Source organism: Miscanthus floridulus, chromosome 8 (genome assembly GCF_019320115.1).
Source record: "Miscanthus floridulus cultivar M001 chromosome 8, ASM1932011v1, whole genome shotgun sequence".
Lineage (NCBI taxonomy): Eukaryota > Viridiplantae > Streptophyta > Magnoliopsida > Poales > Poaceae > Miscanthus > Miscanthus floridulus.
The window spans coordinates 41508807-41569754 of NC_089587.1; the positions used below are offsets into that span (position 1 = coordinate 41508807).

The 60948-nt window shown below is 41.2% G+C and overlaps 1 protein-coding gene, 1 long non-coding RNA gene and 1 pseudogene across 2 annotated transcripts; 1 reads left to right on the plus strand and 2 right to left on the minus strand.

Annotated features, from left to right (window-relative positions):
* The first annotated feature begins 2665 nt into the window (after positions 1-2665).
* LOC136471748 (trans-resveratrol di-O-methyltransferase-like) lies at positions 2666-3859 on the plus strand. Its single transcript, XM_066469504.1, has 2 exons — positions 2666-3457; positions 3560-3859. Exons 1-2 carry the CDS (start codon positions 2666-2668, stop codon positions 3857-3859), a joined length of 1092 nt encoding a protein of 363 aa, XP_066325601.1.
* A 19959-nt stretch (positions 3860-23818) lies between these two features.
* Positions 23819-51661, minus strand: LOC136471749 (senescence-specific cysteine protease SAG39-like; annotated as a pseudogene).
* A 2346-nt stretch (positions 51662-54007) lies between these two features.
* LOC136471750 (uncharacterized) lies at positions 54008-55241 on the minus strand. The gene is made up of 3 exons (XR_010762102.1): positions 55106-55241; positions 54827-54957; positions 54008-54063 (listed from the first exon to the last, which is right to left on the minus strand). It is a non-coding gene; the product is annotated as an uncharacterized lncRNA (long non-coding RNA).
* Between the last annotated feature and the right edge of the window lie 5707 nt (positions 55242-60948).

Sequence of the window (60948 nt, forward strand, 5' to 3'; positions counted from 1 at the left end):
GGTGGAAAGGGTTGGGCCCACTAGGGGCCAGTACCCGGGTATACGACATCTTTCAGGGCACAAACACGTTTCGTTAGGGCAAAAGTGGCTTCCCTATGATTACAAGTCATCATGTAAACAAGGGGAATCATACCTCATCATTGGCTTTGATCACCAACAATGATGAGGTAATTGAACAAGAAAATAACTTGAATTCACATCCTTCAATCAATTCAGTTAGGAGGATCTAATTATGTGGACTCTTCACAATGACCCACACAGGGGAATCATACCTAGCTAGTCCTTGGCTGTGACCAACATTCCCAAGGTAATTGAACAAAATAAAATCACTTTTATTCACATGCTTCAATTCAGTTTGGAATTAATTATATTCACTCAGTGTTGCAACTAGTAGAGGCACATACCAGAGAGATGTCTGATTAAGCACAACTAATTTGTTTCATTATTTAAGTCAGTGTAGAGAGAGCACTGCCTGATTATGTAATAAAGTGGCAGCTTGGGTAGTGTACTTCTGCTCATAGCGTTCATGTCTTTCTTCACATTCTTTGTTAGCGTGGATTGCTATTGTAAAACTTAAGCTTGTTCCCCGATAGGATCTGTGGATTTGATGATTGTATCTATATGGTTTCTTTAATATGCTATTTAAGCTTCGTTTAAAAAACATTATGAAAATGCAATAACATCATAGGATGCAAGAACATTCTAACGGTGAATAAATGGTCATCAATGCTGGACCAAACTATTTATCAGTGGTGAACTATTAGTCATTAGCACCGAGTTAATGCTTGAGCCGGTATTTATGAATTCCTCATCACTGTCGGATTACACCACTGACCGGTGGTGATCAATGCTCATCACCACTAAAGTGTAATTCTGACCGGCGGTGACCAAATGCTCATCACCGCCGGATCATGTTGTAAACCGAAAGCGATTACAAGATTATCAACGCCGGATAAAACTTTGAACCGGGAGTGGTTATGCCATTATCATAGCTGGATCAAACACGAAACTGGCGGCGATAGTGTATTATCACCACTTGTTCTGAACCAGCGGTGATGACCATGGCCATCATCATCGATATTTCACCGTCGAGGCCCAAAACCGATGGTGATGGGGGGTTTTGGCCCAACGGTGATGACCTTTCTATAGTACTGCTCTATTTATAGAGTGGAGGGGAGTGGGAGTGTGGGACCATAAATCCTTGTGAAGGCTTTCACCTCCCCACCATTAGATCAAACTGCCATTCCACAAACATGTAGGATTAAAGGAAAATGTGTTAGTTTGCATGGGGTTGAAGGACCCTGTGAAGACCACCATGGCTTTGGCCAACCTCCATTGAGGGGTGGGCCTAACCCCTTTGGTGTGGCTGTTCCTCAGGTAGTACACATCACAGATATGAAGTTTCATCGAAGTTGGAGCACCGATGTTCTGGATGTGGGTCCAAGGATCCTTGTATGCATCCATTTGGACCATAGATTGTGAGCCGACCTTCAATCAACGATGGATAGCATCAAGGGTTGTTCTTCTTTGGAGTGGACCAGGTAGGAGGCCCAGGTGCCCATGGCCTAGGTTGGATGACCCTAGAGAGACCAGAACGACCCCCTTGTGTGCCCACTTTGGCCCATATTTTGCTCATTGCCTCTTGCAAAGGTTAGTTCTCTAAATATTGAAATTTGAACTTTATTTGAATATGAAATGTCATGAGCTTGTTATATCATTCACATATTTCTGACATAGTGACGGTCGGAATTAGGGTTTAGTGACTATCAACACCAAGTCATATGGGTACCAATCAGTGTATTCTTGGATGCCTTCCCAAGTCATGCTTCATTTGATACCAGTCAGTGAATTCGTGGATGCCTTGCCAACTGGAGTTCTAATGGAAAATAGTTGGTGAACTCTTACATGTCTCACCAACTCATTTTTAAACAAACATCGGTAGGTGAATTCCTACATGCCTCGCAAACTCATGTTTTCATTGGTTGGTGAACTTTTGCATGCATTTCCAACTCATGCTCTAATGGACATAAGCTAGAATCATGTTTTAGTGGATACCGGTCAAAGGATTCATGTATGCCTTCCAACTCATGCTCAAGTGTATCTTAGTTGGTGAATTCATTTATGCCTTGCCAACTCATCCTTTATGGACAATGGTTAATAAATTCTTTAATCCCTTGCCAACTCACATTTTAGTGGATACCGGTCAAAGGATTCATGTACGCCTTCCAACTCATGCTCTAGTGGATCTTAGTTGGTGAATTCATGTATGCCTTGCCAACTCATCCTTTATGGACAATGGTTAACAAATTCTTTAATCCCCTGCCAACTCATGTTGCAATGGTCATAGTTAGTCTCACCAACCCATGCTAATGGACACTAGCTGTGAAATAATTATTCCATATCCTCACCAACTCTCCTCCAACTACTACAACTGTTATGCATTAAGGCACAACTTGGCATTAGGTCATTGCATGCATGAGCCTGATAGGTGACAAGTGGCACACGGTGTGTTGCATGAGCATGGCCCCTTTACCCTATGGAACGAATACACCATGGTATGAGGGTATGCGAAGCTCCAAGCCTATAAATGAGACCCTTGACCACAACTTCAATTCACAAGAAAGAATCCATATCCTAGGTAAGAGGGACAAAGAAATTTGTGCTCATGGAGGCCTCCTCAAGATTGGAGCTTGAACAAGCGCATGCTGAGCTTTGGAACCTCACCTTTAGCTACCTTAAGTCCATGGTGCTTGAGTGTGCGGTACAACTCAACATCCCCAATGTTATTCACAACTTTGGTGGCAGTGCCTCTCTACCCAATATTCTCTCTGCCATCCCAGTTCCTGAACATAGGAGGCCCTATCTTCCACGCCTCATGAGGTTTCTTGTTGTATCAGGCATTCTTTCCTTTGATTCTCCCACCTTAGGGGAGGGTATGTACCAACTCACCCCATTGTCACGCCTTCTCGTGGATGACACCCACATCAATGGGTGTGGGAGCCTTGGGCCATTTGTGCTCTCCCAAACCACAAAGTACCATGTCTCATCAACCACATACTTATCTGAGTGGTTCAAGGGTGAGGACGGGGTGGGGCCTATGGCTGCAGAGATGCCATTCAAGATGGCTCATGGCACAGGCCCATGGGGTGCCCTGGGGCGTGACCCACAATTCAACAAAGTCTTTAATGCTGGGTTGGGATCTAATAGTCGGCTTGTGCTAGACTTTGTTGTGGCCCAATATGGTGATGTGTTTGATGGCATAAGCTCACTGCTCGATGTTGGAGGGGGGGACGGTAGCACAGCGAGGGCCATTGCAAAGGCTTTCTCACATGTCAAGTGCTCAGTGTTGGACCTCCCAATTGTTATTGCTGACATACAACCGGGTGATGGCTTGGTTGACTATATTGCAGGTGATATGTTTAGCTCAATCCCACCGACTGATGCTATTGTGCTTAAGGTATGTATTTATAACGATGCATCACAATTGGAATCTGGTCTGGATCTATTTTCTTAATGTTAACCTGAGTACCTAATTGGTTGATTCTTCCTCTTACCACAGTATGTGCTGCATGACTGGAATGATGATGACTGTGTCAAGATCCTAGATCAATGCAAAAAGGCTATACGTTCTTGCAAACCAGCTGGAGGAAAAGTGATAATCATAGATACAGTAGTTGGATCTCCTTTGAAAGAGATGTTCGAAGCGCAAGTCACATCCGATTTGTTGATGATGGTGATAGCCGGGGGTAAGGAGCGTGATAAGCAAGAGTGGCACAAGATATTCATGGAGTCAGGATTCAAGGACTACAAGATAAGGCCAGTTCTGGGATATCTGTCAATCATCGAGCTGTACCTGTAGAAAAAGAATAAGCGTTATTAGCTAGCTAGGGACAAACATGTCCGAACAAGGGCCCTGTGATCCATTTGCTTGCAAATGCCCACCTATTCAGTCTGTTTCACAAAATAAGTTATATGTATGCCTCAATGGTTTATTGCCAAATAATAAGGGCCTAGTTGCATGGCCACAGATTTGAGAAACTAAATATGGTGTTGAAATAACTCCACTTTCTTAAGTTTTTGTTCTTTGAGCTAGTTGTAATTGCTTTTACAGTTTATTATTACCCACATATTGATCGATCACGCATAACCATATCTCGAGGTCATCGACGTTGGGCCCGCCGGCCTGGCACTGCCCAAGCCCATATTGAGCCTGACCCATTGCCGATCCATGTATGCAGGCTTTGTTCGGTTAGTGAGGATTCCAGCTAGGAATATTCCGGCTCATCTATGGTTATACAAATTAGACATGCAAATCCATCTAGGAATAGTTCCAGGCCACCAATCCCTACAACCGAACAAACCCTTTATTCATTTTGGAGCACCTCATTTCGTGGCTATGCCGAACCGAGCAGAGGAATGATGCCGGCTCCACGTGCGTGCCTCACCAAGCAGGGTGGAGCCATCGATGAACTAGGTCACATAGTGCAGCAGCATGCCATGATCCCTCCCGCACCACTACAGGAACTGCTGGCTTCCCCGAGTGCCAGTTGCACTCGGGGAAGGCCCAGTTGCACTCGGGGAAGCCTTTCCCGAATGCAACACTCGGGGAAGAACCTCCGGCTAATCCTCCAGCGGGAAAGGCGCCTTCCCCGAGTGTCGAAAATCGTGCACTTAGGGAAGGCTTTGCCGAGTGCCGTGCTGGCACTCGGGGAAGACTTGACGCTGTTGGGCGACGGCCGACGCCGTTTTTTTTATTTTCTTCCCTGAGTGCAACACTCGGAAAAGATTTTTGAATTTTTTTTAAAATATACTTTGCCGAGTGCCGCAGTTCAGGCACTCGGCAAAGAAATTTGTTTTTTTAAAAAAATCCCTCTTTCCCGAGTGCCACAGCACAGGCACTCGGGGAAGCCACCTCTAAAATTCTTTTTTTTTGTTTTTTGCTTTTCCATGTAAACAACAAAGCATATATATATATATATATATCACAAACGACAAATCAACACCAATATGTCACAAACCACATTTATATATCACAAACGACCAAATTTGTCCAAAATCCACAATATATTACAAACCACACGTTCAAAAGTACACACTATTCCAAGTTCACAAGTTCAATACATAAAAACGACTCCGAAGGCGGCTCACGGCGACTGTGAGGGGTGGGACGCCCCAGCGTGCGATCCCGGCGACGGTCCAGGTGGGGATGGCCCGACGTGCGATGCCGGCGACCCTTCGACATGGTTCGACGCTACCCCCGATTGATGCTGCAAAAAAGAGAGGAGATTGCACATGAGTGACAAGATAAAAATGTAAGGAGTGTAAAGAAAAGTTGAAAATTTCGGCAGCACCTCCCCTGCACGGGGAGGTTTCCAAAACCTGCAAGAAAAACGTCGGCACGAAGGCCGACAACCACATTTCCGGCACGAAGGCCAACACATCAATAAATCCGACACGAATGCCGACATATCAACAAATTTGGCACGAATGCCATCACTAGGTTTGACACTAAGCATGAGCAAATAAAGTAAAACATCCGTACTCATACTCGCCGGGACGGTTCGTATACCTTGGGCGTTGGCGGGACGTGCACGCGGAGAAGATGACGCCGACAACGGGACGGGACGTGGCGACGGAGGCACCTCCTCCCCTTCTCCTCCTCGGCCTCCTACTCCTCTCCTCGCCGGCCTCCTCCTCCTTCTTCTTCCTCCTTCTCCTCCCCTTCCCCTTCTTCTTCTCCTTCTTCTTCTCCTTCTTCTTCCTCCTCTTCCCCTTCCTCCTCCTTCTTCTTCCTCCTTCCTCCTCCTTCCTCCACTTACCTCCTCCTTCTCTGCTCCCTGACCAGCGGCAGAAGGAACGGCTGGACGGTGCAGAAGGAAAGCACGGACAGGACGGACACGGGACAGAAGGAACGGAAAGGATGGCCGGGGGCCGGGGGGGGCCGGGGCGGGTGATAGCGCCAGGCCGGCTTGGCCCTCTCGGGGATGCCCAGGGCAGGGGAGGGGGACGCGCGGCCCGGATGGCCCCCGACGGCAAAGGGACAGGGTGCTCGCAGGTGGGGTTGCCGCCGCCGTCTCGGGTCGGGGGAGAAGGAGGGGAGCACGGGGCGGGGCTGCTGGGGGGCTAGCTGCGACGAGGCGGGCGAAGGGCGTGGGGGGGAGCACGGCTGCGGGGGCGGCTGGCCGGGTGGCGTGGGGGGCGACGGGGGGCGCGCGGGGCGGGGGCGAGCGTGAGGCGTGCGGGGGGGGATGGGGGCGACGGTGCGCTGGTGGCGCGGGCGGCGAGCGGCCGTGGCGGTGGCGCGGGGCGGCGAGCGGGCAGCGGCGGGGTGGGTGGTAGCGCGTACGGGGCGGGCGGGCTGGCGGGCGGCGTGCGGGTGTGGGGTGGCCGGGTGGGTGGCCGGTTAGGTTTAGATAAGGCCTGCTGGGCCTTTTTTTTAAGTCTTCCCCGAGTGCCCTGTCCTAGCACTCGGGAAAGGGCCTCTTCCCTCGGGGAAGAAATTTTGTTTTTTCTGTCTAATTTTTTTTGTGAGGCCTTCCCACATTATTTAAAACTCTCTGTTCAAATTTGGGACAATTTTGACTTTTTTTTGTTATATTTCGTTAGTTTTTTTCGTTTCGTTGAATTTTTTTGAATACTTCGAATTCGAACTGCAGGTGCATGAAATAATGGAATTTGGTGATTCAAAAAATTATATTAATGATATTTGGTGTATGTTGAGGCCTTATCCAGGAACTCGCATGAAATGTCGAGCATCTTGTTGATGTAACATGACGAACAACTTGCGGGAAAAGTGTATTTAAATTATATAAAATCCGAACGAAGTCCGAAAATCACGAAACTTGTCTAGGCATTGTGTTATCGCATGTAGAGGCTATGATAAAAAATTGAGAAGGTTTCGAGCAAGTTGCAACATCGGATGCCTAAAACCCAGACATCTCCGCATGTGATCACTTGTATAGGCATGCGGAGATGTCTGGGTTTTAGGCATCCGACGTCGCAACTTGCTCGAAACCTTCTCGATTTTTTATCATAGCCTCTACATGCGATAACACGACGCCTAGACAAGTTTCGTGATTTTCGGACTTCGTTCGAATTTTATATAATTTAAAAACACTTTTCCCGCAAGTTATTCGTCATGTTACGTCAACAAGATGCTCGACATTTCATGCGAGTTCCTGGATAAGGCCTCAACATACACCAAATATCATTAATATAATTTTTTGAATCACCAAATTCCATTATTTCATGCACCTGCAGTTCAAATTCGAAGTATGCAAAAAAATTTAACGAAACGAAAAAAACTAACGAAATATAACAAAAAAAGTCAAAATTGTCCCAAATTTGAACAGGGAGTTTTAAATAATGTGGGAAGGCCTCACCAAAAAATAAGGCAAAAAAAAAAACAAAAATTCTTCCCCGAGTATCTTCCCTGGCACTCGGGGAAGGCAGCCTCTTCCTCGAGTGCCAGAGAAGGCACTCGGGGAAGATTTTTTTTTTAAAGTTTTAACGGCGTGGGCGGGGTGGACCGTCAAGTAACATGTTTCTTTGCCGAGTGCCGATCTTCCCCAAGTGTTGCACTCGGGGAAAAGGGCCTTTGCCGAGTGCTGCTCTTTACCGAGTGCCAGGATCTCTGCGGCACTTGGGAAAGCCTCTCTTCCCCAAGTGCAACACTCGGGAAAGATTCTCTTTCCCGAGTGCCCGATTTTTAGCACTCGGGGAAGCCAGCAACACTAGGGGAATTTTGCCTCTCCCGTAGTGCACCTATCTCACTTCTTTAGTCCATTCTTCAAACCCGTGTCAGATTTGTTGTGTTGTGGGCCGAACACGGCATTGTTGTAGTCATACACCAGCAGCGTGGAGAGTTGGAGACTGGGAACTCGTGGCTGGTGCTGCCACCTGGCGTCATCCATGTTCCGAGGAGGTGCAATTTCTAGGAGAGGATTATTTGTGCAGTCAGATTAAAGGACAATAGGATGCTACTAGAGAACAGACTTTAGAACGATGTCCCAATTTAGTATTAGCCTCGGCATTTTTTGCCCCCGGGACTAAAGGACCCTTTAGTCCCGGTTGGTAATACTAACCGGGACTAAAGGTCCCTGTCCAACGGTCGTCCGCGGGGCAGGGATCTTTAGTCCCGGCTGGTATTACCAACCGGGACTAAAGCTTTTAGTCCCGGTTTAGGTTATGCCCCGGGAATAAAGATTAATCTTTAGTCTTGGTTTGGACCCCTAACCGGGACTAATTATCCCGGCCTATAATTCTGCTCAATTCTTCCTCCCCGAGCCCGAGCCATTCCATTATTCAAACTCACTGCCTCTGTTCTTCAGCTTGCTGTTGTTCTTGCACTCTCCCCCTCCATTGGTGTTGCTCTTCGATTTTGGAGGTAACAAACTTAATCCTCTTATGTTTTATCAGTAGCTTATCTCATTTTGCGATGTAGATGCATGTGTAACTTTATATGTTGGACTTTATTATGATTTTATATGTCATTTTTAGCTCAAAATCACATGATGATTTGCATATATGTTTGGATAAACAAAAGTTAAATTAGTTCATCAAAATCACACCTCGCTCGTCCTCGCTGGAGCACGCGCCATCCTCATCCCCGGTGGCTTATGTGATCTTAGAATTAATTTTTCCATGAAATGAAAAACTTAGAAAATTGTTAGAAAATTGTAGAAAATCCGTACTAGTTGAACTTGCGGACCGTGTTCATCTCGGCGACCATATTCTCTGCCGAGCGGTAACGGACGTCAAGGAGGAGCTTTGATTCTACAAGGGAGAGCGGCAACGGTCGTGTAAGACCGTGTTCCCTTTCTCGTAGAATCGGAGCTCTTCCTTGGCCAAGTACGGTGCCGTCCGGTGGAGAAATGCTCGCCGAGATGATCACGTAAGCAAGGTCAACTAGTACGGATGGTTATTTATTGAAACATGTTTTTGAGCTATAATTTGATGGATATTTGAAAATATGAAATTTACACTAGTTTGCAAAAATAAGTATAGAAAGTAGATGACAACTGTTACCGGATCCTCGGCCTCTCGTTCGGTTGCGAAACGACTGAGGCCAGAACTCCCTCTCATTATCTGCGGCAAGTGTAAGCAGAAGATTGTGATGGAGTACCGAGTCAAGAGACAGGGACCCAACAAGGGTCGTGTTTTCTACAAGTGCCCGAATCGCGATGTGAGTTTCTTACGCATTTTATAATTATGGCTAATTGACCTGCTTTTCTTGAATATTTTTGACTAAATATTTTTTGGCTTTAATTTCAGTGGGAGGGCAATGGATGCGATGGTTGGTACTGGGAGGAAGATTATGCTACATACGTGCAGAATTTGGGTGCGCTTGAGGTAGCGGCTGCTGCTGATGAGGCAGTGAGCCAGCAGGAGAAGCTTATTGATATTCAACAGAAGAATGATTTGTCTGTTTTAGTTGCGTACGATCACAAAATAATTATGTTACTGAAGTGCATTGTAGTTTTAGTTTGTTTAGTGATAGTTGGGATTGCTTACGTTGTAGCCAGGCTTAGTTAATTAATCAACCGTGTGTGTGTCATTTATGTTGTGTAATAAAATACTTAATTATGTTCAAGGTTTTCATAATTTGTCATGTAATACAGATTATGTCACGCCATTGGATGTACAATGCCGATCGCCGCTCCCAAGACTTTATAGAGGGCTTGCACTATTTCTTCGGTGTGGCCGAGGCAAATAAGCGGGATGGTTTCATATGCTGTCCATGTGCCCTATGTAAGAATTTAAAGGAATATTCAAGCTCAATGAGTCTTCATTCACATTTGCTTAAGTCAGGTTTCATGTCAAACTATATATGTTGGACTAAGCATGGAGAAAGCGGGGTCACGATGGAAGAAGGTGAAGGAGAAGATTTAGACATTGATGACATTATTGCTCAGTATGGTGCCTTTGATGATACTACAATGGGGGGAGATGAAGAAGAGGTAGCGGTAGAAGATGATCTCGGTGATGCTCTTGGCGATGCCATTCGTGATGCACAACAAGAATGGAAAAGTGAAAAAGAGAAAGTTAAGTTGGAGCGCATGCTTGAGGATCATAGGAAGTTGCTATACCCGACGGCCGAAGAGGGGCAAAAAAAGCTGGGTACAACACTGGAATTGCTACAGTGGAAGGCAAAGAATGGTGTATCCGATAAGGCATTTGGGAATTTATTAAACCTTATAAAGAAGATGCTTCCGAAGCCAAATGAATTGCCCACCACTACGTACGAAGCAAAAAAGGTTGTCTGCCCTTTGGGATTAAAAATCCAGAAGATACATGCATGTCCTAATGACTGTATCCTCTACCATGGCAATGAATACGAGAATTTGGATGAATGCCCGGTATGTAAAGCATCGCGGTATAAGATCAGGCGCGATGATCCCGGTGACGTCGAGGGTGAACAACGTCCTAGAAAGAAAATCCCTGCCAAGGTTATGTGGTATGCTCCTATAATACCACGCTTAAAATGTTTGTTCAGAAATAAAGACCACGCAAAGTTGTTGCGGTGGTATAAAGAAGACCGTAAGGTAGACAATATGCTGAGACACCCAGCTGATGGGTCCCAGTGGAGAGCGATAGACAGAGAATTTTCAGAGTTTGCAAATGAGGCTAGAAACTTAAGGTTCGCCTTAAGTACAGATGGTATGAATCCTTTTGGACAGCAGAGCACTAGTCATAGCACTTGGCCAGTTACTCTATGTATCTACAACCTTCCTCCATGGTTATGCATGAAGCGGAAGTTCATTATGATGCCGATCCTCATCCAAGGTCCGAGGCAACCTGGCAACGATATTGATGTATATCTGAAGCCATTAGTTGAAGAACTTCTAGTTTTATGGAACAAACCAGGTGTACGTGTCTGGGATGAGTACAAACAAGAACACTTTGACCTACGAGCAATGTTGTTCGTAACCATCAATGATTGGCCTGCTTTAAGTAATCTTTCAGGTCAGACAAACAAAGGATATAATGCATGCACACATTGTTTTGATGACCTTGACAGTATATATTTGAAAAGATGTCGAAAGGTCGTGTACCTTGGCCATCGTCGATTCCTTCCTTTGAATCACCAAGTAAGAAAGAAAGGGAAGCATTTTAAAGGTAAGCCAGACCACCGGAAGAAGCCTCATAACCGAACCGGGGAAGATGTACTCGCAATGGTCAAGGATGTGAAAGTAGTATTTGGAAAGGGACAAGGCAGTGAATCTGTTCCCAAAGATGCTAATGGACATGCACCCATGTGGAAGAAGAAGTCCATCTTTTGGGAGCTACCCTATTGGCAAGTCCTAGAGGTCCGCAACGCAATCGACGTGATGCACCTGACAAAGAATCTTTGTGTGAACCTGTTAGGATTCATGGGTGTGTACGGGAAGCCAAAGGATTCACTTGAAGCACGCCAGGACTTGCAGTGTATGAAAGAACGAGACAACCTTCATCCAGAGAAGACAGGTGATGGACGTCATTACTTAAGTCCTGCTAGCTACACGCTTAGCAAAGAAGAGAGGGACAGCATGTTCGAATGTCTAAGCAGCATCAAGGTCCCATCGGGATTCTCCTCCAATATAAAGGGTATAATAAATGTGCCAGATAAAAAATTCCTAAACTTAAAGTCCCATGACTGCCACGTGCTTATGACGCAATTGCTTCCAGTTGCTTTAAGAGGAATTCTACCTCCACATGTACGTCTAGCCACCGTGAAGCTATGTGCATTTCTCAATGCAATTTCTCAGAAGGCAATCAATCCAGTGGAACTAGCTACTCTACAGAATGATGTGGTTCAATGTCTTATCAGCTTTAAGTTGGTGTTCCCTCCATCCTTCTTTAATATCATGACACACATCCTAGTTCATTTGGTGAAGGAGATTAGTATTCTTAGACCTGTGTTCTTACATAACATGTTCCCCTTCGAGAGGTTTATGGGAGTCTTGAAGAAATATGTGAAAGTCCGTTCTAAGCCTGAAGGAAGCATCGCCCAGGGCTATGGAACAGAGGAGGTCATTGAGTTCTGTGTTGACTTTATTCCTGACATTGCCCCGATTGGCGTTCTCGAATCACGACATGAGGGGAGACTCAGTGGTAAAGGAACTTTAGGGAAGAAAACATATATCGGCATGGAAGACGATTATTTCAATAAAGCACACTACACAGTTCTTCAGAACTCGTCATTGGTGCATCCGTACATCGAGATACATAAGGAGTTCTTACGATCCAAGTTTCCAGGGAAGACTGAAGCTTGGATTAGGCGTCAGCACATGGAAAGTTTCAGTGGTTGGTTGCGAAAAGAATGTCAAGGCGATGACAATATTGATGAGCAACTGTATTTGTTGGCTAGGCAGCCATCGTGGCATATCCTCACGTACCAAGGGTACGAGATAAATGGGAATACATTTTACACAGTTGCCCAAGATAAAAGGAGCACCAATCAAAATAGTGGTGTTCGCATAGATGGCACAGATCCAAATGGGAATATACAAACATATTATGGCCGCATAGAAGAGATATGGGAACTAGACTACGCACCTAATTTTAAAGTCCCTTTGTTCTGGTGCCAATGGGTGAAGCTGACCGGAGGAGGGGTAACAGTCGACAAAGAGTATGGAATGACAACAGTAGACCTCAACAATATTGGATACAAAGAGGAACCATTCGTCCTTGCTGCCGATGTGAGTCAGGTGTTCTATGTGAAAGACATGTCTACAAAATCAAAGAGAGGAAAAAACGAAGACATCAACTCAATGATCAATGAGCCAAAGCGCCACATAATTCTTTCTGGGAAAATAAATATAGTAGGAATTGAAGACAAGTCAGACATGTCAGAAGATTACGAAAGAAATGTCCGAATTCCACCCTTCATAGTGAAGAAAGATCCAAGCATCATGTTAAATGATGAAGACACTCCATGGTTACGACAAGATCATAACCAAGGGTCATACGTCAAGAAGAAATTCACTGTTGTGCCCGCATGATACAACGATGCATGTTTAATATATTATGTTTTAGAAAGTTTGGTCAACTTTCCATTTGAGAAAGTTTGGACGGTTCAAATTTGTGATTTTTAAATTTCGACGCCTACAAACTAGTTTTCGGAACCCTAGATTGTCTAAAATTGAAAAGTTTTGAATACCAAGTTTGTTCATATCATCAATATCTACAATCCTTATATAGACCATTTTTTCATTTGAGAAAGCTTGAACAAAATGTAGTTCAATTTTCACAAGTGTGTGACATAGTTTTAGAAAGTCTATATGAGATTCAAGAAGTTGTGACTAGTGTTTGATAAAAATTTCTCAAATGGGAAAATGAGCTATGTAACAATTGTAGATCTTGCTGAGATGATCAAACTTGGTATTCAGAGTTTTTTCATCTGAGGTCATTTAGTGTCTCATTTGAGCAAGTTTGACCAAGTCAAATTTGGTCAAATGAAAAAACAACACTTTGACTCTAGTATTATGGACTCTAAATGACTTCGAATTGAAAAGTTTTGAATACCAAGTTTGTTAAACTCAAAAAGATCTACAATTGTTGTTTTGGTCAACTTTCCATTTGAGAAAGTTTGGACGGTTCAAATTTGTGATTTTTAAATTTCGACGCCTACAAACTAGTTTTCGGAACCCTAGATTGTCTAAAATTGAAAAGTTTTGAATACCAAGTTTGTTCATATCATCAATATCTACAATCCTTATATAGACCATTTTTTCATTTGAGAAAGCTTGAACAAAATGTAGTTCAATTTTCACAAGTGTGTGACATAGTTTTAGAAAGTCTATGAGATTCAAGAAGTTGTGACTAGTGTTTGATAAAAATTTCTCAAATGGGAAAATGAGCTATGTAACAATTGTAGATCTTGCTGAGATGATCAAACTTGGTATTCAGAGTTTTTTCATCTGAGGTCATTTAGTGTCTCATTTGAGCAAGTTTGACCAAGTCAAATTTGGTCAAATGAAAAAACAACACTTTGACTCTAGTATTATGGACTCTAAATGACTTCGAATTGAAAAGTTTTGAATACCAAGTTTGTTAAACTCAAAAAGATCTACAATTGTTGTTTTGGTCAACTTTCCATTTGAGAAAGTTTGGACGGTTCAAATTTGTGATTTTTAAATTTCGACGCCTACAAACTAGTTTTCGGAACCCTAGATTGTCTAAAATTGAAAAGTTTTGAATACCAAGTTTGTTCATATCATCAATATCTACAATCCTTATATAGGCCATTTTTTCATTTGAGAAAGCTTGAACAAAATGTAGTTCAATTTTCACAAGTGTGTGACATAGTTTTAGAAAGTCTATGAGATTCAAGAAGTTGTGACTAGTGTTTGATAAAAATTTCTCAAATGGGAAAATGAGCTATGTAACAATTGTAGATCTTGCTGAGATGATCAAACTTGGTATTCAGAGTTTTTTCATCTGAGGTCATTTAGTGTCTCATTTGAGCAAGTTTGACCAAGTCAAATTTGGTCAAATGAAAAAACAACACTTTGACTCTAGTATTATGGACTCTAAATGACTTCGAATTGAAAAGTTTTGAATACCAAGTTTGTTAAACTCAAAAAGATCTACAATTGTTGTTTTGGTCAACTTTCCATTTGAGAAAGTTTGGACGGTTCAAATTTGTGATTTTTAAATTTCGACGCCTACAAACTAGTTTTCGGAACCCTAGATTGTCTAAAATTGAAAAGTTTTGAATACCAAGTTTGTTCATATCATCAATATCTACAATCCTTATATAGGCCATTTTTTCATTTGAGAAAGCTTGAACAAAATGTAGTTCAATTTTCACAAGTGTGTGACATAGTTTTAGAAAGTCTACATGAGATTCAAGAAGTTGTGACTAGTGTTTGATAAAAATTTCTCAAATGGGAAAATGAGCTATGTAACAATTGTAGATCTTGCTGAGATGATCAAACTTGGTATTCAGAGTTTTTTCATCTGAGGTCATTTAGTGTCTCATTTGAGCAAGTTTGACCAAGTCAAATTTGGTCAAATGAAAAAACAACACTTTGACTCTAGTATTATGGACTCTAAATGACTTCGAATTGAAAAGTTTTGAATACCAAGTTTGTTAAACTCAAAAAGATCTACAATTGTTGTTTTGGTCAACTTTCCATTTGAGAAAGTTTGGACGGTTCAAATTTGTGATTTTTAAATTTCGACGCCTACAAACTAGTTTTCGGAACCCTAGATTGTCTAAAATTGAAAAGTTTTGAATACCAAGTTTGTTCATATCATCAATATCTACAATCCTTATATAGACCATTTTTTCATTTGAAAAAGTTGTAGAACAAAAAATACTACATTTTCTTTATTTTTATAGGTTCAACAAAAATTTCCTGTCAATTTTGGTCAAAAACCGAGAAAAAATTGAAACATTGACGTTACAATAATGTGATAATAAATTTCCTATCGAATAATATTAGTTTTATTAATTTTAAGTTACAAATATATTTTTGCATTAACAAAATACTTAGTATTAGTAACATTTATATTCTATATTCATAAAAGAAATTAAAAACTTTAGGTTACAAAATTTTCCTATTTACAATAAATAATTAGTTAATCAATAGAATTTTTTAAAATAAATATTGCAAAGTATTGAAGTTGCTATGGAATTAATTGATTAACCTAGTATTAAACAAAATCAAAATCCCAGGTCTTTCCAAGTACGCTGGCGGGTTGCCAAAATTTTCAGGCCTTCAGTCCCGGCCCAGACCAAGAACCGGGACTAAAGGGTGGGCAGCAATTTCGTTGCCCGCCCAAAATACTTTTAGTCCCGGCTAGTAACAACAACCGGGACTAAAAACCCTTTAGTCCCGGCTTGTAAGGCGCGCCGGGACTAAAGGATTGGGCCTTTAGTCCCGGTTGAGATTACCAGCCGGGACTAAATGACCTTTAGTCCCGGCTGGTGTTACCAGCCGGGACTAAAGGGTACCGGCCTATATATATCGACTTGTTCTGTTCATCTTCGATCTCGCGCGTCGTCTCTCCAATCCCATCTCCGCCGCCGGCCGCACCCGAGCTCGTCCTCGTCGTCGCCGAGCCCCGCCTCGTCGTCGATCCTGGCCTCGTCTGCCGTCGTCGAGCCCCGCCCGGCGGCCGTCGAGCTCGCCCGCACGCCCGGCCTCGTCTGCCGTGTCGTCGAGCCCCGCCCGCCCCGCCTCCATCGAGCTCTCGCCCGCCCGCCCGCCGGCCTCGTGATCTCAGCTGCCGTCGTCGAGCCCCGCCCGCCCGGCCTCGTCTGCCGTCGTCGAGCCCCGCCCGCCCGGCCTCGTCGTCGAACTCGCCCGCCCGCCCGGCCTCGCTGCCGTCGTCGATTATAATGTTGGATTTTTAATTGTTTTTTAGATAATACTAATAAATAATATTTAGTAGTTTAGTTAGTTTTTTAGATAGTTTTTGATATATGTTAGTTAGATTTTTTAGTTAGTTAGATTTATTAGATAATTGATATATGTTATACTTAGATTTTTTAGTTAGTTAGATTTATTAGATAATTGATATATATGTTAGTTAGATTGTTAGTTGATATATGTTAGTTTTTTAGATAATTTTTTAGTTAGTTAGAATTTTTAAAATGTATTATCTATTACTAGTTTATCTAATTTCATGTTAGATTTATTTAATTGGATTTAGTAATTATATATTCTATCTCTCTCTCTATATATATATCTAGAGAGAGATTCTATATGTGTATACATATGTACTTAATTATTTCTATATGTATATATACATGTACTTATTTCCATAAGTTGAGAGAGAGAGAAAATTGCATCTAGAGAGACATTCTATATGTTATCACATGCATATCTAGAGATATAGACATATGCACTTATTTCTATGTGTTGAGAGAGAGAGAAAATATATTGTATCATTCTATGTGTATATATATACATGTACTTATTTCCATGTTTTTGGATCGAAAGTGTTTTTGATTCGATTCCAAAGCCTATACCTTATGTAATTCTTATGTTTATCCTTATGAAATATTATGTGTTATTATATTTAATTGGATTTAGTAATTCTATATGTGTTATCACATGTACTTATGTTATGTACCATAATAATTCTATCTATGTGTTATCTTGAAGATACAAATGGCTGCTCCGGATGATAACTTGAGTGATGACATAATGGCGGATATTATCAACGCCGGCACCAATGTGGATGTAGATGACACGAGTCAGTACTTTGCTGATTATGAGGATATCCTGAATATGCCGGTGGTTGAAGATCAACAAATTGTCGCGCAAGAAAATACTGGCGAGGTATATTCGATTATCTATCATCTCTTATAGATGCATGCGTACGTATATTTGTTGTTAATCGTTGTGTTTCTACTCATGTAGCCGGTCTCTGGATCTACATCAACCACCGACAAAAGTAGGAAAGTCCGAGGGCCAAAAAAGCCATTAGAGGGCCGTTTCATAATATCAGAATTCGACACCGACACCGGCAAACCATTGGGACCACATGCTCAGACATATGTCAATCAATGTGGGTTCATTGTAAGGGATAGGATCCCAGTTAGTGCTCGTGAATGGAAGCAGAAGATATCCGCTCCTAATGTTAGTTTTGTATCTGATCGTGATAAGAACCTAGCTTGGAGAGATATCACTCAGCATTTCACATTACAAGCAGATGATGCTTTGAAGGAGCTAGTGAGGGATTGGACAATGAAGAAGATGGCAACATTGTTCCAGAGTTGGAAGAAGACATTGTATAAAAAGTTTATCTTGAAGAATGCTACGCCGAATTTCAATGCTAAGGCGTTTGTCAAGTTGGAGTCCCATTGGGATGCCTTCGTAGAATACAAGACATCTCAAGACAGTGAGGAACGTGTGATGAGGAATCGGCAGAATGCCCGACAGAAGCAATACCATCATCGCATGGGATCAGGTGGTTATAGGAGTGCTATTCCCAAGTGGCAGAACCTAGAAGCAGAGATTACTGCCAAGGGAATCATACCTGAAACAATAGAAAAGAACTGGCCTCAACGCACGAAGAATTGGTTCTACGCTCATGGGGGAAGCCTAGACCCAGACACTGGCAAGCTAATTTTCGGCCAAAAAATTGAGAGAGCAACACAGAGACTAGCTCGTGCTAGGGAAGAAGCTGATAGTGGTGTTTTCAAGCCCAACAGAGAGAAGGATGAATTGACATATGCCCTAGAGAATCCCGAACACGGTGGTCGAACAAGAGGCTATGGGGCGGTTCCGTGGCTACACGCATTCCCAGCAGACAAGGATACCTACAGAAGCCGCCAGAGAAAGAAGGATGAGGAGGCAGAACGAATTCGTGCATTGGAGCAATTTGTTGATGAGTCACGACAAGCATTGCTTGAATCACGTGAACGAGAAAAATCTCTTGAGGCAAGAATGCAGGAGGAGATCAAGAGGCAAGTGCAGCTAGCAATGAGTCAAATGCAATCGCAATCAACGCTGGGAGTCACCATTAGCCCCGTTGGTCAGATGAAAAGCAGTTGTGCTTCTATGGAGCTGCCAGTTATTCAAGACGACGCTGGGTTGCGCTTCCCTGTTGATGACATTACCGAGCCTCTAACAAAATGTGAGCTGCACATTTCAGATGGTAATGCATCAATCATGGTGGCTGTCGGGGTTGTATCTCCAATAGACCGAACGAAGACACCAAGAATCCATGGGTCAGTTATTCAACCTGGATATGCTAGCGTCTCGGTCGATAGAGTGCTCAAAGGTTACAGCAATGTTCCTCTTGACATTGAAGGCGGTGATGGGGAGAAGACACTAGGAGAAACAGAGAAGACATTTATTCAATGGCGCAAACGCTTCATCATCATTCCTGGGGCGCCACCGCTTCCCCTACCTCACCCTAGGTACGAATGAAAGTGAATGAAATATTATTTTCCATTAATTTTCTATTAGCTTCAAAAATAATTGACACACAAATTGTTTTTATAGCAGGGTCTCTCCCCAGCCTAGCCTAATCATTCATTCCCCATCTCATCACAGCGTCGCGGGGGGCGAGACGACTTCATCCCCACGGCGATCGCCAACTCCTACACCGGCCCCATCGCCTCCACAACGATCTCCAACTCCTACACCGGCCCCACCACCTCCACAACGATCTCCAACATCTCCACGCCGGTCTCCACCAACACCGGCCTCATCGCCTCCACGCCGATCTCCAACACCGCCCCCACCCCCTCCACAGCGACGCACTACAAAGACGTCTAAGGTCCCGGCGGCAAAGAAGACCCCGAGAAAAAGAGTTATTTCTCAAGAAATACTTCCTGAAAAGACTGATGAGCAAATAGCAGCTGAAGAAGACAAAAAAGTAAAAGATTTTTTTATAGATATCAAAAACAAGAGTCAAGCAAAGCTTAAGGAGAAGCCGTACTTTTACATACCACGAGATGTGCTGAGGCAGAAGGTCGATGCTCACAAGAAAAAGATGATTGAACTTCGTAAGCCTTCGCCACTATCAGACTATGATCGCTCCCTCGTGAAGTCACATGATGCAGATAAGAAAAGGAAAAGAGCATCAGGGAAGGATGTCCCACAGCTCGAACAACAGAAGCAACCAATGCAAAATCTTGTTGTTGCTAATGAATATGGTTCCAACATAGAAGTCTATCGACCAGACAACTCTGGAGAAGTGTCGGTTCAAGCCCTTAATGCTTTTTTTTAAAGATACTGGTTTAACCTTGGATCAATTGACGGGCAAAGCTCCAATCCAGAACCTGGAAGTTGATACCTAGAAGACTTATAAATATGGCAAAAGTCTGTACAACCCTGCGGCTCTGAATGAATTGGGTACGCAAATGTACTTGCTCAACAAGTGGTACATGCAGGCGTGTGGCAGGGGTGAGCAGTGGATCTTTGTCAGATTTAGAGACCATCATTACTTCCGTGGCGATGACATCTTACATATTAGTTTTGAAGAATTGCATCAACTATTCCACTTGGACGCTCTAGACAAATCAATCATTAGCTCCTTTTGTTTGTAAGTGATTCTTACTTTTATTTAATAAACTCACTTCCATGCGTACGTGTATATAATTATCCTCACATGTAACTTATATTTATATATAGATTCCAGATGTCAGAGCTCCAAAGAATACAAGACACCAGTGTTGGCTTCATTAATCCTTATATCGTATTCAAAACCGGTATTATTATCAAGGAGCGATGGGTATCTGAAGCACAGGAGAATATCATGATGTTCTTCATGAAGCAGCACGACAAGACAACAATACTTTTCCCGTACAACTTTGAGTAAGTGTTAATAATAATGTAGTCTACACATTTTATGTAATATCAATACAACTTATATGCATGTACGTGTGTGTATAAACCAATACAGTTTTCACTGGATACTCATTGTCATTGAGTTAAACTCAAGTCGGTTACTAATCTTTGACTCGTTGAGAAAAGAACGGGCACTATACCAAGATATGATAGACATTATCCAGGGGTAATTTCGATCTCTCGCGCACAACTATTATTGAATAGACTTTGCCATAATTTATTAACGATCGTACATTATTGGTCGCACAGGGTTTGGAAAGAGTTTATTCGGCAACATCGCAAGGATTGCAAGGCACCACTTAATGTAGTTGAAATACCAGTAAGTTGTACTATATACACTTCCCCACGTGTTTAATTACTATATCGTACTTCAATTTACGTGTGAGATGATGAGAATAATCTTCTTCTCGTACAGTGGTGTTTGCGGCAGCAACCAGGTAATAACTTGTGTGGATACTACGTTTATGAATTTATCACTGCGCACATAAGAAGAACTCCTGAAGATGTCCTCAGAGTACGTATATATCAATTTTTATTTATTTTTAAATGAATATATATACATATATGTGTATTAATACTTTTCCTTTTATTTCAAATGCAAGATGAATGGTTGAAACGAAGGGTCATGCAAAAAGACCATCTGAAAGCAGTTCAAGAGTCAATAGCAGGATATCTTCTAGAAAAAGTGCTAAATCCCAACGGCGAGTTCTACTTTGATCTTAAGGAATAAATGATGTAAATTAAATGTTTATTGATATCGTTATTTTCGAGAACAAGATTATGAAAGTGTTGTATATATACATATATATATATCTATAATATATATAGTTTCATACTTTATTCGAATATAATAATGCTTAAGATGAGAATTAGATGTAATTATACGCATGCGTGTATTTATATTAGCAGCGTAGAATACGTACATAAAAACATATTATATATTAAACAAATACGTGTAACTGAACTGAAAACAAATTAAACAAAAAAAAAAGAAAAAGAAAAGGAACCTTTAGTCCCGGTTGGGGTTACCAACCGGGACTAAAGGGTGAACCATTAGTCCCGGTTGGTAATACCAACCGGGACTAAAGGGTGCGCCAGGTTCGCTCGGCTGGAGGGCCTTTAGTCCCGGTTGGTGTTACCAACCGGGACTAAAGGTCCCTCTTTAATCCCGGCTCGATGACCCGGGACTGAAGGTTCCACCTTTAGTCCCGGGATCGTTGTCCCGGTGCGGTAACCGGGACTAAAGGCTGTTACCGCCCGGGACAACAAGTCCATTCTGTAGTAGTGATGTTTCATCATTCATTAGTTTTGGTCATCCTATTATAGCACACCATGCCCAAGACTCTAAAGTAAAACAACAAATTGGTAACGTGGTGTGTTTTATTGTCAATTTGAAATTGCCCACTGAGCAAGGACATATGATTGCATTTTTCCCATAAGAAGACATGTTCAGTTTTCAAGTGTGAGTGAGAAAAATAGCATTTTGCCAGAGTTTTAAGAGTCTGCGCAATTCTTGTGTAAACAAACTGAATTATATAGTTTTTGTATCATTGTACAAGATGACTTTATGCTTGTGTGATTGTGGCATTATGTAATTTCCTATGAACTTGTTGATCAAGGATAGGAGGCTGCAATTTCATCCACTCATTTGTTTTGACCATACTAGTATAGCACCGAATTTTGGTGCCTTTTCTTTACTCGATTACTTAGCAGTGCTTTCCTTTTTTTCTTTGTTATAAGGATTATTTGGGGGAAGTCAAATCAAATAAGCATAGATCTAACTACGGTGGGACTAACTGCCAGACCTCAGATAATCAAACAAACCATTTTTACTATGGTTCGTGATGCAATTATTGTACCAGCAAAGGTGCACCAACGGAAAATGGCAAAGGTCCAACTATTGAGAACACAGATGCCTACAGGATTATGACAAAGTAAGTGTAGTATATGCCAGGTGGCCGGGGGGGGGGGGGGGGGGGGGGGGGGTGGTTTAATAGAAGGCTAAGTTGATGGGGACTGTGCAATGATGTTCATCAGCGAGAATGTAGAAGACCGAAATATGCTGGAGGATTTTTTTTGTTTGTTTGCGAGGGAATCTGCATGATATTTTGGTCATTTTCTGTTTGCTATGTAAATATTACTGGTTGGTAAATTAGATGATCCATTGTGTTTTATTTTTCAGTACAGTTCGACAGACCCATGATTGTCCCAAGTGTTGAATTATGTCTTTATTTCTTAGTGAAATAGATATAGTGTCTTTCCCTGGCAATATTCTGATAGTATATTCTCTTTACAGTTAATACTTAATCACTCAGCTTGTCACATCAACCTGCTTCAATTTTTCTCTGGATACATGAGGCATTACATTACATTCTAACAACTCAGAGTAAATAAAAGCTTTCACTAATATTGGTGCGCTGCATGTGTCTTTATAGTTAAAAAGTGTTGCTCATCATTTTTCTAAAACTTTGTTGACCATGAGTGCTAGGCTGACTCTGATCACTCTGGTCGGTGTTAACTTTCTGTTTATCATCATATTGAATGGGTAGATGTTTATGATGTGCACCAGAACTTGTGTTTTGTTTGGTAGCCTGAAGGACCTTGAGCACACTGGACTTACGGATAAAGAACATTGGAACGTGGCAAAACATAGTTTCAAACGTTAAGCAAGCAAAATTATAATGACTATACAATAGCTCCTACTAGAAATGCCATGCTCTGGCCAGTTTGTCATTCTGCGAGTGAAGTGAGAACAGTTTGCGATGCTTTGACTGAACAGAGCTGGATTTCAGATATTCAAGGCACACTCAATGTTACAGTCATTGTTGAATTCCTTGATTTATGTAACCTTCTCTCGGAGGTGGAACTGCAGCCCGAGGTTGAAGATTCTCACACATGGCGTTTCTCTACCAATGGAAAATACTCAGCAAAATCAGCATATGAGAGTTTGTTTGTTGGAGAGAATTTGGAAAAGTTGGGCGCCTAGAAAGTGCAAGTTCTTCATGTGGTTGATGTGCTTGTATTTCATGAATCATGTACATACGAGGCACCAACACCTAGCTAGTCTTTACCATCTTGCAAGTTTGAATACATCAATTTTGAAATTTCTTTCTTTTCCAATAGCTTGCTGTGTAGCTTAGTGTTCTAGCTAGATTGTTGGGTATGATCACTTGACTAGCATGATGGAGTAATCTTGCTTTTAAAAGCTATACTCCTAGGGTACGGCTCCAATTTGTTTTTGTTTCAATTTTAATTAGTTAGTCCCAATTAAACCCCATGGCTTATTTGATCCTTTGTGTTTGCCCTTTTTGATTCGTCCCAATAACAAGCATGTATTCATGATGATCATTACACATTTAGCACATTTAAATTATTGTCATTAGATACATAAGTGCAGAATATACATAGAAGATAAATTTGAAACCCATATGAACCAACTATACATATAACAAGGCGTAAAAGCATAAATTTATTTCATCCAAGTGATTATGTACGAACTTGTGAGGCATCTGAAGGTCTGCCTACTCAGTGGGGTAGGAAGGCTCCATGGCCAGGCCACACATGCCTCTCTTGTCTGAAATATCTTTCTCCATCCTCAGATAACCATTCTCTCCCCATGTGGTGCCCCATGAGTTCTTCATCAGCCAATACTTGGTGCCATCACTGGTCTATCCATAACCAATGGCGGCAATCCCATGGTCCAAGTCAGTACCGCAGGAGCCAGTCATCACACCGCAAGAGTAGAACTGAAATGTCATGTCTCCACCGTCGACGGCCACCGACACGGGCTGGTTCGGCACTGCCTTCATCAGGGCTGCCTCGTCATTTGCTGGTACATCCTCATAGCCATTGATGGTTGCAGCACTATTTGATCCGCTCTTGCACTTGCCATCGGCAGCTGTGTAAGGATAGCTGGACTCCGTGGTTAGTCCGCCATTCTTGATGATGAACTTGAAGGCGTCGTCCATCAAACCACCCTCACAGCCCGGGTCCTCACCATGGACATCACAATCTACCAACTCTTGTTCCGAGAGTGAGGTGAGCTTGCCGGTGCTGATTTTCACGATGCCTTCGGTGGCAGCCACAGCTGAGAACGCCCAGCAGCAGCCTACAATTGATTAGGTTTGAACATATTGTTAATTAGAACTTCAGGATCTTATCTTAGCCTAAACATGATCACTAACTAAATCTTATGCGCAAATTAATCTGATACTAACCAGAGTTTGTAGATGTCATCTGAGTGTCTCTGTAGACGTAGAAGAGTTGATGTAGATGAAGTTGATCTTAGTCTTCACCAGATTGAGGCTTGATGCTCCTAGTTGGTGAAGAATGCGATATAGATCCGCAACAATAACTGGATGTGGGTAGACGGCATTTCTAAACCCAACAGCGCCTAATCGATCGATTATGTGAATAGTCACGTAGATTAGAGAGCTTGTGACACCAGGGGCGCCTCTCTTATTTATAATCGTGTTGTGGGTCAGGGGGACGAACCCTTAGAATTTTAAGGGTTGTCACCGATCACGGCAGTTCTTATTTAGTTGGAAATAAATGACGAGTGGGTGGACCAAAAGCTTAACGCTTAATTAATCTCGCAATTAAGTTCAGGATTAGCTGAACCGACCACATTCCAACATTCTCCTACTTGATTGAACGGCTAATGTAATTATGCAACTAATGTTCGCTTTACGCTTATGTTCACACTCAGTACTACAGCAAGACCAGAGCAATGCGTCGTCAGCAGCATTAATCACCACTGGGACCCCATTACCGATAGTTCACTGCAATACCTTGTTAGAACCCTTATTACTTATTGGGAGTACACACTACGCCAGATTTGCATATCACTGCCGGCATCATCACTGCCGGATTTGTGAGAACCGGCAGTGATGTACCTTCACCGCCGGTCATGAGCTTGAAAATAAAAAAATGATTGGGGCTGGGCTAAAACTGGCAGTGAAGGACCACATCACTTCCGGTTTGTGGCTTGAACCAGCAGTGTTTTGGCGGCCACTCATCACTGCCGGTTTAAGCCAAGAGCCGATAGTGATTGGGCTCTATCACTGTCGGTTCTAGCCAAGAACCGACGGTGATAAGTCTACAACACAAAAAGGCTGCAGTCGTCCTCTCCTTCCTCCTCTCTTCCATCTTGAGAACAGATGTGCACGTTTGCACCCTTTTCTCCATTGTTGCGGCTGCTCTTCACCATGAAGCTAGTGCTTAGATTTTGAAGAATGACTTGATGTTTTTGCTTTAAGGTTAGTAATAAACACCCACTCCTTTGATTTTGTTGCTTAATTAGCTTCGTTTTGATCGCTACATTGCTTGATTCTCATTCTAGTTCTTTCTCCATTCTAGAGAGCACTTTTCCAATTGGACATTTGTGCAAGGCTCAAATTGTGGTGAATCCATCATCCAAGCGGTTGGTGTCTATGAACACATTTAAATTCCTAGCTAATTATTCCATGGTGGTCAAGATCGTCATTGTTAGTATGTGACGCTATAATTAGTTCTTAGAAGTAGAGTAGAATAGATGTTCTTCATTATTGCGCAATAATTGTTTTTTACTATGATTTTTAATTTACAGGGCCGGGGCTACCAATTTCAATTTTTCAATAATTAGTGTACAATAATGTTTTCCAAAAATGGTACTTTCGAGCTACAATTGTTGTTCATGAAGCTTGATTTCTTATTAATTCTTTGTAATTACTGTCTCAGTATTTTTTTGTGCAGAGATGGATCGAGAGTGGATGCATCTGTCCCGAACGGACAAGCGGTACATGCATGGCGTCAGCCTGTTTATCACTGATGCCAAAGCCCATGCTGGCAATGGGAATCCTGTCTTCTGCCCATGCAAAGATTGCAAGAATCATAGGAACTTTCATCAAATTGAGTATATACGATCGCACTTGATTACCAGAGGGTTCATGCAAAACTATACGATATGGACTATGCATGGTGAGGTTGGTGTGAATGTTCTGCAGGAAAACGATGATGATGTGGACATGCCTGACATAGCCATCCATGATGCTGATGAGGAACCCGATGTCAATACAGAACCTATGGCCACAGTTAATAATATGTTTAGGAACACACTAGCTGACGACACCGAGGATAACGATGGCATTTCTCAGTTGCTACGTAATGTAGAGACCGGATGTCTTAGTGAAAGACAACTAAGAAAGCTAGAGGAAATGAGACAAGATAGCAAAACACCATTGTACAGGAATTGTCCACTGAGCAAACTGGAAGCCGACATCATGCTATTAGAGTTCAAATCGATAAACGGATTGAGCGATAAAGGCTTCGATTAGTTGTTAGGTATAATATGGAAAATGCTCCCAGAAAAAAACGAGTTGCCTGAAAAGACATACTTGGCCAAGCAAATGATCTGCCCCATCGGCCTCGAGGTTGAAAAAATCCACACGTGTTTCAATGATTGCATATTGTACCGTGGAGAAAAATACAAAGACTTGGACAAATGCCCCAAGTGTGAAGCTCCACGGTACAAGGAAGAGCCGTCAGATGAGGGTACCAAGACCAGAGGAGGTCCCATAAAGGTCATTTGGTATATCCCTATAGCTCCCCGGGTGCATAGGCTGTTTGCATGTGCAAAGTCAGCCAAGTTGTTGCGCCGGCATGACGAAGAGCGTAAGAAAGATACAATGATGAGGCACCCCGCCGATGGGCATGGCTGGAGGACTATCAATACTATGTTCTATAAGGACATCGGTGGAGAGGTAAGGCACCTTTGGTTTGCTTTGAGCACAGATGGGATGAATCCTTTCGACCAGGTTAGAAATAATCATAGCACCTAGCCAGTGACGCTCTGTATATACAACCTTCCACCTTGGGTCTGTATGAAGCGGTTGTACATCCAGATGCCACTACTGATCCAAGGGCCAAGACAACCTGGAAATGACATCGATGTGTTTCTAGAACCAGTGATCGATGAACTAGTGGAGATGTTTAAAAAGGGTGTGCTGGATGTTTGGGACGAGTACAAAAAGGAACATGTCACGAACAAGGGAGTACTTATCGCTACAATCACAGACCTGCCAGATCGAGGTTCGTTGTCCGGAGAGAAGACAAAAGGCTATACTAGATGTGTCGAGTGCTTGGACGACACCGATGCAGTAAATCTGCCAAATAACTCAAAGATAGTTTATATGGGACACCGTAGGTTCCTACCTAAGGATCACCCTTACCGCAGGAACAGAAAATATTTCAATGGTACTATTGAGAAACGCTTAGCTCCAAAATATTGAGACAGGCCTGCGATACTTCGAGAACTCAACAAACTAGAGGTTGTCCTTGGGAAGGAGGACAATGCAGTAGCAGCGCCTGATGGGAGCGTTTGGAAAAAAAATCGGTTTTCTGGAAACTACCTTACTAGCCATTTCTGAGTGTACGCCACTGTCTTGATCCCATGCACATCACTAAAAACATGTGCGCTAACACTCTTAACACCTTGATGGACATCATGGGGACATCGAAGGATTCACTAGCCACACGCCTGGACATGCAACACTTGGGAATCAGGAAGGAGCTGCACCCCGCGGAGCTAGAGAATGACCAGTTCGAACTTTTGGTTGCGTCATGGACATTGAAGAAGGAAGAAAAGCGTATGCTTATTTCTTTCTTCAATGAACTCAAAGTCCTGATGAGCTACTGTGCGAACCCGAAGAGGCTAGTGAACATGAGAGAACTCAAGTTCAACTATGGCCCTATGAAGGCCCATGACTGTCATGTCATTATGACTCAGCTGCTCCCTGTTGCCCTGCGTGGTATCCTCCCCCAAAGGTCCACGCCCCAATCATAAAGCTTTGCTCGTTCTTCAATGTGATCTCAAAAAGATCATTGATGTGTCCACGCTAGAGCAGCTGCAGCGGGACAGCCAAAACTCTTGTTAGGCTTGAGATGCATTTCCTGCCGACTTACTTTGATATCTCATTGCATCTGCTCATTGATCTTGTTGACCAAATTAGAGCACTTGGCCCAATGTATCTGTATCAGATATTCTCTTTCGAAAGATTGATGAAAGTTTTTAGGAGGTATGTTAGGAACAGATTTAGGCCAGAAGGGGGCATGGTTGAAGGATGGTCAATGGAGGAGGCCATTGAGTTCTGCACATATTATCTGGATATCAAAAGGGTTGGAGTTCCAAAATCTCATCACAAGGGAAGACTACGTGGCAAAGGAATGATTAGGGAGAAATATGTTACAGTAGATGACCCTATTTCTTTCAGACAAGCACAGTTCGCTGTTCTCCAGCAAGCTGAGCGTGTGATGCCATACATTGACGAGCATAGGCAATCGCTGCAAACTCTATATCCGAGCAGGTCACAGGCTTGGCCTAGATAAAAAACATAAGAAGAAATTTGTCAACTGGTTGTGACGTCACTTGCTTGGAATAAAGTTGGGTAATCAACTGGATACCTTAGCCAAGGGACCTTTGAGTACATATCATAAGTACCAAGGGTATGAGATCAATGGATTCACATTTTATACAAAAAAGCAAGATAGAAAGAGCACATACCAAAATTATGGTGTTCGTTTTGATGCTCACGATGAAAACAGCAACGTGCAGGCGACGTACTATGGTTTCATAGAGGAGATATGGGAGCTAGCCTATGGTCCGTTGAATGCGGCTCTTTTTCGCTGCCAGTGGGTCCGGCTCAAGAAAATCAACACTGACAGCGAAGGGTTCACTACCGTTGATCTCACTGAGACCGCATACAGAGACGACCCCTTCATCCTTGCAAGAGATGTTATGCAAGTCTTCTATGCAAGGGACAACAAGACAAAAGGAAGGCTAAAAGTAGTCCTGGAAGGGAAAAGGAAGATTATCGGTGTCGATGGAGTGACGGACGAAGAAGACTACATGGGCTATCAGGAAATGCCTCCATTCAGGGTGAACATACCCCTACCTATCATTCAAGAGGGTGACAAACCTGCTTACGTATGGCTTGATCACAATGAGGCCCTCATTATTGATGCACCTAAAGATAGTTAGATTATTGTTAACTATGTAATCATTATGCACATAACCGTGAAGGATGTTTGATCTTGATAAAACTCTCATCTCCTCTCCCCTCCTCGTTAATACTCTACCAACTCAGCAAATATGCCGACGTATCATAGCAATTAATAAGAATGAAAGTTATTTAAAACTACCATTGAGACTGACCTTATTACTATTCAAACACTCGATTAGACACCGGACGTAACATTTCCAAACTTTACTCTCTAAATTTAAATACCAGCTAAATATAAATATAAATATATATGTCTAGACTTTCGATAGAAGGACATTGGGGTGGCCATTCTCTTCCAAGCTACTACTAGTAGTGAGGGATCCACAGCTCCTTGGCGCCACTGGTCCCCAACCAGTTTGTAGTCCCTGCTCGCAATACTCGAAGGAGCCCAGCCCACAGTCGGCATTAAGCAAACTTTTACACAGGCTCTAATGTGCCATAGGGATAAGAATTTTGTGGAGGTGGATGACAAAATCTATTGGGTCCAAGATGAAATTCACCCTCTTTTGTCTCATTTGGCACAGAGAAAAATATAATAAATAAAAAAACTAATCAGAAAAACCTAAGATCCTGTGTGGGGTCTTAATTTGGGTGTACATGCTTTCCAAAAAAAAATTCAAGCCATTTCGACATAGACGGAGTATACATGATTCACAGAGGTACATGTGCCCTTTCATCGAACCATGACTATACACATAGGTTATCAAGGTTTCTGTGATTCATAGGCATTCCGGTGTTGTATTCATCTCAAACTTTTTCTTAGGCTTGCACGTGCCACGTGTGAAGGAAACACCAAGTTTGGGATTTTTTGGATATGGTTTGCTACTTTCTGAGGTTTAATTGAATTTTCGCGCGACGACACCGTTTAATTATAGGTTGAACTAAGTGTACCCACGAAAAAAATCTGGAATAGTGCTAAACTTTTACACATGCTCTAATGTGCCCTAGGGATAAGAATTTTGTGGAGGTGGATGAAAAAATCTGTTGGGTTCAAGATGAAATTCACCCTCTTTTGTCTCATTCGGCACAAAGAAAAATATAATAAATAAAAAAACTAATAAATAAAACCTAAGATCATGTGTGGGGTCTTAATTTGGGTGTACATGCTTGTAAAAAAAAAATTCAAGCCATTTCGACATAGGCGGAGTATACATGCTTCATAGAGGTACACGTGCCATTTCATCGAACCATGACTATACACATAGGTTATCAAGGTTTCTGTGGTTCATAGGCATTCCGGTGTCGTATTGGTCTCAAACTTTTTCTTAGGCTTGCACATGCCACGTGTGAAGGAAACATCTAGTTTGGGATTTTCCGGAGATGGTTTGCTACTTTCTGAGATTTAATTGAATTTTCGCGCGACGACATCGATTAATTATAGGTTGAACTGAGTCTACCCACGAAAAGATCTGAAATGGTGCCAAACTTTTACACAGGCTCTAATGTGCCCTAGGGATAAGAATTTTGTGGAGGTTTATGAAAAAAACTATTGGGTCCAAGATGAAATTCACCCTCTTTTGTCTCATTCAGCACACAAAAAAATATAATAAATAAAAAAACTGATCAGAAAAACCAAAGATCCTGTGTGGGGTCTTAATTTAGGTGTACAAGCTTACCAAAAATTTTTTAAGCCATTTCGACATAGGAATACATATGCTTCTATTTATTTAGTATATAAAAGAATTTTTTTTAATATATATAAACATCACTGTCGGTTTAAAAAATGGCATTGATGAGAATAAACCGACAGTGATACTGGTTATCACTGTCGGTTTATTTTGAAAACCTGCAATGATATATAAAAAATTAAAAAAAATTGTGCCAGCCCTCGAGTTCGAGCTCGGTCTCATGCTGCAGAGTTCAGAGACTTAACCGCTGCGCTAGTATAGGATGTGTGCCAAGGGTTATTTACTTTTTTCTTTTGACCTTTAGGCTGCTTAATAAATTATAAAATAGAACAAAAAAATTTGGGCCGTCTGGGACTCGAACATGGGTCTCGGGGGCTAAGTTGAGGGGTCTTCACCGTTGTGCCAGTAGGAGGAGTTCAAAAGAAAACAAAAAGTTATCCTACTTATTAACACCTAAATTAACACCTAACTGCTACACCACAGTACTATCGGTTTGGGGGATGACCCGGCAGTGATGTACCCATTCACTGTCGGTTTACAATCAAAACCAGCAGTAATGAGCTATTTCCCAAAGTAAATTAATAATTTATAAAATAGAACAAAAAAATTGGGCCGCCTGAGACTCGAACACGGGTCTCGGGGGCTAAGTTGAGGGGTCTTAACCGTTGCGCCAGTAGGAGGAGTTCTAAAGAAAACAAAAAATTATCCTACTTAACACCTAACCACTACACCACATCACTGCCGGTTTGGGGAATGACCCGGCAGTGATGTACCCCATCACTGTCGGTTGACAATCAAAACCGACAGTGATGAGCTACTGGTATAAAAGAGGCGCGGGTTGAAATTATCCAAATTCATTTCAACCCCACGCCAACCCCTCCCCCCACGTCGGAGCACCGCCCCACGCCATCCACCACCCCACGCCGGAGCACCACCCCATGCCATCCACCACCCCAAGCCAGAGTACAGCGCCGTCCGTGCCCTCGTTCCTCATCCACGATGCCGGCCGTGCCCCTCCTCCTCCACACCTGCACTCCCACTGCCGAGGCCTTCAGGAGCGCGCGGACATCTGCTTTCCCACCCCCACGGTGAGTGCGTGGCTCACTGCCCGCTATGTGTCTGATGAAATGTCCCACGGTGTCCCACAACTGCTTACTTGAATCAGTAGAGGCTTTTCATTTACCAAGTACTACAACTTATTGTTTGATATGATAATTTACTTACCAAAGTTTATGTTACTGCTACTTTATTGCAATGCTAGCATACAGTTTGATCATGAATGTCTAGTCTGTAGTGCCACCGATGCTCAATGTTTTTGGATGTGAGGATAGAGTATATATATTTTAGACCTATAGAACTAATATATGTACATCTGGTTAAATAATATCTGCTATACTCCAATTTTTAAAATGCATCAGCCCCCCACACCCATCATTTTTAAAGAGACAATTTAGAAATAGGGTGAGATATTATTTAACCCTCCAAACTTGCAATTCACCGTAAAGGGTACATATTAAAAAACAAATATTCCTTGAGAGCATGGTACAACCATATGAGTTTGTCAATCAGACAATGTAACATGCATATAACTATCATGTCCCATTGTTTCTGTACAAAGCACTATTGAGCATTTGAGGGATACAGTTGCAAAGCCAGCTAATAGAGAAGTAGCTTATTTCTTAGCCACATCAACTGAGGGCCTAGGCCTTCAATGGTAACCGGTCTTGCCATGGAACCGCCCTCTTACCTTCACTTGCAAGAGAGTTTCCTGTATCCCTACAAACTGATAATTTGACATCAGTTGTCATCATATCTTCATCCACCCTGACCTGATCAAACTTTTTGACTTCTAGATGGCCCTGTTGCCCCTGGCGATCATTCCCCACATCATTCTGCAGACAAGAAAGCCCTTTTAATTGCCATAAAAACACTTTTCTTGTACAGATTATGTTAATTCATGAACTCCACCACTTTAGTATCAAATTCGACTTCTAGCAATAGAGATGAGATTTTGGTCCAAACATAACGCTCACCATTTAACAAAAAGAAGACAACATTGATCACTTTAGTGTAGTCATCATTGATAGAATCCCAAAATCATGAACAAAACATGCCCCATTTAGCAAATAAACTGTAGAATTTTCCATTAATAGTAGATGCATTGCATTACCTATCAGAGATCATATTTACGCCCTTTTCCTTCCATTGTCATGAAACGTCGAACCATAGCCTCATTGGTCACTTTCTTCATTTCTTCTTTCTCTAGATAGCAAATAAGTCTATGACTCAAGTGCTGATCACCCATGTGATTAGACAAAGTTGTTTTGACAATCTTCATTCCCGAAAAGCATCTCTCAACTGTTGCAGTAGCGACAGGCAATACTAGCAAAGCAATGCACATAATAAGCTGTTTTACTTTCTCTCATGATCAATGATTGCAAAGTGAGTATTTTATGTGCATTATGTGATTTAGTAAAATAGACTTTGTAGCCCTGTAAAATTTTCATTTGAAATGTCAGGATTGCTTGGAGGATGAGTAACATTAAATAGATTTAGTTTGGCCATATAACTTGAATAATAACTCTTGTTCAGTGAGATACCATTACCACTTACCACATGCCTAATTTACTCAAATGTATAGGCAACCATGGCATGGTATGTAGTGCATGTTGGTCACATGCCTGGGATTTATCGAACCTAGGAAGATTGCTATGCTCAAGTCAATCGCTACCCTGGTAATTTGCACAAAAAGTACAACACAGAAGTTGAAGCTTTGAGGGCCTACTATAGTCATCCGGCCTATCTTGCAAACCATGGGCAACCGACCTACTATGGTCCAATGAATGCAAACCATGGCCATCCGCTGGCACTGGAGATTGAAGAGAAGCCACCCACCAGAGATGTGAAGATTAGGAGAATTGCTCCTTGGTCTTGGAAAGATGTCATGCTTTTATTTATGGCTATGGTCATTGCTTTTCTTATTTTGAAGTTGATGTAGGCTTAGTTTCATATAACAGTAGGTGGACTTTGTTGTATGTGGTCAATCAAACAATGAATTTGTTCTAGGTGAACATATGCTATTATTTGACTTTGTTGTATGTGGACTTATTATTAGACTTTGCATTAAACATATTATATATATATATATGAACATATGCTATTAGTAGTTGTCCGCAGCCAAAACTAACCACGATCGTATCACAGCCATGACTCATAGTCGCCTGTTACCCCATCATCAAAGAACAGTTTGGCAATAAGAAGCGGCTGATATCGCTGGGACAGGAGAGCCGCATGATCTGACAAACGGTGATGGTGCCAATCAGGATGGTGAGAACGAGCAGCCATGGACCCCGTCTGGCCTACTCGATCTGGGTTAAAATGACCAAGATAGCCAGGTAACTTTGGTATCATGTGACTATGTAGCCACACATGCTAATCAATTGAGAGGGTGATGGCTTACTTGGTGTCTCTAGCAGGAGCCTCCGCCGACCGAGGAGCCAGAGGGTTCGGGTAGAAGGAAGGCTAGATCCAAGCGAGGCGTGTCAAAGATTCCTGTTGGTAGGAATGCACACTAGCATATTACTGAGTTCGATGAATTCAGGGATCCACTCTCACTGCCTATAGCTTTGACAAAATACAAGACTATCCTTAGGTTACTCGTTAGGGACTTCATCCCGATTAGGTATAGGAAGTGGATTGGGAAAGATGATGACCCGTGGAGGGTTCCCAAAAGTGAGAAGGATTACATATGGGATATCAAGATCCTAGAGTATTTCACTTTCCCAACGGAGTATGACAAGGAGTTAGTCAAGAAAAAAGCAAAAGAAATCATGGGGACATGCTTCAAGAATTTCAAGGGGACATTGTACAAGAATTTTGTCCTCCAAAATAAAGAGCCAGATTTCAATGGTGGACAGTTTAGCAAGCAGAAAGACTTCTGGCAGGATTTCAAGGAATACAGGTTATCCGAGGAGTACTTAGAACTGAGCAGGAAGAATAAGGAGAACTCGTAGAAAGCGATGAATTCTCATCATCTCGGCTCTCGTGGCTACGCTAAAAAGATGCCAGAATTTAAAGCAGAACTTCAAAAGATGGATCGCCTTGCTGAGGAAGACGTTTAGGTTGAGACCACCGATTGGGAGCCTAGATCGGTAATATACTATATGGGGAGGAATGTACGCCACGCAGAGGATGGGAGCTTTAGCTCCACAAATCAACCCATGAGCGAACTCATCCAGAGGATCTCCTAGGTAATTGAGGAGGTGAGGTAAGGAACTCGCACTTCTAATAGGGAGAAAGACATGCTCACCCAAGCACTCAGAACCAAGAAGCACTCTGGTCGCTCTAGAGGAACTAGTGTTGTTCCTTGGAAACTAGCATTCCCCCAAAAATCTAACACTTACCGGAGCCGCTCGAGGGGTAGAGCGGATCAGGAGGCAGAGTATTTGAGGTGACTAATAGAGATGGAAGAAAGAATGGACGCATGGATTGAGGCGACTGTTGAAGCACGAGTCTAGCAAATTTTGTTGTCCAAGGGGTTAGGAGTACCACAAAACCCTACTCCTACTGCCTTTAGCCCATAGTTTAGGGGTCGCAGCAGCTGTGGATCGAACCCGCTCGACAAAGAAGATGCGAATGTGCCTCATCCGGTGGACGGCATCACTGAACCCATCAATGTCAAGTTGTACATCCGTTAGGAATGGACAAAGGACAAGGTGGCGCTCGGCTAGGCCTGGCCTGCGAGAGATGGGCCATTAATGGCCACCCAATTCCACAGGGGTATGCTCGTATCACCATTGACAGAATACTTGATAAGAAGTATAACAAGATACACATTGAGTACCCTATAGCGGAAGATAGGTCAAAACTTGGTCATAACAAGGGCTCTCAAGTGGCCTAGCGCAAGCGCTTCATTAAGCTTGACCACCAATTGTCCTCTGATGATGAGGACTATTGCGAGTCTTCGCCCACCCACGATGATCACTCACCATCTCCCAACAGAGATCACTCCCCTCCTCAACCCTTGCCATCACCCTCGAGAAGACAGAGGTCTCCTTCTATTCCTCCTCGTCCGACTCTATCTTCATCAGCCTTGAGAAAAGAGACTCCTCCTCCTCCTCCATCTTCATCAGCCCCAGGAAAATAGAATTCTCGTTGTCATCCTCCTCCTCCACCTCAGCCCAAAATAAGATCAAGGACATACTCGCAGTCACAGAAAAGGTCCTCGAATTCAATCGCTAATGCTCCCAAAGTGGACCAACAAAAAAAGAAAAAGGTTGTTCAGTGGCAGCGTTACAAACTTGATGGAAGGAAAATTTACAGCACACATCTTAAAGGAAGATTGTATAAGTTTCTTCAATCTTTGTGCCTCACTGCCTCTGTTTTTTTTGAAGTCTGAATTCAAAAGGCAAACACAGAATCAGTACGCTACAACAAGAGCCGATGAAATACACAATGAAGATTTAAGGAAGATACAGAAGTTCGTCGAAGACAACCCCGAATTAACCATGGAAGAGGCCGTGACAATCTATTATGATGTACAAGGGACGGCAACACCGGCAATGAAGTATGAAAGGGGCAATCTTTTGGTTCCCGATCATGAGTATAAAAATTTGACAACATATATGCGCCGGTTGCATGAATATTACATGGCTCAAATAACAGAGATGGAGGACTTTGGTTTTGAGGTTATTATCCGTTCGCCACATATTTTTAATTATCCTGAAGAAGAGAAATTCGATGTCGAGTGGGAGTGCTTATTCCAGCTATACCAGAAATGCTCTCTCGATACACAAATGTTGACGATGTGGACTATGTGAGTACCCTACACGCATGATATTACAATTAACTACTCTCTCGGGACACAAATTGTTAACTTTTGAGCACTTCCCATGTTTTTATGTAGGTGTATAGCAAAATTTTGCATTCTAAAAAGCAAATGAGATAACATAGGCTTCTTGGACCCCTTGCGAGTCAATGAGAAGACATGTCTAGGCCTCCATGGATGTGACGTGGAAGACCTAAAATAGAGATTTATTGCTGTTTTCGACGAATTCAAGATGAAGAACAAAACCCACATACTTCTAACATACAACTGCGAGTATGTGTTCTCGGCTTTTAATTTTAAGCTTATTTTTTCGTTAAGATTATTCGATAATTAGGATTCTATGATTGTAGCCACCATTTCGTTTTCATTTGTGTTAATCTTGCCAAAAATTTGATCGAGATGTGGGACTCGAAGAAAAAACCATTTCATCATCTGAATGCACCTGTGGTAGTGCTGAATTAGTAAGCGATCCTAATAACATATTATTTTCTAATCACACATACTGCTTTCTAACATTTCTCCTTTTAATGTTGCGCAGTGTCCGAAGAAGACATATCGGTGGGACATAGGTCCCATTCAAGGTTGTCGAAATGGAGGGGAAGTACCTAAAACAGCCGATAGGAAACAATGAATGCGGGTTTTATGTAATGTGGGCAATGCTTCGCTATATCGGTGGGAAATCGGAAGAAGCCGATAAGTTGGTGTGTATAATCCCCATTTCATTTATGTCTGTTAATCATTCAACAAAATGATTTATTGATTCCTCTTTGGATATCATCTTTTTTGAACGACAGCGCAAGAAATATAACCACAAAAGGCTGTTAGACATGGAGATTGCCACGCTGCAATCGGAGCCGGCAAAATTCATCTTAGCCGAGTTATTGGAAAAAGATGGAGTATTTTCTATTGCACAATCCATGAAGTTCAAGACCAGTATGACCCAGAGCGTCTCCTAGATTATTGTAAAAAGTCCGAGAAGCATTGCACAATCTGTGAAGTCCGAGAACAATTCTTTTTTATTTTGAGGGATCGAGATCTTGATAAGAACATTTGAACTATAACCGTAACATTTGTAATATTTAATATTGATGGACCTGTCGTCTAAGTAGCGTATATAAAGCGAAACCCGATTCCACGAAAAAAATATAAATTAAAATAAATTATAAAACAATAAAATGCGAACATGACATCACTGCCGGTTAGCAGAAAACCGGCAGTGTTGTCATAAACATCACTGCCGGTTAGCAACAAACCGGTAGTGATGGCACTACCGGCTGGAGCCACAAACCGGCAGCGTTGGCTTAGCCATCACTACCGGTTCTTGCCACAAACCGGTAGTGATGTTTATGACAACACTGCCGGTTCAAACATAATCCGACAGTGTTGGTGGAAATGAACTCTACCGGGTGGTCTTATGAACCGGCAGTGTTGGTGGAATAGAACTCTACCGGTTGTGTAAAGAACCGGCAGTGAAGTTGAAGAACACTGCCAGTTTGTAAGAACCGATAGTGATAGCTTACCCTCATCACTGCCGGTATTGTTGTGCCGGTTCAAAATCCGGCAGTGATGGAGTATTTTGATCCAGCAGTGAAGTACAATTCTGACATAGTGACATGGCCCTATTACCAGTTAGAACCCTTATTACTTATTGGGAGTACATGGCCCTATTACTAGGAATCTAGTCAGAGACTACACTAAAACCCAAATTGATTTGCATGCTCATAAATGGGTAAGTGTTAAGACTCAAATAATCAAATATCCTAGTATCAGCTTAGTTCTTATTTTTCTCAAGCTTAATAATCTGATCCTAGGTTCTTTCTTTCACAACATTTAATCAATGTGCTTGGCATCAACATTTGATGCGTTGTTACTCAAAATAATACTGCAACTCAACTGTAGGCCTATAATAGTATGTCAATACTCAATATTGGGATAATATCTCTTAAGCCACATAGCCTGTCGTATTCATGCCACTAATTGAGCTCATCTCAATACTAATTATATTTGGAGCTTTCAATAAAGTTGTCCTCTTCTCCAAGAGTAGGTATAATTTAATTGCGTACTTTCTTATACATACTCAAGAGAATTGGCAAATAATTCTTAATTCTTATAAGTGACATGATGACTCTTTTGGTGCCTCATCAATATCTTAAAATTCTTTAACAGTAGACCTATTCTGGATTAATAAACTAATATTTTGCCAAGTATCCCAATGCCAAGTCTAGACTAGTATTGACTTGAGCATTCTTAAAGTTAATGACAGTCAAAGCATATGGAACGCCTTCCTCTTCAACTGTTACTAACTTATTCTTAGAATTATTTGGGATAATTAATCTTACTGCGTTGTACAATTGCACTGTGCAAATAGACAGGCGTGGCATTACTTATGCAAACTCTATCACTTAAGCATTCATTTGATATGCCTTTTGTGATAGTCCTAGTACTCAATTGGTTCTGTATTGGTGTATTTCAATAGCCAAAAACTCAGAGGCTTTACCAAAATATATCATATTAAAAAATTTGGTGAGTAGAAAACTCTTATGTGACATTCCTATTGCCACAAAACTCAACTTCACCCATGTAGAGTATTAGGACAATAAACTTTTCCACCCTTTTTTATAAACATAATTGTCGACTTAATGAAATTCTAAACCATAGTGGGCTATGTTCTTAGTTTAAATCTTTTAAAACTCCCTTTGAAGTCACGCTAAGAATTATAGACCATTTTATAGCCTACTAGTTTGACTTCATCAGGAAACTTATTAACACCCACACTTTATATATACTTATGGACCTAAGCTCATAAAATTGCTTAGTTTAGACTAACAAAATTCCTCTTCTGATGTAATCATCTTATAGATTAATCAAGGATCACAAGCAGATTAATAACAATAAAGGTTTACTTATGTGCCTACTTATCAACTAATGGTTGCTACATATATCTGTTGTGGCTTACTAATTGACTCTTAAAAATCTACAATAGAAACTATAATAATTTAAATGGCGGTATACTAATGACTTATGGCACAAACTGAGATATTTATGTCTTCTTGAGTCATTGATATAGAAAATTGTATCTCACCAATATTTAATCTTCCTCCTTTGTGAACTCCCACTAACTCCCACTGATTTTTGCATTCTCTAGGAACACATCATACCTTAACAACTTAGTGAAACAGTTATAACAATAGAAACACAATCCCTTGGACTTTGCTCCCACTGATGTAGCACCTGGTTTTAAGAACAAAACTAGATACGCACCATATGTGAGCCTAGGAAGTCAAATCTCACATATAGCTACAAATAAGGGTAATATCAAAAGACAATGCTTAAATACATAGCGTATTAGTATAAAGAATATAACCTCAGAGTATAGACAGCGGAAAGACAACTCTGATCTTTAGGCGAAGACTCTAAATCCACAGGGACAACTGACTGGTTGATCACAAGCCTAATTCCTCAAAACTCTAGCAATCTGGTACCCATCCAGGATTTTTATCCAAATAATTGAAAAATAAAGCAAGTGTAAGTACATGTCGTACTCAACAAATATAACATGGGATTCATGAGGCTCAAAAGGCTAACACTGGTTTAACTGCGATTAGCTTTTAATGAGTCATGATTTTAGCAATTGAGTAGCAACAAGTTTATCACAAACCCATAAACACATGATCAGGTAAACATGAATAATGAATAGCATAAACAGTAATAATTAATGAGCATCTTTATCATTAGTATCATCAGTATTCATCATCATTAACCATTAGTGATCATCTATTCCGTAAGGGTTCCAAGGCCGCTTGTGACCGTGAGCACGGCTGATATACCAGTTTTACACTCTGTAGAGGTTGTACACTTTCACTATGAGTCATGATTTACCCTTTCACCTGAGGTAGCTAATCTCATGACCCACTTCCAAGGAAGGTCGGCAAGGTTCACTATGAAGCCTTTCAAAGGTTCATCTAACAAGTTAGGACCATTAGATTCACTCAGCATACTGATATAGGAACCCCCTTCCTGATGACATAATGACACGTAGCCTATACACAAGGAGATAGAGGTTGTCCTATACTTGATTCATCAAGCCATTCTTACGCCAATAAAGGTAACCTCTAACAAGTTAGAAAAGGTCCTCATACTGAGCTAAAGTCAGAGCCATCTAGCCCTCATAGCTGTACTGTAAGTCTCGGATGATCACTTACAGATAAGTCCTTAGGAAGAGAAATCTAGAGCACCATAAAAATAACCCAATGCTCTAGCCCCCTTGTTTCATGTTGCTAAAAGCATGTTTTAGTGTTTATTGTATATACCATTAGTCAAGTCACAAGATCATGGCTTTAGTTAAGCACTAGCATCATACTACCCAATGCAATACCCCATAGGTATCAACGTACAAGGTAACAAAGTACTTGGAAATCCTTAGTGACAGTCAAGGTAGACACATGCATTATAAATTAAATAATTAAAAGTGTATAGGACAACAAAAAAGATCCCATGCTATACTTGCCTTAAAACACCGATCCTTCGGTAAGCTTTAATCTTCAACGTTCTTCTTCTTCTAATTGATCACCATGTATATATCATTGACTGGACGTAATCATAAAGTACCACACAAACATCCGTACAATCATACATGAAGCAAATAATAGATCTAAATTAGAACAATACACCAATCATAGAAAAATAAGTAAAAGAGTTTGAAACACGATTCTACGCATCGCTACGAACACACAGTCGCGAGAAGCACTCTAATCGAAGCTACGGTTGAAAAGATATAACTACCGAGAGACTTGCTTTATACGTGGAAAAGAAAACTATAGGCTTCATTTATTTTAACTATATAAAAGCTTATATAAATTGAATTAAATCAAATTTAGATTCGAATTATAAAACTAAAGTAATACAAATCATATTTTATCTATAAAATCTAGTCGCATAATTATTATTCAAATTAGAGCCTAAACCATGAAATTCTAGAATTAGTTACATGATAAACATTATTACTAATGCGTAGTTTATGTTGTTATGAATCCAATGCGACTTGAATGGGCTAAAACGGAGTTAAAACGTAGAAGATATGAATTAAATAAGATTTCCTTTAATAAAACAATAGATTAAATCTAACCTCGAATTTCAAAAGTTGATAACATACTTAACAGTAGTATGAATAGGTAGATTATGAAATTACTAACCTAACGCAAGTTGAACGGATCAAATCAGAGTTAAAACAGAGAAGTTATGGCTAAAACAAAATCAGTGGCAAATCTGTAAATAAGTGAAAACGTATTTTTGAAGTCAACCGAGTAAAATACGCTTTTAAAAGAAGCAGACGTATTCTATCTAATACGTAATGGACCGCGGCTTCAAATAACTAAAAACCGAAGGGCTCTTTAGTAAGATGGCCACGCGAAGGGGTATCCTCCGATTGAGGCCGTTGGATCTTCACTGGTCGGCCTGGATTAGACAGAGGCAGGGATTGGGGAAAGATTTGGCTGGAACAGTAGAGCCAGGGCGGTGGAAGCCATTACCGCCGGCGTGAAGCTCGCCGGCGCGCACAGGGAAGCGCCTATGGCCATGGTTTTCAATGGGAAAGGCACGGGGTGGAAGAGGAGGTTGAGGCGAGCTCACCTAGCTGCTTCTCGCGGACAAGAGCAGGTCCATGGCGGCGTGCAGCTCCATATGACAACGGCGGTGCTATGGTTCTACAGCGGTGGCACGGCTTGAGGTGAGGGCGGCGGGGTGCGGTCGGCTTATATGGGACGGAGCGGCGTGGCGCGCACGGCAGGGGAGGAGTCAGGAGCGGCACAGACACGGTCTCCATAGCAGCGACGGAGTCCAGCTCGATTACGCACAAGAGGATGAAGAAGACCCCGACAGGTGGGCCAGGCGTGTTAGCGGGACGAAGAGAGGACACGCGGCACATGCTCGACCAGCTATTTTAGAGCTGGTGTGGCTTGGGGCGCACGCAAAACGGAGGGGGAAGCGGCGAGCATGGACCCCACGACGGCATCGAAGTCTGGTTCTAGGACGGGATGAAGAAGACAGCCCTGACCGGTGGGTCCCGAACGTCAGCGGCTGCGCGCGGGAAGAGAAGATAATGCAGCGTCAGAGAGAGAGCGCGCTGGGCCACGCGGAAGAGCGGGAGAAGAAGAGGCGCAGGCGTGCTTGCTAGCGGGCCGCGGCCGTCGGCCCAAGAGGAAGCGGCGCGCGGGGAGACCGGGCCGACCCGGCTGCTGGGCTCTGGTGGCCTACTGGGTTGCTGTGCTTCCAAGCCAGAAGGGAGGGGAGAAAAAAAATGAGAAGCGGGCCAGGCTAAGGGAGGAAGCAGACCATGGCCAGAAGGCAAGGGCTTGCTCTTTTTTTTCCAAATTAATTTTCCTAATATTTTTTCCAAAAGCATTTTGAATATTTTCAATTTGAATCAAATCCACACAATTCAAAGAAACAAATGCACCGGCATGCATGCGCAAACATGTTGCTACCTTTTAATTTAATGATTTTTTTTTATTTTCCTATATGTCTAAATCTTTTTAGCTCTATTTCCAAAAATTCAAATTTTAGGGTGTTACAACTGATTTCTGTGTTCACTAGGAACATAATTAGGGTGCCATGTGGATAGCTCATTTACTTAGAATCTCGTTTCTTATCCTTAGCTTGACAGTACTTATGTCTTGGTAGGGTTTTGCCCAGTAAAAATTTTATGGTCAAATATTCATCAATCTGCGTTAACCAGAATGACAAACATAAGGCATATAAGTCTCCAAAAACAAGCTCTATGAACTAGTCTAATCAGTGTTGGCCAGAATAAACTAGAAAAAGAAACTTGGTGGACATGCAAACACTAATCAGCTTTGGCTAGAAATAGTGAAAGCAAGCCATACTTCAATTAGAGACTAATGTTGGGCTGAGGGACAAAATTAGTATGATTTTCTTATTATTATTTCTCAAGTCCCATACTTTCTTATTGGAATAGAGCATCTCTTTCTTGATGAGACAGTCCATTCTCCCCTTCGAAATGTGGCTTAACTATAGTGACACAATTTCTATAAGGTATCATCACCTAACTAATGATTAACTTAAAGATAATAACATAAGAAAACTCATATCACAGGAAATAAATTTCTAATTTCTACTAATTGATAAGATAAATTATAATGGAATAAATTTGATGTATTCATAAACTCCAAACTCAAGAACATTTGTTAAAAATATAAAGTATCTCATACTAAGATGACAAGTGTGACAAAACCGCCCAATTGATACAAGATCAAGTACGGTTGTCCCCATTTAACATGTTGACACGCGCATACTTTCACTTATATAAACCTGGTAGTCCGCCGAGTGTCATGAAGGACCTCGGTAAATCAACATCACAACCAAGATCACATGAATAAGCAAATACACATCATATATACAGAGTTGCAGTGGAAATAATGTTTACAGTGAATTCACAAATAATAATACAAGTTTGGGTTTCAAAACCAATTAGTGAAAACAACATAGCTTTCAAATGATTACAATAATATAAGTTCCAAATACATTGCTAGCATATGTGACATCCTCTGACAAAAGCATATAGATAAGAACACTATAAAGAGTCGCCGAGCCCACCGGTGGTTAGCCACCATCTTCAGTAGGCCGAGAACTTCACCTGCAACATGGTGGGATAAACCCTGAGTACTCGAATATACTCAGCTAGACTTACTCGTCATAAACCAAAAATAAAGTGACACCAAGGATTATGCATGGCTTTATAAGTGAAGCTATCTTGACAATATTTTGCATAAAAAGCCACTAATTCAACTATACATTTTATAATTCGGTCATCAAGATAATTATAGCTGTTCATCTCTTGGTTAGCACTAACATGTGGCATATCATTTAGTAGCATAACAATAGTAACCATAGCCGATGAAGATTTTCATATTCATCAGAACCATCATATTCCATAATCCAATTACTACGATGCTGGAGCTAGTCGAGTTTCTCACTATCCGAGAGAGACGGCGATTTGAATCGGTTGCAACCAGCTGGGCAGTTATTTCTAACACAAACCCAAACATACCTGCGCCAAGGTAGTCTTAGGTCACCTTTGGTACAACTCAGGTACACATTTCACGGGTTCGATCCGCATCGCACAACCAGGGACAACCAGCTGCCAGGACGATCAGGACTACCCTACCCTTGGGCTCACATCTGGCTCCCCGCACATCCTTACTACCATCCAGAGTGCACACTCTAACAGAATAAGGCCTAGCCTGAGTTGAGCTACTCGGCTTCGTGGTCAGAACGAGTTATCTAGCCAGCTAAGTGAGAGGCATGCGTTCAATCTCGGCAGAAGTGCCAACAATGGTACGGTCCTTAATTGACACAGACGGGATCAACATAGCCAACCCAACACCATTGCATATGAAATCCTGCCCGGTCTCCACTTAAATTACATCCCATGATTATTTTTCCACGATAGCAAATATAGCCAACCATGCTCCGGTATCCACCTATATCTCGTAGGTGATAGGAAATCACCCGACTTCTACTGGTCTAAGCATGGCTAAGTACATATTCGATCCTGGACCTACACAGGGTTCAAGGTATATGTCTGGACAAGGAAATTATATGCATCAAGAGTTTCCAATCAACTCCTATAACCTAATGCATCAAATATAAAAGAACTCAAATTGATATTTGTAAAACATAGGAGGTTTAGAATGCTCTGGGGCTTGCCTGGGATCCAACACAAAGTCAGTTCAGTTAGCTTGCACCGTCTTGGGGAACATCTTCCACTCTAAGCAAGCACTCCAGGGGTCCTTCCATCTTCAGGATAGGTCCACCAACACCGTCTTCTGGTTTGACTCCATTATCACGTGCTTCACATTCATACGTTGTGCATCTAGCATACCTAGATGAGATGCAATAATGCAAGTGCATAAATGATATGCATCATATAAAAGCATTCAAGACAAGTATAAGGTTACACCTCAAGACATATGCACTTAGAGTTGTTTCACTAAACATCACACAATCTATTATAAAAAGATAGCAAGCACATCAAGCATGGCACCCAGTTAACTTAAGTTTAGCTATTACAAGCATTCATCAATCAAGAATTAACAAAACATGTTTAGCCAAACAAGAGTAAGCTAATGCAATCAACTTAGTGCATGCACATAATCTGGATAGCAGTACAAAAGCCACTTGTTTCAACCATAACTGGAGTTATAGGCATCAAACAAAGGTGATCTTAGACTTTCTAGAAATATTAGAAAATTGTCTACAACTTTGTTATTAACACCAGAAGCTAATTCAACAACTAACAAGGTCAAAATACATCATGAAGCAGAGCTTATACAATTAAGGGCAGAAAGCTAATAGTAACTTTAGCAATGCATATCTCGAGTTCTATTCATCTAAAAAGCATGATCCTTAACTTTATAGAAATAGTATTAAGTTATCTATAACTTTCTTATTATCATCTTAAGATGATTCTACAGCTAACAAGGTTAAACGACATCAAGAAGGCATCTAAAAAGCTAACAGCAAATTTTAAAATCTATAACTCCTAAACCAGCAGGCTTAAAATCATAAAATTTTAGCAAAAGCAATATAAGGAAATTATCTATAACTTTTGTATTCAACATATCTATAGAAAACATCATTTGCATCACGAAAATATCACCACCACAGAAACTATACATGCAGCCATTTTTAGCACATAAGCAAAGTGGTGCTTCACTTGATTCTATAACAAGGTGACATAAAAGCACATCCAACACATAGCTCTAATCCATCATGAGGAACCCATACAACCTCATCTCAAACCAACACATGACATTAGCATCACAAGAACCATGTATAAACATCTAATAAGAAAAGCACATGCTCCTTCAAAGTTTAATTAACATGCAACTAATAAAAAGGTGATGTTGCAAACATTCTAATTTGGAGCCTAGGTTTTTATGAGAGAGATATGATAACAAAGCATGGAACTGTACAAATTTTACATGCTCAAGTTTTATAAATTGATTATTACATGCAAAACAAGTTTTAATTGCAAATAAGCATGTGAGAGGAAGACAAATCTAAACCTCCACATTTTCTATAAACACATGACCAAATTAGGTTTGATTAGGTTACCACCATACCATGCAAAGGCAATGGAACAACATTTTCCATTTTTTTACACCTTATGATATTTATCAAGCATTTACAACTACTTATCAAGCACCTAGCAAGGTAAATTAATAACTCAGTAATACATGCACAAAAAATTATGAAATTTTAACCAGATCTCATGCATCACATATATATACTACAATTAAAATTTCATGCCATTTGGAGCACTACAACTTCATGTATGAGAATAACAAGCAAAATAAGCTAAAATTGCCTATTTAACAAGATTAAGTCAAAACATTATAAAAACAGAACACAATTAGCATGTTTAATATTTTTATTAGCAATATCATGTCATCATAAGATTAAAACAACTAGAATTACCATTTTTGGACTTCTATAACTCAAGATATGCATCTGTCCAACTTAAAAGCATTTTTAAAAGCACTTTACAAGAATAAATAAAAACAGCAGAAACTTTCTACTAACACATATCATATTATGACTCTACTGCATAGATCTACTCACAAGGACTCCAAAACATGTTCGTTTGCTATTTTACATTTTTTCTACAATTTACTATAATTTTCTCAATTTTTAGCCATAAAGGAAAAACAAATTTGCATCGAGGACCCTGAACTTCCACGAAAATAGATTCCAGCGAATAGGTCCCTATAGGTACTATTCACTTGAGTCACAGTCTTTGCACTTAAGCCCTTCCCTTTCTTCTTATTGCTGCGTGAGGCCCTTCATGCGAGTTGGAGCAGAGGAGGTGGACGGTGTCTCGATTTTCTGACGTGCTGGTCAACGGCGGTGGAGGAGAAGTGGTGGCGCAGCTTCCCTGTGGCCAGGCGCACCCACCAAGGGTGCGGCCTAGGTAGCGACCGCCTACAGGCTACCGGCCATGGAGGCGGCGGTCTGTAGTGGCAGCGGCTCTGGCGGACAGGGCGCTGGCGGAGCTCCGGCGACGAGCGGCGGCGGCGGAGTGCCAGGGGGCTCATCTAGGACTGCGCGCATCCATAGGCACCCACGGCTTGCTCCATGCTGAGTTGAGGCGGCCTGGTCACGACGGTAGGTGGCCTAGTGGCCGGTGCTCTGGCAACAGTGGGCTGTAGGGGCGAAGGAAGAGCGCAGAGGGAGTGGAGAGAGTGAGGGAGAGACTAAGAGGAAGCTCAGGCAACTCCAAATTGAGGCGAGGATAGAGCAGGGGCGCGTGCCGTGAAGGAGGACGCACGGCGCTAAGCATGGCGGCCACGGGGCATTGCGTCGAGCATGTGGCGTGCAGTGAAGTGGGCAAGGTGGGAGCCGAATTGGGCTAGCTACGGGCCGATTTAGACCTTGGACCCAAAAGCAAAGTTGTAGCCCAGCTGATGATCTACAAAACTCATTAAGTTGCCTAGTCATTAGAGCTCTCCATTAGCGGCTAATTAAGCCCCAAGTTAGTGTCAACAACTAATCAAGGGTTAAGCCTTGCTCTGCTTGAGCTCGAATTACTTGGTCAAAACATGGTCAAATTTGATCCAACTTCTTCCTATTCTTTCTTCATGGAATTAGCTCCAACTCTTATTTTTGGCTCAACTCAAGTTGCTTAACAAAATCCGAGAACGCGAAATGCCAACCATCATCAACATTGCAAATCTCAGACAGCCAAAATTTCGAGATCCAAAATAGCACTGGGTTCAGTCTTGAGGCCTCAGTTTGACTAAGTTAGGGACCAAACTAGCTCTTGACCCTTAAACAAAGTTTGTTGAGCACAAACTAAACTACAACTTTCATTAAAGGATCAAGGTTTGGATCAGCTTGGTTTGCAAGATATAAGGCTCCAAAGTTTGGTACATGAAACTGAAACTGAGGCTTAGTTGACTCCTAGAAACAGTTAGCATTTGCTGCTTTTGAAACTAACTTCGAAGATCCAAATGAACCCCAAACTTGATGAGACTTACTTCATTATTTCCAGCACAAATTGTACTTCAACTCACATTAAGGAATCTAGTTGAGTTACCATATGAATTTGGAAGATAAAAATTTATAAACATGTCAACTCGCTGTTGTCAAACAGGGACTTGGAAATATTTTAGGGGGGCAAAACAACACTGCATTCAAACTTGAGACCCCTATATGAGAAACTTAGAAGTTGAATCAGGTCTTGGTCCAAAAATAAAGTTTGTTCTACTTAAGCAGAACTACAACTTTTATTTAAGGTCCAACTCCATGCAAGCACTCCAATGGTTGGTCAACATAGGTCAAAACCATATCATGGAAAAGACAATTTTAGCTATTTCCACACTTAGAAGCATTTTCTTGACATCTGCCCAACATAAACCCTTCATGATTTTTGTTGTAGAGTTCAATTATAGTCATTTGGGCAAGGTAGCAAGGTTTGGTCGACATCCCATGTTTCCATTTGCTTAATGAAGCAATTTAAGCAAAATGTAACTTATCATTTCATGTGACTTTTTGGCTCCAAACTTCATAAAACCTTTCCAATAGTTAATGTAGATGGAAATGCATGTGAGGCACATGAAAGAGGCACTTTTTACATTAATCAGGCATACCTCTGAAAAAGGTCAATATAGAAGCAAATGTGTGTTGTCCAAGTTTAAGTTGGGGCTCATTCTTAGAGAGTTGATCCCAACACCTTTGTCACCACTCACAAGTTTGAACTAGAGCTCTTAATTACCACTAAACTTGTCATGTTGGAGCTCAAACCCTCTGCTTAACTGGTGACAAACACCTGGGGTGTTACAATAAGCATCATTAAGAACTAAGTTTGAAACTAATCTAATGGAAAGCTCCATTGCTCGACTTCATCTTTATTCCATCAATGGCTCCTTAGACTTTGCTCCCCTTGCTCCCCTGGTTTGGCAAGACCTGAGGAGAAGTTAAGATATGCATTATTGCACCTTAGTTAATCCACCATATGTTGGGGAAATATCTTAAGTAAAACTTATGAGACAACTTAAGTTACCTGTCTTTCGAAGCCATTCTTATACTTATCATCAATTTGGTAACTTACAAAATTTGCAGACCGTTGGAAACTTATCATTTTGAGCATGTTTGGTATGGTTTTCTGGCATAGAACTCATAAGGCAATTTACCATAAACTCATCAGACACATGTAATCCAAGTGCCTTCAATTCATAAGCCATATCAAACAAGCTTTAAATTGGTTACCCAGGCCACTTATTCCATCATAATGGGAAATAATTAAGTTATCAAAGAGGAAAACCTTTCTAAAATGTGCTTTTATGGAGTTGTGAAGCTCCTTAACACTTAATTCCCTGTTATCCTTTTTAGTAGGGAAAAATTCCTCATATCAAAAGAGATTGAGTATCTTATGATCATTTTTGCAATCCTATCGGATTTCTCCCATTTTTCTAATTTAGGAGTGTACTCCTTCGTCCTCTCAATATAGTAATCATAAATAGGAGAAGGAGCAGGTGGTTTTTCCTCAATAAGCGCATAATCAAGGTCCAGCTCCTTAAGAATGGCATGCACCTGATTATTCCAAGTAGGAAAATTAGTGCAACTTAGGGGTTCTAAGGTACTTATATAGTCTGCATAATTTACTGAAAAAAATTAAAGCAAAATAATGTCTCATTTAGTAAGCTGTATATAAGATGTACTTAAAGCATGAAGTTAAAACAACGTTGGTCAGTATTAACAGCATGCTTAAGAACTTTAATTTGCATCACCATTGGGCAGAAACAAACCAAAATTCATCTTAAATAACTCATAATTAAAGTCAACGTTGGTCAGAAATTAATTATGAGTTCCATTAAACCAGAGACCATCCTATTATACAGTGGTGGATATAATGTATATATAAATATAAATACTTATTATTAAATGCAAAATTAATGCAAAACATAATCTTAGAGCATCAATATAAAACATAATAATGCTCAAGAAAACATAGAATTAATACTGGAACTAAAACTAAAAACTCAAACTTAAAACTTATTTAAATAGTGCATAAAACTAAGTAAGTAAAATGCTCTAAAGAAAAAATTCTTAAACTTAAATATTCTCAGCAACATATTTCCAAAAACATACTAAGATTAACTTAAAGATTACTAAATAAAATGGATAATAAACTTTATATGAAATGGGAATAAATATCATCATGAGGCCATTACGGCAGTTCTTATTTAGTTGGAAATAAATGACGAGTGGGTGGACTAAAAGATTAATGCTTAATTAATCTCGTAATTAAGTTTAGGATTAGCCGAACCGATCACATTCCAACACATATGTTATCGTTACACACAATATATAGCTGCTCAAAAGTATTGTTAGCTACAATATATACTTACCACACTGCCCTTGATCCTTAATGGGAGTGACGCCACCCTTGGTCCTCCAGTCGATGGTCGCCGGAAGTGCTTCGATGCTAACATTCACGTATCTAAATCCAGTAGGGACCTTCACCGGGCTAGGTTTGAAGCCCTTGTTAGTCTTGGTGGCCCTAAACTCGTCGTTGGTGAGGTCCGCGAATTGGTTGATGCCGAGCCTGCAGAACTTGCGGTTCCCGGCAGCGTTGAACGACTCGATGAACTTGACATTTGCCTTGAACACCTCAAACCTCTGCGCCTTCTTGGTGGCATCTTTGTAGACGCGGCTGTACCGTGCCATCCACTGCTCATGCCTCTCCATCATTGCTGAGTCGTCGTCGTTCAGGTCGCGGGCAGCGAGTGCTGCACTGCACAAGAAGGGGCCGATGAGGATTATAAAGATCAATGCCTTGGGGGTAGCCATGGTCGATCAGGCCTGTCAATTGCGTGCTGCTACGGCTTTTGATTTGATGACTGGAACTGGGCGTAGCATGGGTATATATAGCTGCCGATCTCTCTGTATTCTTGGAGGTACGTAGGAAGATACGGTGCTTCTACGTTATATCGTGTGGAAAGGGACAGGTCTGTGGCCATGAACACGGCTACAGATAGGTTTTGTAGGGGCGACTCATGGGCATTTGTAGAGACGGTTTGGCCAGCCGCTCCTATTAAAGCGTGGCTACAAATCGATTTTATAGAGGCGACTGGTGTTATAAGCCGTCCCTACAAATCGATTTGTAGGGACGGCTGGTGTCGATTTATAGAGGCGGCTATAGTACCAGTCGCCCCTATAATACCTGTTTGTAGGGGGCGGTTTAGTCTAGAACCGCCCCTACAGTACATTTTTCAGCAAAAAAAAAATTAAATTTACAATTTAAATTCTACAAGAACATTATATATATATATATATATATATATATATATATATATATATATATATATATATATATATATATATATATATATATATATAATTCAAATCTGATCAGAACATATATAATTCAAATCTTGGTACTGATGATTTCTACCTAAGTGAACATTATAAGTATATATACAAACATATAAGCTAATGAGGATTGTCGATATGTATACGTCTTGACACATGCTGCAACTCCTCTGTGTACGGTGTACCAAGAAGTGTGCCACTACTCAATGTAGTGATTGCATCTAACACCCCTGGAGCATTAGACTTTCAAACTGTAATATATTATTTTAGAGCATCCCCTAGGGCCTTATGATGTATTGATGTCCCTCATCAATATTAAGAGCTTGTGATCTAAATAAAATATTATAAGAAAATCTTAGAACCAGAGGTAATAAATGTTATAAGAGATATTATTATTCAAATCATGACTTGCTAAATATACAGATTATTATAATTTAGATCAAGACTTGCTAAAAATTCAGATTGCAGCCTAATATATGAGATAGTATATATAAGTCAGATCCAAATATGCTAAAAATTCAGACTGCAACTGAAACAATAAGAAAGTACTTGCTGTTAATTTAGCATAAAATAGAAAATCATAGAGACAACATCAAATTGTTAACTAGCAGAACAAGCAGTGTCAACTAGCAAAACAAATGCACATATTAATCATGTTTTGGACCTCTATCAATCATGTTTCTTCCAAGACTTAAAAATATACTTATCGAACTGGTATATTGGTTCTTCCACAATCCTAGTACACTAGAATTTGTCATGCCAAGGTACAAAGTCAAAAGAAATTTAGGTATCTGAATATAATGGTATTCCATAGTGAAAAGTATTTTGCATATGCAAGACATCAGGTAAGGTGAGAAGTATGAACAAAAAGAAGCAAGTAAAAAAAGAATACCAATAGCTCTTGACAAGTTTAAAGTTCCATTTACACGCCCCATTTGAATGTAACCCCCTGCACTTTGTATCCTTTCTCTCTCTGCCTCAAGCTCTGGTTTATGGTCTCTTGACAAATTGTATGCCAGTGTTTCGTGGAAGAAGTATAGAAATGAGACAATCACACATAAACTTTATGTCGAAATATACCAGAGTCTTTGCACTTTGTTCTCTTCAATTAATGCAATTACCGGTAGGGGGTAACCCCTCTTGTCTTCCTAAAAAAGGAGTAACAACTGACCTGGCCATTCCTTGAGATGACACAGCGGGAGTCACCAGCATTTGCCACAACGAGTTGCCTATTTCTGACTAATGCTACATTGGTTGTACTCCCACAATTGGGCCCAGTAAAATCAGAGTGCGGTCCCTGATAAAAGAAATTTCTATAAGACTACCTGGGTGGATAGAATGTTCATTTCCAACAAAAGAACTAGCAACAAAGAGAAATGCCAAAAATTGCCTTCCAGCATAACAAGAAGAGGCTCCAGTTTAGGAAATTGGAAGTCGTTCTTCAAGAGTTACCATTATTAGGCAACATGGCCATCAATTTTAGGTGCTACTCCCTCCATTCCAAATTATAAGGCGTTTTGGCTTTTCTAGATACGTAGCTTTTGCTATGTACTTAGATATACACTATGTCTAGATACATAACAAAAGCAATGTATCTAAAAAAGCCAAAATGTCTTATAGTTTGGAATGGAGGGAGTACAAGAATAAACTTCCTTCTTATGCATAGATATCCTTTTCAAGAGTTAACATTGTTAGGCAACACAAGTATCAATTTTAAATGTTAAAAGAACAAATTTCCTTCTTACACATACCCTTTTATGTCTTAAACCATCAGTGTTGCACGTCTACTCAAGAACCACAAGTCTACTCTTACACAAGTTTCTGCCATCAAAAACACCAAAGAATGCAGTGTCATTGTCAAGATCTAGCAAAGCCGAGTGCTAGAAAATTGCACAATAGACTGAGCAAACACGATCATAATAAACTAATAAAATTGACAAGATTCCATCCTCTCAAAAGATACAGATAAATCATATCAAGAAGTCTATTAGTACTATGTAAGAAAACAAGTCACAGCTTCTCCTTTAGTAGTTATACATTATACTCAACAAGATATCTCATACACATTCAAATTCTATCCTCTCAATTGATTCCAGCCTTCAAGGTTGGAGTATAGCCCATCTTTCAGTATGATGTCAGACACTGTTTAACTTATGAAGCATTATCAATCCAACATCTGGAGAATATGGTGATGTAAACAAAAAAGTGCTAATCCATTTTTTGTCACTCTCAACAACAGGACAGGGTATCATGGACAGAAACAAAAACTCCCCATTCAACTCATGAATTAACCAGGCTCAGTTCAGCACATAATTTATTTTTACACGTAAGTATTCATTTTATTTCAAAAATTTAACGAACTCAAGACACCCCTTCTCTCAGGTGCATAGCACTGCTAAACATTGCTAGGACATTCTGTGAGTTTCCATAATTACACCCAACTTGGACATTGAGAGCACATTTATATTAAAGTTGGATTCCAAGTTATATTTGGAAAATCGAGTAAAATCATGCGGAGTTGGATACCCGAGTCTGAATCGGATTCCATCACTTGTGTCTCTATCTAGGTAAAACGTACAAGACTAGGAACAAGCGACAAAGAAAATCACAACAAGCAAATTTAAATGATGAATAGAAACTTACAGCATCTTCCATAGTTGCACGCCACCCTTGCATAGATGAAAGTCCGAATTTAAGTTTATCATTTTCCCCATCTTCGGATACCTTCTCAGTTTTCGGAGTGCTAAGGTAAACCCCCATTCTTCCAAATGTACCTGGCGATAGAATATGACAGAGAAAAAGATCTGCTGCTCAATAACAAACTATCGATGGAATTGTGCCAGATTCGAATACAGCTAGCTTGCTTTAGGGTTTGGGTGCTCGGCTTCGAACGGCGGGAAGGACTAGAAGGGGAGAGCGTACCTGCTGGGCGCCAGTTGACGGCGAAGGGGAAGGGGACGTCGAGACCTGGCAAAGGTAGGCGCTAGTCGCCGACGAACGGGCCGACGAAGACCTGGCAAAGGGCGCCGGCGCTCGGCCATTGACGCATCTCGAGCCCATGCCTCAGCATCCCAGCCTGCCCGTGGCCGCCTCTTGGGCCCGCGCCGGATCCGGGACCCTCCTCACCGGATCGAGCTCTTCCTTGCAGAATCAAGCTCCTCCATGAGGAAGAGAGCACCGGCCACCGGGTGGGAGAGCTGCGGAGAGGGAGCAGGAGAGAGCGAACAGAAGAGGGGTTGCGGAGGCAGCGGCGGCTGGATAGATTGTCCGTGTGTGTTGTGACCTAGGGTTGCAGGGATAGGTGGGCCGACTGCGCTCTAGAATATATACTCAGAGTCAGCCGCCCCTACAAATGCATTTGCAGGGGCGGTTTCTGATTCAGCTGTCCCTACAAATATTTTTTTGCATATTTTTAAATATTACTTCTGCATATTTTTTATAAATGTGTAAATATATATAAAATTATAAATATAATAAAAATAATTTGTTATATTTTCCCGTACACATAAAAAATTACTTGCTTATATATATATATATATATATATATATATATATATATATAATGATACATTTTATTTTGTAAAATAAGAAAATATATTTAAAAATTTTAAAATTTGAATTTGTGAACTTCGAATTGAATTTTAAGAGAAAAAATGATCTAAAATGAAAATGTTGTAAGCATCAAAGTTGTAGAACTCATCAAGATGTACAACTTATATTTTGGTCATCTTTTCATTTGACAAAATTTTAAAAGTTTAAATTTTGAATTTCAATAAATGGCAACTTCAAACAAGATTTTGAAAACATAAATGATTTCAAATAAGAAAGTCATGAACATAAAAGTTGTTTAACACATCACTATCTACAACTTTTATTTTGATCATCTTTTCATTTGACAAAATTTGAACAGTTCAAAATTTGAAATTCAATAAATGGCAACTTCAAAAAAGATTTTGAAACCTCAAATGATTTCAAATAAGAAAGTCATGAACATAAAAGTTGTTGAACACATCACTATCTACAACTTTTATTTTGGTTATCTTTTCATTTGACAAAATTTGAACAGTTCAAATTTTGAATTTCAATAAATGGCAACTTCAAACAAGATTTTGAAACCTTAAATGATTTCAACTACAAAAGTCGTCAACATAAAAGTTATTGAACTCATCACTATCTACAATTTTTATTTTGGTCACTTCTTCATTTGATAAAGTGTTAGTAAATATTGTTCATAAATTCACATATCACTCATAGTTTCATGAACTATATGAGAGACATGTTGATTTGTGAACAATGTTTACTATCACTTTGTCAGATAAAGAAATAACCAAAATAAAAGTTGTATATCTTGATGAGTTATATATCTTTGGTATTCATCACTTTTTCAGCTGAAATCATTTGTTGTTTCAAAATCTTGTTAGAACTTTGTCAAACAAAAAGAATGACCAAATCAACACAGTAACTTGATAGGGCATGATTTTAGAAAATTTGAGGAAAAATCATCATATTTGGAGTTAGTATGAGGGAGAAAGACTAGTTACAAATTTTACCCAGAGATTAAAAAAAAATCACAACTGTTCATGATGATCAATGATGAACAAATATAATTTATACAGGCGGCTGGTGATTGAGCCGTCCCTACAAATCATAACACTGGGGGCGACTGGTGAGTGAGCCACCCTTACAAATCGACCCATTTGTAGGGATGGCTCGTATCATCAGCCGCCCCTACTATGCCATTTGTAGGGGCGACTGGTCTCGTGGGTCTCGAGGATGCCCACTATAGGAGCGGCTCCATCACCAGCCACCCCTATAAAAAAATTATCCCGTTGCTACAAACGTTTTTTGTAGTAGTAGAAGTTTTATGTTTTTGTCGACAAAATCTAGTCAGTAGTCTACTGAGGGGTATACCCACGGTAGTAGATGAATCGGTAGAGGTGCGCATGATGCGAACCAGATGGTAACAGAGACACAAGACACAAGATTTATACAGGTTCAGACCATCAGCTTGACGTAACACCCTATATCCTATGCTCTATTATTTTGTATTGATTGTGTATCAAATTCGATATATCGTCTAGGGGACCTCTGTCTTTCCTTATATACTCTAGAGGGATAGGGTTACAAGAAAAATATCCTATTTGGTATTATACAATAAACCACATCTTTTTGTAGCCTTGCGGTGCACGCCTTGATCTTGTGGGCTAGGCCACCTTTGGGGCGCGGCCCATATCTTGTCTTGTGGGTACCGAGGGCCATACCCCCATAGCTACTCCCCGAGCGCCTTGTATCCTTTGAGCAACGCTATCTTGAACAAGTCTGAGCAGTTTGACGTGAAGCCGATTAGTTTAACCGGTGATCCGAGCGGTGGAAGTCAAAGCCAACCAGTTTAACTGGTGAACTGAGCGGTGAAAGTCGAAGCCGACCAGTTTAACTAGTGAACTGAGCGGTGAAAGTCGAAGCCGATCGATTTAACTAGTACACAGATCTCGGACTTAGCCTCCATTTGCGAAGATAAAATTTTGAAAATTCTCCACCTTAGACAAAGTGTAGCCACTTAGACTCCATTTGCGAGGTCAGATGATTATCATCCGTGACTTAGTCAATAAGAAGGGTAAATCAGGAAATAAGCACTACATTCACCGTCAGGTGAAGTATAGCCACTTAGTCCTCGAGCCTACTAGAAGATGAAGAATGAATCTTGTAGCAGGCTCAAAGAAAATAAGTCTGAAAGCTTGTCAACATCATCTGACATGTGCGTATCAAGACCCAAACGTGCTGCCCAAGATCAGCACTCTGATCCTAATAACATGGAGCAACTTGATAGCACACCGATGAGACATAGCGAGATCCGACCAGCAAGGGAGTCCCCAGCTTAGCCGGCGACTCTTGCACGAAGAATCCAAACGCTGAGTCCTCAGCTTAGCTGGCAATGCTTGCACAAAGAATTCGAACACCGGGGAGACATCAACTTAGCTGGCGAGCCCCCGGTGTGACTAATGATGAAGCGACGGATAATCTGACAAGTTGGTTGGCGAAGAATCGAGCACCAAGTAGCCCAACCAATTGGTCGGCGGTGAAGTTTGCACCGAGTAGAAGTGAACGCCGAACAGTCTAACCAACTGGTCGACGATGAAGTCATGAACCTAGAGGTCCGACCAGCTGATCGGCGGATAAATTCGAAGGCCAGATGGTGCGACCACCCAGACGATGATCCTACAATACAAATATGTAGGACGGGCAGTACATGATTTAAAAATAAAATATATGAACTCGGTGATGAAGAAAACATAGCGAAGTTTATCAGGAACAATGTATCGGTGAATTTTATATCCTGCAAAGCAGTTTATATTTATTTGGAGTTTATTGATACTTATATAGAGGATGAAATCTCCGTGCTTAGTGAAAGCATCTAGGCCCCTAGTTGGGTTTCGATGATTAATGACGACGCGAGATTACTATGACTAATGTGTGTTTTGCATAGGTAATTTGAGTTAGGTCATGGTAATGGCAATTGATTGGGCAATCATGGTTGTCATGCCCCGGTCGATGGAAATCATTTTGGTTTTCAAAGGATGGACGACAAGGTTAAGGACGGACTAGTTCTAAGTGTCGTTTGGTGTTGAAGAGACACTTAGAGTAGTTTAGGACTTTGTTTTTCCTCTGGCCATACTATTAAGAGGGTATGGACTAGTAGCTTGACCTAGGTGAGTCTAGTGGGTTAGGTGTGGTGCACACTTGTTAAATCTAGCACTAGGTAGCTCAAGAGTAGCCCCAAGATCAATTGGAGCAAACTTCATTAACATAGAATTTCGAGTTGAAAGTGAATGGAGGGTCAAATGATTGACCGGACGCTGGTCTGGTTGTGATCGAATGCTGGAGGGTGAGTCCGGTCAGTTCATTTGATCAACTGAAGTCGTCTGGTACTGATCGGACGCTGAGTGAAACCAGTGTCCGGTCAACTCCAGAGAGGTTCCATAGAAGGATTTTCTTGACCGGACACGTCTGGTCAGTGCTGACCGGATGCTCGTCAGGATCCGGTAACCGACCGGACGCTGAACAGTGAAGTGACCGGACTTTGAGTGCCAATGTCTGGTCAACATCAGTAAGGTTCCAGAGTGTATTTTTCTTGACTGGACGTGTCCGGTCAATGCTGACCGAACGCTGGTCAGAGTACGGTTAGAACTTAATGGCTCTTTCTGACACAGTGGCGGGGATAACTGACCGGAGCATCCAGTCACCCTGACCGGAGCGTCCGGTCACCCCGCAGAGTGCTGACTCAACCTCCAAACTTTATGTTTTGATTGAGGGGGTATAAATACTTACTCCACTCGTTCATGGGAGGTCTCTTGTCCATTTATTCAGCTGAGAAACACCTTGAGAGTGTGCAAGGGAGATCAAGAGCCTAGTGGGGTGATTGAGATTTGAGAATCCAAGATTATGGTCCTCATTAGTGTAAGGAGAGTAGCAAGTGTGCATCCACCCTTCTCATTAGACTTGTTGTGGTCAAGTGAGAGTTTGTGCTTGTTACTCTTGGTGATCGCCATCACCTAGACGGCTCGGTGGTAATTGGGAGTTTGATGATCATCCGACGGAGCTTGTGGATGACCCAACTCAAGTTGTGAGCGGTTGTGGGCAATTCACCGCGACGGAGTGTCAAAGAATCAGCCCGTAGAGAGCACTTGATCCTTGCACGGATCAAGGGGAGCTACACCCTTGCGCGGGTGCTCCAACGAGGACTAGTGGGGAGTGGCGACTCTCCGATACCTCGGAAAAACATCGCCGCATTCCTTTATCTCTCTTTACTTTGAGCATTTATATTTGAGCAATTCATTTCATGTATTTACATTCCTAGAATTGCCATGCTAGAGTAGGATTGAAACCTAGGGTGCAAAACTTTTGTGCGTAAGATCAATAGAAACACATTCTAGGCACAAGAGGTGAAGTGGGCTAAGTGTAGGGTTTAATTATTGCAAAGAATTTAGAATTAGTCCAATTCACCCCCACCCCCTCTTGGACATCTTGATCCTTTCACTTAGCACCGGACATAGGAGTAAAGTTTGGAGAGTGCTGAGCACTTAAAAAATGGAGAGAGTACTTAGCACTATGCCATGGTGAAATTAGAGAACATGGAAAGTGCTTAGCACTATACCGTGGTGAAATTGGAGAACATGAAGAGTGCTTAGCACTATACCGTGATGAAATTGGAGAACATAGAGAGATTTGGAGAACAAGGAGAAATTGGAGAATATGGAGAAATTAAAGAACATGGAGAGTGCTTAGCACTATACCGTGGCGAAATTTAAAGAACATGGATAAATTTGGAGAACGGTATAAAATACTTCCAGACGTGAATTTGCTGCTGTGCTGTGGATGGCCTTTTGTTTATGCTTTGGGTTCCCACAAAGAATTAATATAAGCGCCACCTTTGTTCGCTGGCATTCAACATATATCACATAAAAACTGGAAAAATACGAAACTTGTTGGGGGCTTGGGGCTTGGGCTGGGGCAAATGTGATTTCGACGCAATATTATTGTATTGGCAGCCTAGTTTGCTACGGAGTTCTTTGGACGACGTACTCTGGTTCTTCTATGGTAATTCTAAATCCAATTTCACACTGTGTGAACAGAATTGGAAATAGTTGCCATACTGCTTGATAGCACCCTGAATTTTGAAAAAAAAAGCATCCTCAACGCTTAAAAGATTGTTAATTCAATAAAATCTTTCAGGTTCAGAACTAAATTTCACATGCTATGTAATTGAA

Coding starts and splice junctions, on each gene's coding strand:
- LOC136471748 (XM_066469504.1), top strand. CDS start 2,666: ATGGAGGCCTCCTCAAGATTGGAGCTTGAACAAGCGCATGCTGAGCTT. Junction 3,458..3,559: donor CTGATGCTATTGTGCTTAAG/GTATGTATTTAT, acceptor CTCTTACCACAG/TATGTGCTGCATGACTGGAA.